Source organism: Rana temporaria, chromosome 1, assembly GCF_905171775.1.
Source record: "Rana temporaria chromosome 1, aRanTem1.1, whole genome shotgun sequence".
Taxonomy (NCBI): domain Eukaryota; kingdom Metazoa; phylum Chordata; class Amphibia; order Anura; family Ranidae; genus Rana; species Rana temporaria.
The window spans coordinates 417603705-417675793 of record NC_053489.1 but is presented as its reverse complement, the minus strand read 5'-3'; the positions used below and the strand labels follow the sequence as shown (position 1 = coordinate 417675793).

The following is a 72089-nucleotide window of genomic DNA, read 5'->3' as shown; positions in this document are numbered from 1 at the left end:
AGCTGATCAATTCAAAAATCAGACATCATTTTCCGTAGGCGATCGTACACCAAGATTGACGTGTCACAAAGCATGGTAAATGTGAGGCAATAATTTACTCTCATCAGTGTCACTTGGATGCTGATCACAAGTATAAAATACATCAACAAGAAATTACATGAAAGCTAAATAGCTACCAGATGGTCATGGAGTGGGCCTACCTATCCGAGGGTAATGTCGATGGTTACTCAAAAATTACTTAAAAAACAGTTCAGGTTGAACTCGACATTCATACCCCCGGGTACAAGTGTCCTCATGGTGTGGATTCATTTGGACTCTTTTTGGCTAATGGTTCTTACTTTGTGGCTGCCTCTCCATGATTTGACATACTTTTCTATCCCCCAAAACTGTAAGTGGGTCGGGTCCCTATTGTGGCTAATGGTTCTTACTTTGTGGCTGCCTCTCCATGATTTGACATACCTTTCTATCCCCCAAAACTGTAAGTGGGTCGGGTCCCTATCTTGGTTTTAAAGGTGGTATCGGTTATGTTATAGTCACGAATATTGGAGTAATACAAGTTTCTTCTCTGTATCAATAAATTTAATATTTTTCTCTTTTTCGCACCCCTATGGTTTGCTTTAATTTTTCATATAGACAAAAAGGTTTTTATAGCTTATTTTAATTATTTACGTGCAATATTAATTTTTCTATGATAACGTCTGTCCACGGCCAATCCCTACGCATTACGACACAGTCACGTGTCTTTGTCTGGGGAACCTGATTGGACGTGTTACTGGAGATTATATATGTGTAAACCGGAAGTCTGTTAGCCGCCATTTTCTTGAAGCCTAACGTTTCAATACTAATGTTAGACTGGCGATCTTCTAAGTTGGCAAGCATTGAAGAGTGACAGCGATACCAAACGATCATACAACATTCGGTCCATCAATCTCAATGTGTAATAACCAAACTAATTGACTAAATAGTCACCAGAGATGGCCAATATTCGTGACTATAACATAACCGATACCACCTTTAAAACCAAGATGATATCCAAGGCACATAATTATACAAACAGTAAGATGGCTAAAGTGGATACATCAGTAAGTAATGACAAGTTATAGTCAAAGGAATCTAGGAGGAAAGCAACAGAGAAGTGAGATTAATCTTAAAATAGAAGCAAAGTAAAGAGGGGGAGAGGGGAAGAGAGAGAGAGAGATATATTACGTCACCATGCTGCTAGGTCAACATCTCCAGGGCAAAAGAGAGAGAGGGGAGAGAGAGAGAGATAGAGAGAGAGAGATAGAGAGAGATATTACGTCACCATGCTGTCAAATCATTGTGTCCAGGGAAAGTGAGCTCTGAGAGCTTTCTCGCTGACCTTTATGCTCCCCTGGCCTCCTCTACCCCCCCTCCAGGCTTCAAAATCCTTAGGATGCTATTGGTGTAAAATTGCCTTACAACCAGATTGGTTAAATCTCAAGCCTAGATATTCATTGGTCCCGAGTACCAATCAGTATCGGATTGGTCGCATTTTCAAGCCTTAAAGCAATGTTTCTAGTATTAAAAAAAACTCTGTTTGATGTGTCAAGCAATCCTTTGATGACCATTTGTTACACTAGTATGTTAAGAGCCCCTGCTGTGATGGAGCCTTTCAGCCTGTCCAGCTTCCCTTCAAACAAAGAGACAATTTGGCTAATGTAATTATTATCTGTGGTCTTTACCCATGACACAGGAAGAAGTCATTTTTAAAAGCCCAGCTGAGTGCTTAGTTTTGTCATATCACAAAATTGAACCAGTCCAGTAAAACATATACATTATCTTTGCACTGGTTCCCCTGGTATAAATATGAAATATAAACTTTCCACCACAGTCCCCCCTGAAGTTCATTCTTGAACTTATGTCCTCCTTCAATGATTTTGTTCCCACCCACAACAGCCCAGAAGCCCCAACCCTTCCCCACCACCACAGCGGCCTCCTCTTCCTTTCTTGAACTCGCCGTAACTCATCAAGGTAGACTTGAGACAGTCCTGGTGCCTTTGAAACTTCAGATCTGAACCATGAGTGTCTGTACTGCAATGTTTCATCGCCCTTCTGCATTGGAGGAGTGGAATTCCAACATTGATGGCGGGATCCTTAAATATTTAGTCCTGTATCTTGGAAATATGGTGTTCTGATTGTCACCATTGGATCGGACCGCGAGACAGCACTTTTTCAGCATGATGAAAGAAAGTTTAGGAGAGTCTTATTCATGGCACGCTTGTCTTCAAAAAAATTACTTGGTTGTCGTTGCCTTGGTTGTCGTTGCTTCTTCAGGTGGTGGTTGGGTGGGCCTCCGGACAGTCATGTATGAATACAAAAGGAGAAAGGAGAACGTCAGTGTACAGTTATTGGAGGAATGTGAGACAGGAGCAGTGGGTTGACTTTTATGACTATGAAGCTGTAGGTAGACTAGGGGAGGTAGAATTACTTTAAGACATGAAAACCTGGATGTCCAGGGATACTTTGGTTTCACTGGGTGTACAATATGGCACTGGCGGGCAGGAATGCTCATGCGTCTTAAAAACGTATATGACTGATGTCCTAGTTAAAAACTTAGAGAGCATACTATTTCCGAAGGAAAGGACAAGAGGCGAGTAATGAAAAAGAATAAGGAAAATAGAAAAAAAAAATAATAATAATAATAAACATAAAAAAACAAAAACTACAGATTTAATGCTGCTCCAACCAAGATCTCCAGTTTACATTCCACTTTAGATTGTTAAAGGGCATTGAATCGGTATCCAAAAAAAACTAATACTTAGTTGTCCTGCCAACTTTAGCTGACAGCGAGAAAAAAAATATATATATATTGTTCTGTTAAAAACGACTCCTCTCTCATACTAGTGATCAACAAGGGAACATGACCATGGTCACTTAACAATTTACAAGTTGGGTTGAAAACATAAAAAATTTAAATATTAAAAAGGAGAGACTAAACAATGGTTTCCAAAACACTTTTACAATTTAGTCAAACCCGACTGTACTTCTTACTAAAAAATTTTTTTAGAGGCTTTTCCCCAAACCAAAGAATAATAATAAAAAATAATATATAGTTCTCTAACAAAAGGGCAATTAAAAAAACAATGCATTATTTATTTTTTCCTTCCAGGTCTATGCACTACCTTGGAACTTTTCTCACCTGAATGAAATGAGAGAGAAAAATAAAAAATAATGAAAAAAAACTTTAAAAAAAAATTAAAAGTAAAAAATTATAACCATAACACTTCAGGGAGAAAAAATTAGAGAAATAAATAAATAAAAATAAAACTGACAAAAATAAAAAATGAGAAATGAGAAAAATTGATTAAAAATTACTAAACATTGAAATAAGACAGAGAGAGAAAAAAAATTAATACAATTTTTTTTAAAATGTATAAAAAAAAAAAAGTAAAAAAAAAAAAAAATCATAATGGATAAAAAATGAATAATAAAAAAAAATAGAAATAAAAAATTACTAAAAAAAAACAATTTAAAAATTGGATACACATATATACACCTATATATATATATATATATATATATATATATATATATATATATATATATATATATATATATATATATATATATATATATATATATATATATATATATATATATAATTTCTGAAGATGTTTGGTGGTGTCAGGTTTTTACAGGTTTTTTACAAGCCTTTTCTCTGGGGTAACAGGGGTACGTCCTTGTGTCTCAGCTATATCTATTCCCAGGACCGGGGAAGAGGTACAGTAGACTCCCTGAGGTAATGTACCCCGCTGAGTACAGTTCAACCCGTAGGCAGAATATAGGGCATCATTGGACATTCGATACCAGCACCAATACCCTTGCCCCAAGCATTTTACATAAGGTTGGGACAATTCCTCGGCATCCAGGAGACACGACCCTTCCTTGTGCCAGCATTGTTGTCTCATGATCCTATCCTGTTTCCCTGGACATAACACCACCCCTTCCTTTCTCCAGCACCCACCAGTATCAATCATTTGAGGTTGTTCAGACTCAGAAACCATCAGATCATGATGGACTCATGGTTGTAACACGGTAGTGCCCGATAGGATAGTACCCAAATTAACTGTGGTATAAGCACGATGTTCAGTCCCGGTGACCGGAATCAGGGATGAGACTGCAAGTCAGGTTTTGACAGCCATGGACTTGAGTCATCCACCAATCCATATGACTCATAGCAAATTTGGATACTACCCTACCTGCTTGTTTTCTCAATTTTAGTGGAAATTGTCCTGTTGAAGCAATCATTACTCTGAGGTCCTGGGACAGTTCTGATTGTGCCTGGGTGCAAGATAAAGCAAGTTGGATGTCTTCCTGTACCTTGGCTAATCCCGCTATCAGTCTGGTGAACTTCTGTTTCATTATCTCAGACAATGAGGCAGTAGCATCAATATGAGCATGTTGTAGATTTTCAAGAATATGATTCACATCTAGCTGCACCTCAACCCCTTCCCCAACTTGCTGTGCCAACCTTCCTAGCTTGTTTCTGAGTACCTCTAAATCCATTGTGTTTAGGCTACTCAGGGCAACACCTCCTGCTCCTAAGGCAGTATCTATTAGGTCTCTTTTTGCTCTCTTGGGGGAATATTCTCCCCACCCCCATATGTCCAGTCAGGCGCTACCCTTTCCACACCTAGGTGTCCAAAAAACTATTTTATCCGGGAGGCCTACCCCACCTCCACCTAAAATGTTCTCTCAGCCAGCTCCATGTCCGATAATTCCCAGCAGTTATTATATTTGTTCCACCCCCTCCCCTTAGATTATAAACCCCTTGAGATGGGCCTTTTTATTCATGCCTTGCACAAACTGTTGGCACCATTTAAATCATGTTGCCCAAAGTTTAACTACCTAACTTTCAACTCCTCCCCGAATCCCACCGGAAGTTTCAGTAAGTGTAAAAAGGATGTCAGGTTTGCTATAAAACCTTTCTTCAGGGCAACTCGGGGTGTAACCCGGGGTTCCATCTATATCCATCCCAAGGACAAGAGAATAGGTACAATAGACTCCCCGAGGTATTGTACCCCGCTGAGTACAGTTCAACCTAGTGCTGACAACAGTGCATCATTAGACATGTGATACCAGCATCAGTACCCCGGCATTCGGTATTGAGTCTAACAGCACATATACCATTGGAACAAATGACAAAACCCACAAAAAACTCCATCCCTGTGACTTGATTTCAGTGACCATGTCCCACTACCACCTGGTAGGTTCAAGGAACACCCTAGTTCCATGACTAACACCCCATCGGTATCCTCTAGGACAAAGAAACAAAACTCACCTATGTCCTAAATTATACCTAGGTGTTTCCTCCCCCGCAATGATCTCCCCATCCAGAACACAGAGTGAAATACCTTCCCAACATTCCTCATTCACCACCGTGTATTGACCTGGAATGCAAAAGACATTGTGGTCACGCTTCTGACAGGGGAAATATCAACCTGCTCTCAACTTCCATACCCTCTGCTCACATGTGGGTCACTTAGCCACAAATGCACCAAGATAGAATCCCCAGTCAGTAAGCTCATTGATGCCAACAGATCTATAGACAGAGTCTGCACTTCCGTATATGGGATCATACAGCACCTCACCTTCAGGGCTGGTGCAAGGATTTTTGACACCCTAGGCGAAGCCTCATACTGACACCCCCCCCCGCGTGCGTGCCATTCGCTCCCCCTCCGTACCCCCTCTGCACATCTGTCCCCCCCACATACACACCACACCAGTTCCCACTCTGTACCTCCCTGCACATATGTTTCCCCCACACATCGTACCCCCCTGCACATCTGTCCCCCCCCACACCAGTTCCCACTCTGTACCCCCCTGCACATCTGCCCCCCCCCCACACCAGTTCCCACTCTGTACCCCACACACACACACCTGTCTCCCCCCACACCAGTTCCCACTCTGTACCCCCCCACACACACCTGTCTCCCCCCCCACACACACACACCTGTCTCCCCCCACACCAGTTCCTACTCTGTACCCCCCCACACACACTCATACACACACACCTGTCTCCCCCCCACACCAGTTCCCACTCTGTACCCCCCACACACATCTGTCCCCTCCCCCACACACATATATCTGCCCCCCCACGCACACAAACCAGTTCCCCCTCAGTACACAGTGCAATGCACTGTAAACTTAAAAGCAGAGTACATTTTTGAATTTCTTGTGACTGGGTGCTGCAGCACTGAGCATCCCGCCTGTGCTTCCACTATGTACCTGAGCCAGCGGCGGTGAAGGCTTTTCTGAAGTAGAACGGCAGTGCTGACCATCTGTCTCCTCTTCTCACAACAGATTCCCAAGCGACCAGGAGGAGAGGGGGAGGGGGAGATCGGACACCGCGGCAAGCGTGCAGGGCTTCAGTCACCATCTCACTCTCTCTGGCCGCTTCAACGTCCACTGCAGCACTTTCGGCCAGCTGCTGTCCCGGCTCTCTCCCCTCATCTCACTGCCGCTGCTACGGCACTACAGGCTGATGTCTCCACAGGCGCATCCACCATAAAACCATGCGCCATAAGGCATGGTTTTTAAAAATAAAGGTTCAGGAGGTATTTTAATTATCCGAATCCCCAGCGAGTGGCTGGGGATCCGGATTTTGCCGCCTCCCCAACCCTGGCGCTCTAGGCAGCCGCCTGACTTGCCTATGCCTAGCGCCGGCCCTGCTCACCTTTCACAAACCAGTACAGCCCATCCCGGCATTTGACTACCACTTTGGATTAGTGTAAGCGATGAGTTTTGTCAAAGTCTTACTGAGTGGTGATGCTAACTCCTCAGGCTACCGCCCATCATACAGAGATTTGTACAATCAGCCTGATACTGGTCAATAACTCCACCTGCCCCTGCATGTACGCCAGAGCCAATGACATATTTTTGTCCTTACCCTATCACACTCTCTTCCAACCTCTTATCATGGTCGATAAAATCTTGAGCCATATTAAACTGGGTATTTATGTAACTTTGTTGCATGTTGTCACAACTGTCACCAATCTCTCTGAGCAACAAAGCCGTGCTTATTGTCTGACGCCATGGCTGCGAGTTTGTTCCTCTAGGAGACCGCCGTCCACTCTATTACTAACACCAATCCCAGCTCCTATTCCCCCTATATAGTGCTGAATACACCCCTTCTCTGTTGGGTTACTCTTTAGAAATAAGCGTCCTGCGTGAACCTCATTCTGTGTCCGCACATCTCTGGGAGAAAGCCACTGGTCACTTGATTCAGTGTATACTCAGCACATACAGGGTAATAGTCTTATCAACCACTGTGAGATGCTGCAGCGCCATTTGGTGAAGGCATACTGTACCCTGTTAGCCAGCGTTTATTCCCTTTATTTAACAGGGCATGTTCCTGTATGTAGTTACTGGCATTATTCATGCAGGGATTCAACCTCTCAGGTGAGACATCAACTAGATGTACCTCTCCCATGTCCAGTAACCAAGAGCTTCTCTGTAGGACTGCTAAGCTTGAGACACTGCCTCTACGAGGAAGTTTTCACCACATTGATGTATCACCTGGCACCCTCTAGTTTGGCCAACAGACACCTTATTATGCATAGGTGACAGTCTCCTGGGTACCTGCACCACATTCAGTTATGTCATACTAGTCACCTATTCAAACATTTCTTTCAATTCCTGTCTGGACTCAAAACCCTCAGAACAGGATGGACTCCAGGGTGTAACCCAGCAGAGTGATAGGATAGTACCCGAATTGACCGTGACATATGCACACAGTCCTGTCCATGCCCAAAGTTCCGTCCCTGCCCTTAGGGATGAGAATAGAACGAGTTGAATTTTCCTAATCCTTCCCTGATATGTAGCCCAGGGCCTCCCAATGTGTTCCTGATTATCGCCACCTCCCACTCCAAAGACAGTCGCCATTGAGCTTCTCTTTAGTATGGGAAATAGTCTGGATACCCGGATTGAAAACCACCTGCCACCAGGTACACCCGATCCCTCATAGAGGCTGCACACTTTCTTCCTTACTATAATCCAACAAGTAATTAGACTATGTTATCCTTCACCCCTACAAAACAAACTGCCTTCACCATTCAGACAGGACTCCCATGAAAGACAGGGTTCTAGTGCCACCCTGGGGCACTGATATTCTGGGCATGCAAGTCACAGACCACCAGTTAAGGTACACAAGTAATCTAGGACAGGAAGGACACCTATGGATATTAATTGAGGAGAATACTGCATGTCCACATATATATCGGAAGTGAGGGCCCCTGGAACTGCCAAGAGCTGGTATCACCCCATACAATCTTCCTGCACACCTTTTCTTCAGACTCAACCCAAAAACTATACAATACGAGGCCAGACCTATGTACTTTCAACTTGTATGCCACCAGGCAGGCCCTGGTACTACATGTCTGCCGGTAAATCTAAAAGAAACTGGAAAACAAGAATTGCATAATGTGTATCCAGCTCAAGGGAACGGGTGCTACCAGACACAACTGACCAATAGACTAAGAAAAATCCCTTGTAGCACTGAGGCGCCGGGATCACTAAATAGTAGGGGATACACGAGCCGACCAGGACACACACAGCTATTCATTAGGCAATTGGTAACAAATAGCCACCACAACTGACAAAAATAAACTCTAGGAGAAAATAGTGTCGCATGGTGACACGGAAGAAAACCGTTGTGAACTTAATTTGGGGACATACAGATAGCTAGGGACATTAGCATACCTTAGCCTGAGGCAATGCAACCTTGTACAGCCAGGCTTAACAGCGGGGGGAGTTTAAGCAGTTCTAAACACAAGTCTGGCCAAAGTAGCATCAGGCTTTTACCTTTTAGAGCTATGGAACTACACGTGTCAGCATGGCTGATCTTCGGCAATAAGAAAACAGATATGCCACGGATCTATGGCCGATCCATTTCAACCTCTGGAGAATACACCAAAACCCTTTTACCACTAAGTGTGGTACCTCTGAACGCTACTTAGCCTAATATATGTGTTAGAGTGCCAATTATCCCCTGCAGTCTTACTCAACATTTCATAAAAAACTAATACGCGGACCTCAGTTAGTTGGTTCTGCTATTCAGTGGATCAGAACATGTAACCCCCACTAGGTGGTCCAAAAACCTAGCCAAATGGACTGACCACTAGACGTTCCAACTAGATAATGGTCATGCAAACCTAAACCTTGTGAAACCCGACCGACTGACCAACATAAAGATTTCCTCTTATTCTGAAATCCTGAAAACCCAGTTATCGAGTCTGAGGGATAAAACATAAAATAAAAGTTAGTAATAAACATTCAATTTTTTCTTAACCTGGAAACAAAAACAATGGTTATATACCTGTAACAAGACATTAGCATATGAAACACAAATATTCATTACATTACATTACATAAACCGTGCACTTTTTTTTTTTTTTTTTAAATACCAAAAATTGTTGAGCTCAACTTTTCATTAATATGTATTACTATAATACATATTAATGCCATATGGATTTTTGTTTTATGGTATAGCAATAATTCCCCCTAAATGAAAAGAAAAAAAAAATGTTTTCACCATGGTAGGAGGGAAAAAAAATTAGCAACTCGTAATAAACATTTTAACGGTGCCATTTATTAACCAATCATAATACTTCATCACAACATTTTCGCAGAACCTTCTGTAAAAAAAAACTAATTTGAGTAAATGCCCTTTTCGATTCACCATTACAGGTGTTTCCTTGGCTCAGGTCATTTGCAAGTCAATACGGTCTTTTTTACATTCTCACAGACTTGGCAAGAAGGGGGGTCATTTGGGCTGTCAGCAGCTGAGAACACACTTCACACACTCTCAATTTAACTTGTGTCCAGGAAAGAGAGGGAGGGTGGTAGCTCTTTGAACCATAGAACACCATTCCCAATTTTTAAACCTTAACCAACACAACACAAATCATCATGCCACCACACACAACCTCACAATCCATGGATCTCACACATTTCCGCACAACACACTTAGCTAGGTCAAATATGACCTCAAGACCATACACAGATCCGCATGTTCTATATCCTACTTAAACCCATAACCTCTGTTCATCACTTCTCTGGGATGTGGATTCACACCATTTTCGTGGCTGTCCCTATTAAAAATACTCACCTCATCAGTTCTGTTATCCTACCCTCCTTGCCCTCCAAGCATCTCTCATTTCTCTTAAAAATACCGTTTCCAGTCTAGCGATTCCCATCATCTATATATTTCACAACCCAAGGTCCATATTTATCAATCATTTCTTCCTTCGGAGTCAAGTGATAAGGTTCCCCACAGTTAGACTTCCTTTTTGAAGCGATTTGATTTCCCATCCTTTTACGGACAAAGGACTTTGAGCTGATCCCGCAAACCTTATAGGTCGCTTATTCCAAAGCTAGCTACACTTTGACATGATTGGGTTGACGGGTACTTCCCCCGTGCCCTTTACCGCTTTTTTTTCACTACTTGCCAGAACAATCCATGTACTGATTATAGTCCTTCAAAAAATTAGCCCGGAGATTTTCCAAACCAAATGGTTCAACCTCCCCGCGGACTTTCCAAAGTATTCCAAAAGAAATGCTTACTGTACCACAGGGCTTCCCAAGCGTTAAGCTTGATTAGACCCTATGATGGCTTGTAGTACAGGAGGCAATTTGAACTGACGAACACCTAATTACACTGGGCCAGATTCAAGAAGCAATTGCGCCCGTGTAACCATAGGTTACACGGCGCAATTGCTTACTTGCTCCGGTGTAACGAGTGCTCCTGATTCAGGAACCTCGTTACACCGACTGCAGCCTAAAATCTGTGTGGCATAAGGCTCTTATGCCTCTTAGATTTTAGGCTGCATTCTTGCGTGGGCCGCTAGGGGGCGCTCCCATTGTGATCAGCGTGTAGTATGCAAATTGCATACTACCACTGATTCACAAGCTTGCGCGGGCCCCGCGCAAGCCAGGTACGGAGTTTCTGTACGGCAACTTTAGCGCAAGGCTGCCCCTTCTAATAGTAGGGGCAGCCAATGCTAAAGTATAGCCGGCCTTCCCGCGCCGTGAAATTTGAATTTCACGGTGTTTGCGTAAGTGATTCGTGAATGGCGCTGGACGCCATTCACATTCACTTTGAAGCAAATGACGTCCTTGCGACGTCATTTGCCGCAATGCACGTCGGGAAAGTTTCCCGACGGAGCATGCGCTGTACGCTCGGCTAGGGAGCGAGCCTAATTTAAATGATTCCCGCCCCCGGCGGGATCATTTAACTTGCGCGCGCTTACGCCGGGCAAATTTGCCGGCGCGCCCTCGCAATTCACGGAGCTACTGCTCCGTGAATTGAGGGTAGCGCAAATTATTTGCGGGGGCGCAGGGCAAAATCGTTGCCCTGCTCCCCCGCAAATAAAGCGCAAATCTACTTGAATCTGGGCCACTATGATTTTTTAGCAGTTACAATATAGCCAGTGGGCCAGATTCGAGAAGCAATTGCGCCCGTGTAACCATAGGTTACACGGCGCAATTGCTTACTTGCTCCGGTGTAACGAGTGCTCCTGATTCAGGAACCTCGTTACACCGACTGCAGCCTAAAATCTGCGCGGCATAAGGCTCTTATGCCTCGCAGATTTTAGGCTGCATTCTTGCGTGGGCCGCTAGGGGGCGCGCCCATTGTGATCAGCGTGTAGTATGCAAATTGCATACTACCACTGATTCACAAGCTTGCGCGGGCCCCGCGCAAGCCAGGTACGGAGTTTCCGCACGGCATCTTTAGCGCAAGGCTGCCCCTTCTAATAGTAGGGGCATCCAATGCTAAAGTATAGCCGGCCTTCCTGCGCCGTGAAATTTGAATTTCACAGCGTTTGCGTAAGTGATTCGTGAATGGCGCTGGACGCCATTCACGTTCACTTTGAAGCAAATGACATCCTTGCGACGTCATTTGCCGCAATGCACATCGGGAAAGTTTCCCGACGGAGCATGCGCTGTATGCTCGGCGCGGGAGCACGCCTAATTTAAATGATTCCCGCCCCCGGCGGGATCATTTAACTTGCGCGCGCTTACGCCGGGCAAATTTGCCGGCGCGCCCTCGCAATTCACGGAGCTACTGCTCCGTGAATCGAGGGTAGCGCAAATTATTTGCGGGGGCGCAGGGCAAAATCGTTGCCCTGCTCCCCCGCAAATAAAGCGCAAATCTACTTGAATCTGGGCCAGTGTTTCCAGATTTAATTACACCGCTTACAATCCCCAGTTATTAGTTTTAACAGAGGAATAGATTCACATACATACAGATAATTCAGTATGATTTAGTCTCCGTTTCCATTGATGCGATTTAAATGCCATGCGACTTTGGACCCAAAGTCGCATTACAAATCGCAGCCAATTGATTTCAATAGCACCCATTCCAATCTATGTGGCTCAAGGCTGCAGCGACCGATAAAGGTACCTGCACCATTTTGATGTGACTTCTGGATCAAAAACACATTCAAAGCCACACCGCAGTAGCACTAAAGCTGCATCTCAAAATCGCACCCTGAATCAGGCGACATTGGAGTTGCATCAGTGGAAATGCAGCCCAAAAGCATAGGTTTCACTCACAAAGATTGGCCTAATCTCATTTAAAGGGTCTTCAAGATTCCAAACAGGATCCTTATTATCTGCACTGACACCCTGCTGCAATTTCATTCTATATGTATCTACATTATTCAAAATCAGTCTCATCAACATATTCGCATTGACAGAAAGAAAAAAAGTTAAGTTCTGAAAAGTTAGTTTGTTGTTAGGTATTCAGACAGGTTAAAACAAAAAAGACTTAAATCAGCTCTGTCTACCATACAAGGAATCATATTCATCCAAACTTTAAACTCTCCTTACACACGGGGCAACATTTGTCATAGAAAAATTAATATTGCACGTAAATAATTAAAATAAGCTATAAAAACCTTTTTGTCTATTTAAAAATTAAAGCAAACGATAGGGGTGCGAAACAGAGACAAATATTGCATTTATTGATACAGAGAAGAAACTTGTATTACTCCAATATTCGTGACTATAACATAACCGATACCACCTTTAAAACCCAAATGATATCCAAGGCACATAATATTACAAACAGTAAGATGGCTAAAATGGATACATCAGTAAGTAATGACAAGTTATAGTTAAAGGAATCTAGAAGGAAAGCAACAGAGAAGTGAGATTAATCTTAAAATAGAAGCAAAGTAAAGGGGGGAGAGGGGAAGAGAGAGAGAGAGAGATATTACGTCACCATGCTGCTAGGAGGTCAACATCTCCAGGGCAAAAGAGAGAGGGGGGAGAGAGAGAGAGAAAGAGATAGAGAGAGATATTATGTCACCATGCTGTCAAATCATCGTGTCCAGGGAAAGCGAGCTCTGAGCTTTCTCGCTGACCTTAATGCTCCCCTGGCCTCCTCTACCCCCCCTCCAGGCTTCAAAATCCTTAGGATGCTTAGGATGCTATTGGTGTAAAATTGCCTTACAACCTGATTGGTTGAATCTCAAGCCTAGATATTCATTGGTCCCGAGTACCAATCAGTATCGGATTGGTCGCATTTTCAAGCCTTAAAGCAATAGTTTCTAGTATTAAAAAAAACTCTGTTTGATGTGTCAAGCAATCCTTTGATGACCATTTGTTACACTAGTATGTTAAGGGCCCCTACTGTGATGGAGCCTTTCAGCCTGTCCAGTTTTCCTTCAAACAAAAGGACAATTTGGCTAATGAAATTATTATCTGTGGTCTTTACCCATGACACAGGAAGAAGTCATTTTTAAAAGCCCAGCTGAGTGCTTAGTTTTGTCATATCACAAAATTGAACCAGTCCAGTAAAACATATACATTATCTTTGCACTGGTTCCCCTGGTATAAATATGAAATTCAAACTTTCCACCACAACGTGCACCAGGAAATGACGTGAGACGGCGCAGAGGACACCACTGTTCATTTATACACTCGTTTTATATATTTTTACATGTAAGAGCAACTTGTTACAATAAATGCCATATCAATATTTTATACTACACTAATGGAGGCCCTCTTCTGTCCCTCTTGTTCCCCGGATTTGAGAATCTCTAGGTACTCTATTAAGGGACCAGGTTTACATCCATTGGTACTAGGAGATATCGAGGTAACGGTCGTGTGGTGGACATTGATATTGATTGCTGACTTTATCCCTCATTGAAGAGAGAGTTCTGGGAGACCAGACCGGTGCCTTTGGTGGAATTTCTATTTCCTTTGGGATTAGTGGACACCTATCTATTGTAGCCACTTTCACTTATGGACTTTAACACTATCTTTTCTAGTTTATTTTGATCACTTCATCACTTTATCACCTTTATATTCACGTTTGATGTTTATGTGTCTGCATATTTATATATGAATTTTTGCGCAATTACCTTATTTACTATTGATCTATTTTTGTTGTTATGTATGCACTGCATAGTTTTTGCCGCAATTATTTATACTGTTTATATAGGAAGACGTTACCCACTTAGTAGTGCAGAAGCCTTTTTCACATTGGTCCTTATGATGCTGTTTGTTCACTATGGTTCTCTAACAAACCTCTGAGGGCTTCACAGAACATCTGTATTTATACTGAGAATAAATTACACACATGTGGACTCTATTTACTAAATAGGTGACTTCTGAAGGCAATTGGTTGCACTAGATTTTAGTTCAGAGTAAAGGGATATTAAAGTAAATATTTGTAAAAAAAAATGGAAAACCATTTATAATTTTCCTTCCATTTCACAATTATGTGCCACTTTGTTTTGGTCTACAACATAAAATCCCAATACAATACATTTAAGTTTTTGGCTGTAATTGCAAGGGAAATTAATACTTTTTCAAGGCACTGTAAATTAATCAAGAAATTTGATTTCTTTACTTTTTTATTGTATATGTATATGTAAAAAATATTGTTTTTTTGTTAAAAATGTACAGCCTTCTTTTGTTTATGGCGCAAAAAACAGAAAATGCAGTGGTGATAAAATACCACCAAAAGGACATAACTTTTGTTTGGGTAAAATGCCGCTTGACTCAGCAATTGTCAGTTAAAATAACAAATGGCCTGTTCATGAAGGGGGGTAAATCTTCTTGAGGTCAAGTGGTTAAACATAAGTTGTTTATTTTGTAAATGTCTGTTTTGCTGAAGTAGGTTGCATACATTGTACATATGCACCACTTCACAGGCATTCAGAGCATCCCCCAGGCATGTTCTTAACCACTTCCTTACTGGGCACTTAAACCCCTTCCTGACCAGAGGACTTTTTGCGATTCGGCACTGCGTCGCTTTAACTGACAATTGCGCGGTCGTGCGACGTGGCTCCCAAACAAAATTAACGTCATTTTTTCCCCACAAATAGAGCTTTCTTTTGGTGGTATTTGATCACCTCTGCGGTTTTTATTTTTTGCGCTATAAACAAAAATAGAGCGACAATTTTGAAAAAAAATAAAATATTTTTACTTTGTTGCTATAATAAATAGCTCAATTTTTTTTTTTACGTTTTTTTTTTTATCCTCAGTCTAGGCCGATACGTATTCTACATATTTTTAGTAAAAAAAAAAAAAAAAATCGCAATAAGCGACTGGTTTGCGCAAAAGTTATAGCGCCTACAAAATAAGGGACAGAATTATTATTTTTTTTATTTTTTTTTTTTACTAGAAATGGCGGCGATCTGCGATTTTTATTGGGACTGCGACGTTATGGCGGACACATCGGACACTTTTGACACATTTTTGGCGCCATTCACATTTATACTGCAATCAGTGCTATAAATATGCACTAATTACTGTATAAATGTGACTGGCAGGGAAGGGGTTAACACTAGGGGGTGAGGAAGGGGTTAAATGTGTACCCTAATTAGTGTTCTAACTGTGGGGGAGGGGGGGTGACTGGGGGGGGTGACCGATCTGTGTCTCTATGTACAAGAGACACAGATCCGTCTTCTCTCTCCCCTGACAGCACCGCTGTCTGCGAGAGCCGGGAATGAGAGATGATCTCATATGTAAACATATGAGATCATCTCTCATTGGCCGCACAGATCGCCTAGGAAACGGCCGCTCCGATTGGCCGTTCACGGCGATCTGTGACTGGCTGTGTCCGAGGGACACGGCCAGCACAGCAGTTCCCCGCTGCGCGCTCGGGAGCGCGCGCGGGGAACGCGAAAAGGGGAGGCCGTAAAAAGACGGCCTGTTAGGGATTGGGAGCCGCGCTGAGGCCGTACAAAGTCGTACGGCCGTCAGCAAGTGGTTAAAGAAAGCTTTTGTTTTGTTTGTTTCACTTAAAGCATTATTAAAATGCTGCTCTCTGACATTTTTATATATTTTTTTTTTGGTACCCCAGGGCAATCCCCTCTGCAATTTGTTTGACAATATCTTGCCAATTAGCCAAAATTAAATGGCCATTACTGTTTTTTAATATTTGGCTCCCATTGATTTCAGTGGGGTTCTGCACCCAAACGTTGTTGTTTCAAACTGAACCCAGGTGCATTTGGCTCATCCATAGTTAAAATCATTGCCATTCAGGCTGTACAGAACAGGTGGTCCTGGTCAACAAACTGTGCTGGACAGGGCAGGCAACATAATCCAACACACAGTGAAGACTGGTGCAGGCACATTTGGCAAAGATATCTCTCATGCATCCCAAAAGTGGTGAGGAATGCATCAAATTCATTTTGGCTTGTGTTACGCTACTTTCAGACATTTTTGCAAACTCTGTTGGTTTTTCCCTCTGTACGCCAAAAGAGAGTTGGTCTCAATTAGCTCCGCTTTTACATTTGGCGCAGTCAATGTAAAAGTAGCACATTCAATGCGACACAATGTAAAAGTGGTGCACTTTAGTATTACCTTGCATGAATTTGGTGCACGAGTTGCTGTCAGAACCAAAAGTGTTACAACTATTGAAACTATTGAAAGCATGATCAAAACAAGAATGAGGACCAGTTAAGGCTTGTATAGTAAAAGTGATAGCAATGCTCTTTTAAATTAGTGTACATTTTGATAGTCTCCCATCAACAAATAATCCATTTCATCCTTGAACCACTTACAGACGGGGAAGATTTGGCGGCTTAATGACCAGTATATTTTCTGAGATACGGTACTGCCTCGCTTTAGCTGACAATTTTGCGGTCGTGCGACATTGTACCCAAACAAAATTTAAGTCATTTATTTCCCACAAATAGCGCTTTCATTTGGTGGTATTTAATTATCTCTGCGGTTTAAATTTTTTGCACTATAAACGAAAAAAGAGCAAAAATTTAGAAAAAAAACAATACGTTATATTTTTGCTATAATAAAATATGCCCAAAATGTTTTTGAAAAAAATTATTTCTTCCTCAGTTTAGGTCAATATATATTTGTAGCGCCTGGCTACTTTCATAGAAGGTGCTGCTGTAAATTTAGAGGGGGTCAGAGAGTTAGTTGCCTCTGACCATGTTTATTTGACTAAATTTAGGGCCTCTGCTCCAGCTCTGGCTGTGTTGTGTGCCCATGCTTGTTGTTTGGGGAACCTCACACCCCCAGACAGCAGGTGGCAGCAGTAAGGTCAGGGTCGTGTGGATGCTTCCCCTCGGCAGCCATTCAGGAGGGTTGATCGTCTCGCTGTGCATGCTAGGGAGAGGTATTTAGGGGGCAGACGCCATTGATTCGGGGTCTTCGTCCTCGCCGCCATCCACCTGTGCAGTCATCCCACCACCCCCGTGTGTGGCCCTCCTGGCTTGGGTGTGTGTTGGAGTATTCCTGGCTCCGGGACCACGTTGGTCCGGAGCAACTAATCTACCTCTAGACCCCGTGGGTAGACCGGGTCTGCAATTTACAAGTGGTCCAGTGCTGTCAGTCCTGAGGGAGCCGACTGATGAAGAACCTGTCCAGGGAAATACCGAGCACAAGACTGGTATCTCAGGAGAGGCCTGTTGCTTCATCAAGGGACCCATCATTTCTGGGAGGCTGAATGATGGTCGCCTACCAGTCCCAAAATCACTAAAGCTGTTTGAAGGAGATTCGGGTGCTAAATCCAGTTTGAGAAGGATTTCGGACCAAGATTATCTCCACTCTTTGGGAAGGTCTGTGGCAGGGACTTTGCTAAAGCTCCGAGTGAAACCTTGGCTGCTAGGCTGGTGAGAGAGGCCTATCCAGGTGCACTGTACCCACTCTGGCCAGAGTGGCAAAGAAAGTTGCGTTGGAAGCAGGACTGTTTCCAGAAACCAGTTAACCCTGAATCCGCCATCTTACTTTTTTTCTATCCCTTCACCTATTACTACTTTTACCCTGTTGGGTAATAAAGCACAGAAAATACATCGACAGTGTGGACATTAACTTTATTACAGTTCTCATCCAGTACCCTAGACAGCGGAAAATTAGAGGTAATGTGCCGCCCAAATCATTCCAGCAGCTCCTTCGGGGGTAGTGCTACATATTATTCTACATATTTCTGGTAAAAAAAATCGCAATAAGCGTATATAGATTGGTGTGCACAAAAGTTATAACATCTACAAATTATGAAACATATTTATGGCATTTTTATGTCTTTTTTTTAAAACTAGTAATGGTGGTGATTTGCAATTTTTAGCGGTACTGCAACATTGTGGCGGACAGATCGGATACTTTTGACACTTTTTTTGAGACCACTGACATTTATACAGTGACAGTGCTAAAAAAATGCACTGATTGCTCTATAAATGTCACTGGCAGGGAATGGGTTACCACTATGGGGTGATCAATGAGGTTAAATGTGTTTCCTAGTGTGTGTTCTAACTGTATGGGGATAGGACTGACTGGGGTAGGAGACATATAGTTAGTAGGAACAAACAATATGTCTCTTCTCCCCTGACAGAACAGGGATTTGTGTGTTTTACACACACAAATTCCTGCTCTTGTGCATGTGATCGCACCTGCCGGCCACATGCATCAGGTTCCCCACCAAGCAGCAGGTGCCTGCTATCGTCCTTAAAGGTAAAGAAGTATCTATAAGGTACCTTTATTAGTTAGTGTGTCTGTTCCACTGATCTAGTTGATCTCCAAGACCTAATACCCTTCTGGCAAAGAATAAATAAATAGTTAATATACTGTCATCTCAAAAAACATAATTTAAAGATAGAATACAAGAATGTGCAGAAATTGTAACCTAACCACATGGAACAATACAAACTCTGCTAAAAGCATAAGTGAATTATTCCCACAAATGTACAACAGTGCAGTACAAAACAAGAAGCTTTCAAGGTTACATTTCAAGTGGAACTAAACTCTCTTAATAAACATTAACTATTTTTTAATCCTTATGCAGTTAGTATTGGTAAATAGATAGGAAGGTATATTATATATATATATTTTTTTTTATATATATATTTCTACAGTAGTTTACTGGTTTCTGGCCTAAGCCAAGATGATGTTATACATCCCAGTTATCTTCAGGGGCATTTTTTTTCTTTTGGAGTAGACTAAGAGGGCCGCTCCCAACTGTCCCTGATTTCCAGGGACTGTCCCTGATTTAGAACAAAGTCCCTCTGTCCCTCATTTGTCCCTCATTTTGGTCTGATCTATATAGTTGTATATAAAATGCACTTTTTTATCTTTCAGAAAGTGTTTCCCGGTGCTAAATCTTTCATCCAATTTCTAAATTACTGCATTTGTAAATTTCAAAAGCTACAGTTAGGCCGCATACACACGGTCGATCCATCCGATGAGAATGGTCCGACGGACCGTTTTCATCGGTTCACCACTGAAGCGGCCTGATGGTCTGATGTGCATACACACCATCAGTTAAAAAAACGATCGAGTCCAACGCGGTGACGTAAAACACAACGACGTGCAGAGAAAAATTAATTTCAATGCTTCCAAGCATGCGTCGACTTGATTCCGAGCATTCGCGGGTTTTGAACCGATGCTTTTGTGTACTAACCATCAGTTTGGACCTATCGGTCAGCGGTCCATCGTTTCGATTTTAAAGCAAGTTCTATAATTTTTGTCCGAAGGACAAAAGACCGATGGGCCGTACACACGGTCGGTTTGGACCGATGAAACTGAACTTCAGTCCGTTTTCATCGGTTTGGACTGACCGTGTGTACTCGGCCTAAAGTTTCACTTTAGCAAACTAAAAGGTGGAAAATAACAGAAGTTCATTGTTAAGGTTTAAGTACACTTTAACCTGAATGTAGTCTAATGCCGCGTACACACAATCGGTTAAACTGATGAGAATGGTCTGATGGACCGTTTTCATCGGTCCAAACCGATCGTGTGTGGGCGCCATTGGTTATATAACCATCGGTTAAAAAAAAGCCAACTTGTTTTAAATGTAACCGATGGATTCCTAACCGATGGGAACAGACCGATCGTTAGTAGGCACAACCATTGGTTAAAAATCCACGCATGCTCAGAATCAAGTCGACGCATGCTTGGAAGCATTGAACTTCATTTTTTTCAGGACGTCGTTGTGTTCTACGTCACCGTGTTCTGACACGATCGTTTTTTTAACCGATGGTGTGTATGCGCGATGGACCAACAGTCAGCTTCATCGGTTAACCGATGAAAACGGTCCATCAGACCGTTCTCATCGGATGGACCAATCGTGTTTACGCGGCATTAGGCCTCATGTACACTACAGCGGCTATACTGAAGTTTAGGAGCAGTTGGGCATTTTTTTTCCAGCAGCCCCTTAAGGCTCCATGCACACTAGCATTTTGTTAAGCTCCTAAAAGCTGGTGTTAGCATTTTTTTCTGCTCCTAGAAGCTAAATAGTGTTATCCTATGTGTCCATGCACATTACTTTAAGCTATCAGCGTTTTTTGAGCTTCAGCATCTAGGAGCAGAAAAAATATGTTTTTGTAGAGTCTCTTGGAGCTTTTTTCCAGCACAAACGCTCCTAAAGGCTACTAATAGCATTTTTTTTCCCCTTTTACTGCAATAATGCCAATAAAATATTAACACTCTTTGACGCTCCTAAACGCTCCTAAAACGCTCCTAAAATGCTACAAAAGGCTAGCGATTTTTAACCAGTGATTTTTCCAGTGTTTTTTTAGCTTAAAAAAATGCTAGTGTGCATGGAGCCTAACTCTCCTCTATGTTATCTTATGTGTACATTCAGTCGTTTATAGTAGTCTAGAGGCAGTTGAGGTTACAGGCATTTTTTTGAAAGCAGAAAAATCACCTTCAGGACTGCAATTTACCGGCATTTCAAATGCTTGTAATTGCGGTAAACTGCATTTATGCAGTATTTAAAAAAAAAGAAATCATTGCTGATACTTTTTGAAAATATAATTTTTTTTGAAAAAACACAACATGCTGTTGCTGACATCAATGGATGAGTTCAATAGCAAGGAACTCTGGTCCTCGCAATTTTATATGACTTCAGAGCATCAGCAACAGCAACAGCAACATTGGGAGCATTTCCTCACACATGCTCATGATGGGATCCATAGTGAAAACACAAAAATTAGGATAACTATCTACAAGCACACTGTTCTCTTCTCTCACAGAATGGCTAAAATAGTTAATCATTTACTTGTTTTTTATGCACAGTGGGCATTTGGGAAGGTCTCTGAGGTTACTTTTAAAAAACTCTTCTAACCTCAAATGCTCATTACGGCTGCTAAACTCACATAAACGTGGTATGTAAAAGCTGTAAAATGGATGTTATTCACCGTCAGTTTCCAGCTGTCAGTTTCCAACATTCATAAAAGGTTTTCAAAAGCCCTGTGTACATGAGCCCTATAACTATTTTTTTTTCTGTCATAGCCATTTACCTTATCTACCTTTATGTCCAATTAGTCTACTCAGTCTGATACATTCCAATGCCTTGAATGGAAATCAAACATTCATCTCACATTTTCTTAAAATAGTGGTTATATTTGAATATGTTTTCCTGCTCTCATTATCCAAAACCTGAAAGCAAAGTTAAAAAAAAAGCAAAACAAAACGCAATAGCCAATGGACAAGGACTAAAAGGAAAGCAGCAATTTGAAGCCAAGACAAAGGTTACAGTCTCACTCAGTGAAAAGAGTTTATGACAAATGAGAATCTAGGCTTCCAGCTGAATTTCAGCTTAGTTATTTTTGTTTTAATGTATGTGGGAATCAATTAATCCTGTCATACAAGGGCATCGTAAACTGTGTGCTAGAGTTAATGAGTCAGACATTATCACATCATTACACCAGCTGGCATAATGTAGCATGTGTTGTTTGTCATAATATACACTGCCATGCTTAACAACCATTAATTGTTTACACGAGCAGTCATATTTTTCTTCAAAGAACCTTCAATGACTTTTTAGTGAATTAAAAGCTTATTCATAGTGTAGACCAGGACAGGATTGCATGGAATAGAGAACCAATCAAGCAGAGAGTAGCCAGGGTTTTCTCTGGCTATGCAGATGTTCTTTCAGAATGGTAGTAAATGCGCTTTCAGGTGTTTGTGTGTTACATACTTCCTATTTTAAAAGTAATTGTGTTGAAAACAAACTGACAAAGATAACAGTTTACATTGTCAACACATAACTGCTGAAGAAAATTCCATCTCTGAATTTCACTATTCTTCCTGCAGTTTAACCAATGCCTGTATATACTGTAGATTAGGCGTGCCATTCCTCAATATATGGTGGTCGAGCTGTCAGCAGGCCCAAGCACCATCATGAGGGGGTGCCTCATCATATTCAACTAGCAGCTTAGCGAAAGTTTCTACTTATGCCTCAATATAAGGAAACTTAGAGTGAATTTGAATTCGATTTTCTGCAGTAATAGGCACATCTGAGTGCCTATAGAGGTTACTAAAGGCTACTAAAGGCAAATAGGCTGTTCACTCTACAAAGCTATTTTCCCAGAGCTTAATAAATGCGTTAAAAAAATCACTTTGCCAAAAATACCCAATTCTGTGTAAGAAAAATTAAACAAAAAATGTTTTTTTTTCTTGCTCATAATTGGATGATGGAAGTCAGCAGAGCCTCACTTCATTCACTAAGATAAGGGAAAATCCTCTTGCAAAGTGAAAATTCCCATGGAAAGCTTCCTGATGCTGTTAGATTAGTTATTTATGTTAAAATGCATAACACAATACTGTAACAAAAAAAAAACTTTAACTTTAACTTTAATTAAATAGACTCTGGGGTTGATTATCTAAAGGCAAAAGGGCTGTTCACTTTTCAAGTGAAGTTGCACTTTTCAAAGGAATTTTCTTCAGAGCTCAACTGTAAACTTCTATCATCCAAACATTGGCAAGCAAAAATTCTATTTGTATATATATATATATATATTTGCATTTGCTTGGGTATTCTTTGCAAAGTGAAACTTTACCATATTGTCTAAGCTCTGAGGCATATTCCCCTGCATAGTGCAACTTCCCTGCCCTCTGTTACCACCCCAGTCATATTCTGACCAGAGTTTTCTCGTAATTTGTCATTTTGTAATTTTCTTTTAGTGCTGTGCTGCAAACACAGTTGCTCTACCTTACAGGTTCTGAAGTAATTCAAGTTCCTGATGACAGGACAACATACAGGAAAACTTTTGTTTAAAACCACAGAGACTGTTATTGCAGATTACACAAAGCTTTCCTGGACACAGCCTAGAGCTTGGTTAGTTGGTTGGTGTCTAGCTCAAGAGGACGAGCAGATGCATCTTTCTGCCAGACAGAGTCTCAAACACTGCCAGGAGCAAGCTCATTGAATCAATGCAGATCACCACTAGGGCACCTAGAAAACAATGTAGTATTTTACTACAGTGCACTGCAAGGCACCATATGTCACCGCAGTGCACTGTGCTGCTTTGCTGAGACATGAATAAACTGTCACATATTTTGAAAGGAGTATTATAGGAGTGATGGCTGATGCCATGGACGCTAACAACTAGTCTTTATCTTGACATCACATATGTCTCTATCATGTTTTACTAAGAAATTCCTAAAAGCTTTTACAATATTGAGTGAAATTAACTGTAGTATTATGACTAAGTGCTCAGGAATGTGAAGCTTGCTAAGCCAATTTATATGAAGGGCAAACAGAAATCCATGCAAAGAAACAGAGTTGCCAGTGTGCAGGATTAGTAAAAAGTATCCATATTAACTGTAAACAATAATACATACAATTACATTAGGACAAGAAAGTGTGCATCTCCGAGTGCCGAAAGGGATTGTGCAAGCACTGTAGATGGAGCACAAGCAATTACAATTCAACCTGGACAGCATTCAATTCTGCCTGAACAATACCTATTTTACTTTTTTTGGTGATCATTCATTACCACCAAATACAAGGTACCACTTCTTTTGTGCCCAGCTATACCAACCTCACCATGACTTGGTGGGAAAAGTCCTGTATTTGAAGGAATAACCCATTTGTAACCCACTTAATTATTTCATAAGGTATTAAGATAATAGAATCATTATTAGGGATGAGCTTCGTATTCGAGTCAAACTCACGTTCGACACGAACATTGTATGTTCGATCGAGTGGCGTAATTTTAAACTCACGTTCGACGCGAACATCGTATGTTCGATCGAGTGGCGTAATTTCAAATTCGAGTGGCGTATCTCGGCCTATAATTCACTGCGGCATTGCAGTGCATTGCTGGCTGATGATTGGCCAAGCATGTACTATGACCCGCATGCTTGGCCAATCACAGCACGCAAAAAACGGTGAGCCATAATTGGCCAAAGCCAGGGTGGCTTTGGCCAATTATGGCTCAGGGGGTTTAGTACACGCCCCACACTATATAATGCTGCCTAGAAGTCGGCCTTGTGTAGTGTGTTGGTGGTTTACAGAGAGAGACAGAGAGTGTCATTTATTGCAGGTAGATAGAGCAGGCAGGCTAGTCAGTTAAAGTTACAGTGTGTAGCAGTGGCGTAACAACCGGGGGGGCCGACGGCGCCCCCCGGTTGAGCAGTGCCCCGTATGTTCTCTGATCCGGGCTGAGGGTTGCGCTCGGCTCTCATGTCTCCGTCCGCTTGGGGGACCTGTAGCCGGTCTGCCGCCTCCACACGTCCGATCTGCATCGCCGGAACAGGTAGGAACCCACTGAGCTCTCTCCGCCCCCGGAGCCTGAACTCTCGCGGTACTGAGGGGAGAACCGGGGGAAGAACCGGAGGAGGAGATCCGATCCGTCTGGACCGGCCACCCGCCTATAGGCGGATCATGTTATGTGACCGACCCGCTCCGACGTCTCCCCGATCATCACAGCTGTACGAGCGAGTCACATCACCCCCCATACATTGTATACATATCATATACATATCACCCCACACCGCCCTGTGTCTGTATATCGGCCGATCACACTGTGCGGGGTGTATACAAGGCTCACCGATCATCGTAGTGCGGGGATCCTTATCATTCATCCCCGGATATGGATGGGGGGCACCCTGGGTGGCTCATACACCTGTTACTGGGAGAAGGCTCTCCTATAGGAAGGACTGATCACAGGACAGGGACCCCCCTGTATGGACTGATCACAGGACATGGACCCCCCCCTGTATGGACTGATCACAGGACAGGGACCCCCCCTGTATGGACTGATCACAGGACAGGGACCCCCCCCTGTATGGACTGATCACAGGACAGGGACCCCCCTGTATGGACTGCTCACAGGACAGGGACCCCCCTGTATGGACTGATCACAGGACAGGGACCCCCCCTGTATGGACTGATCACAGGACAGGGACCCCCCTGTATGGACTGATCACAATACAGGGACCCCCCTGTATGGACTGATCACAGGACAGGGACCCCCCTGTATGGACTGATCACAGGACAGGGACCCCCCTGTATGGACTGATTACAGGACAGGGACCCCCCTGTATGGACTGATCACAGGACAGGGACCCCCCCTGTATGGACTGATCACAGGAAAGGGACCCCCCCTGTATGGACTGATCACAGGACAGGGAACCTCCCCCCCCCTGTATGGATTGATCACAGGACAGGGACCCCCCCTTGTATGGACAGATCAGATACTATACATACCAGCAGAATCTGGTGTCTTCTATACAGAGAGCACATAGGATCCTGAAGATTGTATATCCCATATGAGAGGGGGACATAGACAGGCAGATCTGTCACTGGGGATGTATGAGGACTGCCATCTGTTTGCTGATAAAGGGGAGGGTAACAAAAGTTCTGCCCCGGGGCGCCCATAAATCTGGTTACGCCACTGGTGTGTAGAGGATATATATGCATCCCAGGTGTTGTATATATATTTATACACTGTATTGAGTTTAGATAGATCCTCTCTTCCTAATATACTGACAGGCAGGCAGGTGATTGTGCTAGCTGCAGTATTTTCACATGGTGTACTGTCTGTGTCTTCTGCAGTGTTCACCTAAAGCTACGTCAATAGATTTGCTGGTGTTTCTCATATTAATTCCTAAAGTCAGTAGAGCTGCACGATTCTGGGAAAAACGAGAATCACGATTCTTTTGCTTAGAATGAAGATCATGATTCTCTCACGATTCTCAAAAAAATGCATGGTGCTTTTGTTAGCATGCATTTTTGTGATTTTTATTTATTCTATTTACACACACATTATATATATATATTAGGGCTGCGGAAATTAACGATTAATTTTTCGATTAATCGTTAATTTCTTTGATCGACGAAAATTATTTTGATCGACGATCCGCGGAGTGAGCTCCGCGGTCTCGCCCATAGGAAAGGCCGTGGCTTCGGCCTAGCTCCGGAGCCGCAGCCATCTTGGTCCACCCGGCGGCAACCAAGTAGCGGCGCACTGACGTCATCATCGCCCGCCCTGCAGGTATTATATTCCCGCGTCCCGAGTCCATCAGCCTCTCTGCCGACGGGTCTGCCCGATGTAGGTAAGAGAGGACGAACCATTCTTTATATTAGAGCATGGGGGCAGATGTATATATAAGCATGGGGGCAGATGTATATATAAGCATGGGGACAGATGTATATATAAGCATGGGGGCAGATGTATATATAAGCATGGGGGCAGATGTATATAAGCATGGGGGCAGATGTATATAAGCATGGGGGCAGATGTGTATAAGCATGGGGGCAGATGTGTATAAGCATGGGGGCAGATGTGTATAAGCATGGGGACAGATGTGTGTGTGTATATAAAAGCATGGGGACAGATGTGTGTGTGTATATAAAAGCATGGGGGCAGATGTGTGTGTATATTAAAGCATGGGGGCAGATGCTGTAATATACACATCTGCCCCCATGCTTTAATATACACATCTGCCCCCATACTGCAAGAATATACACATCTGTCCCCATACTGCAAGAATATACACATCTGCCCCCATGCTGTAATGTACACATGGGGGTAGATGTGTATATTCTTGCAGTATGGGGGCAGATGTGTATATATTACAGCATGGGGCAAATGTGTATATTACAGCATGGGGGCAAATGTGTATATTCTTACAGCATGGGAGAAAATGTGTACCGTATTTATCAGCGTATATCGCGCACTTTTTTCCCCTTAAAATAAGGGGGAAATCGTGGGTGCGCGATATACGCCGATAGCCGCTTCCCGCGCTCAGTTTGAAATCCTGCGCCGACATATACCGTGTGCAGTACACTCGGGTACATTCGGCTAGTCTCGGCTTCGCTCGTGCTCACGCATAAACGTCACAGAGCGTGAGCACGAGCGAAGTCGAGCCTTGCCGAATGTACCTGAGTGTACTGCACTCGGTATATGTCGGCGGAGGCGTTCGAACTGAGCGCGGGAAGTGGGGACTCGACTTGAGGCGCGCGCTGGAGAAGCCGGGAGGACACCACCGAGGCCGCAGACGGACGCCGGACCGGACGATGGACGCTGGGAAGACACCAAAACTGTAAGTAATAAAATCATATAACATTTTTCTTTACAGGAATTTCGGGGGCAACTTTAGGGGTGCGCGGTATACGCGGAAGCGCGCTATACCGCAATAAATACGGTATAATCTTACAGCATGGGGGCAAATGTGTTAATCTTACAGCATGGGGGCAAATGTATATTACAGCATGGGGGCAAATGTGTGTATATTACAGCATGGGGGCAAATGTATTACAGCATGGGGGCAAATGTGTATATTCTTACAGCATGGGGGCAAATGTGTGTACATTCTTACAGCATGGGGGCAAATGTATATTACAGCATGGGGGCAAATGTATTACAGCATGGGGGCAAATGTGTATATTCTTACAGCATGGGGGCAAATGTGTGTGTATATTACAGCATGGGGGCAAATGTGTATATTCTTACAGCATGGGGGCAAATGTGTGTATATTACAGCATGGGGGCAAATGTGTATATTCTTACAGCGTGGGGGCAAATGTGTATATTCTTACAGCGTGGGGGCAAATGTGTATATTCTTACAGCGTGGGGGCAAATGTGTATATTCTTACAGCGTGGGGGCAAATGTGTATATTCTTGCAGCGTGGGGGCAAATGTGTATATTCTTGCAGCGTGGGGGCAAATGTGTATATTCTTGCAGCGTGGGGGCAGATGTGTATATTCTTGCAGCGTGGGGGCAAATGTGTATATTCTTGCAGCGTGGGGGCAAATGTGTATATTCTTGCAGCGTGGGGGCAAATGTGTATATTCTTGCAGCGTGGGGGCAAATGTGTATATTCTTGCAGCGTGGGGGCAGATGTGTATTTTACAGCATGGGGGCAAATGTGTATATTCTTGCAGTATGGGGGCAGATGTGGATATTGCAGTATGGGGGGGGGGGCAGAGTTGGATATTACGGTATGGGGGGAGGAGATGTGGATATTACGGTATGGGGGAGATGTGGATATTACAGTGGGGGCTATATATGGTGGTGATCTGAAAAATGATCCGATCCAAACCGTGAGTTTTTTTGATCTGTTTCACCCCCTAATGTCTGTGACGTCACCGGACAGCCTGGACAGTGTATCTTTTGTCCTATTGGCTGATATGCTGTGGATTTCTCCGCTGTGGCGTCTGCTGTTGCTTCATTTTACTTCTGAGCCGGTGCACCTTGCTGAGTAATAAGGAGACGTGAAGGAAGTCTTTGGTCTGTGCTAACCGACTGTTTTTCTGCTTGCATGACCTCCTGTTTGCTCAGGGGTTCATGCTGGGAGGTGAGAGTATTTAGTTAAACCAGAGGTGGAGGGATTGTCATCGATTGTGGACTTTTTGCACTGGTGGAATTCTATGTGGAAATTGAAGTTCATCGTTTCTCTGGACATTCTATTTATTACCACTCACTGATTATTTATATGTGGGACTGATTCAATTTGCGCTGCACTTACTCTCTGTTTACTATTTGCCATTTGAATTTTTTTTTTTTTTTTTGTGAAAATTAAAATTCCTTAGTGTTCAACTTGCATAGGGTTTTTTTTTTTTTTTTTTTTTAATACATTTTTGCACTGATTGCATCTTTCTTTCTGCTTTTATAGCCTGGACAGTGAGACCCTGCTAGATGTGAGCAGACTGCACCCACCGGATTGAGGTACCTGGAGCAGCAGGCTCCATCAGGGAAAGGGGGCAAAAAGGAAAACTTCAAAACCTCCACTGTTAACAGTGTGACAGAAAGAGATCCTTGAGGATATAAAATTTAGACTTTGACAGTAAACAACAATGGCGAGCAATGAAAGCAATGTTGCAGTTAAACATTTAGGCGGAAAGTTATGCAAGCATTTCATTTTTAAGCTAAATGCTGATGGCAAAGTAGAGGATGGCAACAAAGTTTACTGCATTCACTGCAATAAACAATTGGCTTTCCGTGGTTCAAATACATCGCTGACGTACCACCTACAGCACAAACATCCACTCAAGTATCAACACGTTGTCAACAGTGACTGGCAGAAGAGTTCTCCAGTACAACCAATATCTAATTTCATGTCTCAGTCAAACAAGCCTGTAAGTGCCAAAGTTTCTGCAGACTTGAAAATTGCTATTGCTCAGTGGATTGCCAGTTCAGGACGTCCGACGGCAATTGTGGATGATGATGGACTACAAACAGTACTACGTATAGCTCTTCAAAACCAGACTTATAATTTACCCAGTCGCCGTACAATCGACGCTGTGATTGGTCAGATGTACAACGAGAAGCTAACGCAGCATAAGAAAGCTATAGAAAGCATTCACAGTATTGCTCTCACTACTGACTTTTGGACCTCAAACAACAATGAATCATACTGTGGTATAACGGGACACTGGATTGATTCCGACTGGAAACTGACATCAGTAGCTTTAGGATGCTTACTTGTTGATGAAAGACACACTGCTGAAAACGTTGCCGGTTTCTATAAAGAGTTTGCTGCAACATGGAACATCAGCGATAAAATATGCTGTATCATAACGGACAATGCACGAAACATGGTTGCTGCTATTGGACAAACGGATTTCAGTCACATACCATGTATCGCACATTGTCTTCAACTTAGCATATTAGCAGGTTTGAAGGCAGCTGACTCTTCACCTCTTGTGGCAAAATGTCGACACTTAGTTGGACATTTCAAGCACAGCTCGGCCAACACATCTGAACTGAAGAGCAGCCATTCCAGTGTCTCTTCGTCAAAAGATGTCATGTTCCACAAATTGCAGCAGGATGTGGCAACTCGGTGGAACAGTACCTACATAATGTTAGCCAGATTGTTGGAAGTCAAAGATGCCGTAATGCAGTATCACATCGATCATCCAAAAAACTACAGTGGACCTAAACTGACAGAGTCAGATTGGGACAAAATGGCCAAATATACATCAGTCTTAGGTTCACTTGCAGATGCTACGGAATATGTTGGGGGTGAACAATATGCAACATGTTCTGCCGTTCTTCCATTACTGGCCTTTTTGCGTAGACTGTTAAGGATTAATGATGATGATCCAGGTTATATTGGACGATTCAAAACTGCAACATTAAACGACTTTTCAAACAGAATTGAAGACATTGATGCTTTAACAATGTTGCAAATGGCTGTGGCCTTGGATCCACGTTACAAGAAACTGACCTGTCTAAGAAGAGAGAAACACGAAGAAGTGTGGACAACATTGTCGAATGCATTCAGGGCCTTCCACGATAGAAGACAGCCAGCAGGATGTCCAACAGGCTTAGAAGAAAGCAATGATGGCACAAAAGTAAAAGTAGTACCTGTGCCGAAGAAACAAAAACTTACTCTGTTGCTGAGCGACTCTGAATCGCAGTCCTCAGCTGATGAATCAGATGCAGAACACAGTGCACAGGCCGAGTTGATGCGCTACCAAGTAGAAGATCCCATTCCAGAAACAGAGGATTCTCTCATGTGGTGGAAACTCAATAGCCATCGTTTTCCTGGCCTAAGCAGCTTTGTGCAGACAATACTTTGTGTACCGGCAACATCTGTTCCGTGCGAAAGACTGTTTAGTTCATCTGGCTATATTGTAAATAAAATGCGCTCGTGTCTGCTACCAGAAAATGTTAACACTCTGGTATGTCTGCGTGACTGGCTAAAGTGATGCCTACTATAAAGTGACTGACAGTCAATATCATATACGTTTTATAATTAAAGTTAAACTTACTTTCAAAGTTTTTCTTAAAGTTTAATAAAAAAAAAAAATTACTTACGTCAGTGCTACAGTTTGAATTTATTTGTGTGAACAGTTAAGTCATGGATTGTGGAAACCAACTAGTGTCGGGTGATTGTATATAGTGTATACCACATTTACCACTGACTAATGCAGAGTTGCAATGCAAGGAGATCAGCTAAAAGTAGTTGTATCTGTATGTGCGTTAATTAATCGAAATCAGTCGATTAAAAAAAAAAACGATTAATCGAACACAAAAATTTTAATCAGTAACAGCCCTAATATATATATATATACAGTGTGTGTAAATAAAAAAAAATCACAAAAATAAAAATGCATGCTAACAAAAGCACCATGCATTTTGGTGCAGCGGCATTAAAAAATAAAATTAAAAAAAGGCCCATGAACTTTGGTGCTATTGAGGGGTGGCAGGCAGTTCATTCTCAAATTAATAGACTGTTCTCCAGCAAGGCACATAGGCCCAGATTCACAGAGAGCAAGGCGCACATTACGACGCCGTAGAGTAACCACCATACGGCAGGGGGCGTTATCACAGACAAGAGCAGCTGCATGTCCATAGCCAATGTTGACAAGCTCACGTTCATTAAAATGAACCAGTCATGGATCCCACAGGACTTGTCTGTACATTGTGCAGAATAGACACATATACCGGGCCGGCCTTAGCCATCCATTGTTGTTTTTGTGATCTTTCTAGGGTTGCCACCTCATCCCTTTAAAAGCGAAAACATATTAATTACACAGGTTCTCTGGCTGATTAAGGTGCTGCTAATTAAACTCACTTGGTGCCTTATTGACATTAAATTAGCCCCAGAACCTGTGTAATTACTATGTGTTCGGGTTTAAAGGGATGAGGTAGCAACCCTAGATCTTTCTCACTCTTTTGGGGTGTACCCTAATTTAAAAAATAAATAAATTAAAAAAAAAAAGCTGTGTTGGCTACCTCGTCCTCCTCCACCGCCGCTTCCACCTACACCACCACATCCACCGCCACCTCAACCCCCTACTCCATATGGACCTCGTCCTCCTAGGTCAAGATTATTTTTATTTTTTTTATGTTATTTTAAGTTATTTCCCGATCCACATTTATTTGCAGAGTACTTGCCATGCTCTTACCGACATTTTGCTGCCATTTGCAGCCCTCTAGCCCTTTCCTTAAAACATTTTAGTAGTCAAAAGTCTGGGTCCCCATTGACTTCAATGGGGTTCGGATTCGGGGTCAAGTTCGAGTCAAGTTCGGGTCCTGAACCCGGACTTTTTTCCGAAGTTTGGCCGAACCCGAACATCCAGGTGTCCGCTCAACTCTACAAATCATCTAACAAACATTTATCTGACATGCTTGTAATGAAGTGTAAATTACTTTTCTCTAAAACCAGCTGAACTTGCTATGAGATTTTAGAACAGAAGATATGCCAATGCATGGTAGCCTAGATTATATGGAATTGATCTGATTTATTTATTGATCAGTGTACAAGAGATCAGTAAATCACTCTTGGTTTTTACTGCAGTTTAGTAAAGTTTAATATAGTGTTGGTGAAAATTGTATCTATCATCAAAAAATAGCCTTGTTTTATTCAATGATCCATATCCCCTCTAGGGATGGTATGAAAGAAAATTCTCACTTTGCCTCCTGCTCTGGTGAATACTGGAGAAACAGTGCAGCATCTGCATCACCACGTTGTTTCCCAGGAGTTTACAAGAGCATTTAGCACTGAGACTGACTAGACTATGCTTACCTTATTATTGCAGAAAAACACTTACAACCATAGACTTTTATAATTAATGACAAGATCAGTTTTAATATTAAAAACATTTGATTTTAAATATTTTGCAATCCAGCAAACACATTGATTGTAGAATTTAGAAAATTCTAAATGAGTATTTCCAGGAAAAAAGGGGGAAGCCTCCAGCATATTATCCTGTGAACAATTTAGTCATGTTAAAGTAAGAAAGTTAACATTATAGGTTTATGTGTAGCCAACTTTTCTTAAAAAGGGTTAATACCGCCCGCAATGCGCCTCTGCAGAGGTGCATTGCGGGCGTTATTACCGCGGTTTCCCATTGATTTCAATGGGAAGGCGCGGTATAGGAGCAGTAAACACCCCGCTCCTATACCGTTCCAAAGATGCGGCTAGCAAGACTTTTGGAGCGGTCCTGCTAGCGCACCGCTTCATTGTGAAAGCCTTCGGGCTTTCACATTGAAGCCTGCAGGGCACGATTTTTTTATGCGGTATAGCAGCGCTATTTTTAGCACTGTACCGCATGAAAAATGCCTCAATGTGAAAGGGGCCTTAGAGTTGGATATAGTGAGAAAGTGAGAGCAAATCTCTCCAGTGTGAGGGAAATGTCCTTTTTAGTCCTTTTTAGATTTCCCCCACTTTTTGTCTTGGTGACAATGATTACCAGCAGTAAAAGAGTGGGCCAATCTACCAAATGAGCAAAGATACAGTAAAGCCCTGTACACACGATCGGATATCTGATGTAATCTAATCCGACTAATCTAATCTAATCTAATCTAATACGATTTTTTCGTCAGATATCAGATAAAGCTGACTTTCATTAGTCTTGCCTACACACCATCAGTCAAAAATCTGACCGTGTCCAACGCGGTGACGTAAAACACTATGACGTGCTGAGAAAAATTAAGTTCAATGTTTCCGAGCATGCGTCGACTTGATTCTGAGCATGCGTGGATTTTTCTCCGATGGGGTTCCACACAGACGATCGGATTTTTCTGCCGGTTTTTTATCCATAGGGAAAATTTTAAACATGTTCTATTTTTTTTCACCAATGGAAAAAAGACCGATGGGGCCCACACACGATCGGTTTGTCCGATGAAAACAGTCCATCGGTCTGTTTTCATCAGACAAACTGATCGTGTGTACGTGGCTTAAGGGAAAGGTGAAAAGGGATTTAACCCTTCCCAACTATGATCAAAACTAAAAAAAATTGTGTTTGTTTGCAACAACCTGCAGAATAAGTACATAACCCCTTATACAAGATCAGTTGTGGGCCTTCCTGAAACCTGTGCTGTGTGATTCCTTTTTACTTTCAGATTCCTGCATTACAAGCAGTAGTGTATTTAGGTTTTAGGCCTGACTAAACTTGTGCACCCCCTAATTTAAATACGACTTACCCCTTCCTGTCGATGCCGCACCCCTTGCTGTTTAAGACCCGCCCTGAAATTTTCGAGTGGGGATGCTAGTTCTGAGGGCCTGGGGGGGGGCAATGAATTTCCTTAATTTGCATAGATTTCTTCTCACTTCCTGTTTGGTTATGGGACAAGAAGTGAAGGGAAATCTTTGCAATGGGATAGGGATGGAAAAAAACCTGACAGGGGCAATAACACTCCCTTACTCTATCTAAAATGAAAAAAAAAATGTTGTCTATAGTTCTAGTTTAAGCACAAATTTCTGATAATTTTATGGAGAAGACTAATGCCGCGTACACACCATCACTTTCTGCGATGAAAAAAAACGACGTTTTGAAAAACGTCAATTTAATTGACTGTGTGTGGGCAAAAACTTTGTTTTATGTCTTCTAAAAAACGACACAAAAAAATTGAAGCATGCTTAAATTTTATGTGTTGTTTTTGGCCGACGTCGTTTTCTGTGTTCTAAACATTGACCGTGTCTACGTAAAAACGTCGTTTTAAGCCCGCGCATGCTCAGAAGCAAGTTAGGAGACGGCAGCGCTCATTCATGTAAAACGACTGTTCAGAATGGAATCAGCACATTCGTTAAGGTCTTTTTCAGCTTATAGACAAGAAAAGAAAGCGCTTCTTTAACCCCTGCTTTTAACTGCTACCCAGAAATGGACGTTTGTTGCGGCTGATCTTGTTACATAGTTATGACAAGCTTTTAATTAGTTTCTTTCTTGTTTGATAATGTTTATGTTTGTGTTCTGTTATTTAGTTGTATCTTCCATCTTAAAAATGTTAAATATATATATTGGTCCACCTTTTTATTTTTTGATTTTTATTTTGTCACCAATTTTATTTTTAATCTCTATTTTGTGTTGATTTGGGAGTGTGTGAAGTGGCTGCAACAACCTAATTTTTTCTTTAACTCACCCACAAGCATGTTTTTTTACCTTGTTAATGTTTGCAATATTTATTTGGGAATGGGTCTGCCCACTCACAAATGATCTCTCAAATCTACAATAAAGAAACATGGTCAAATTTGGCTGAAAAATTAACATTTCATTTATTCTGCTGAAAAATTCAAATAAAAAATGGTGGCAACCCAAAAACACAACATAATAAAAACAAAGATGCCAAGGAAGGCAGCACTTTAGAGCATGCTTGAATTTTTATGAAAACAAGGGTCCCCGAAGCCACAAATTCAGCCTGTGAGTCCACATTAAAATTCCATCAGGGGCACCGTGTTATTTTTTGGGCTTTTTCTTCCCAGCAGCCTTCCCTGCAGTCTTCTCTGCAGTCTTCCCTGCAGCCTTCCCTGTAGCCCGAGTCCTTGGGGGCTGGGTTCCTGGAGGAGATGAAGTGCCAGGAGCCAGAGCAGCCTCATGAAGAGGAGGAGCAGGAGCAGGAGCAGGAGGAGCAGCAAGGACAGGAGGAGCAATCCGCACAATGTCGGTGTCGTCATCGAGCTGCCCCAGGGATGCCATGCTTATGGCTTTGAAGATGAGTTGTTCGCAGCGCACACGCTGGCTCTGCTCCAGATTGTAGAGCCTGGCTGCAATGAGCGCTGCGAACCCCTCAACTTCACTGGGTGGCTCTCGGATGGCTGCAGTAGCTTGGCGAAGCAGGCCCTGGGTCTCCTCCTCCATTTGTCGCATACTCCTGAGCCGTTTATTGGGATTGCGGAATGGAGGGATCCGGGAGATGGTATACCGCCGGCGTGCCTCCTGGGTCCCACTGGGGCCTGCCACCTCCTGGCTCCCAGTGGGCTCTGCCACCTCCTGCCTTGCAGTTGGCCCTGGCTCCTCCTGGCTCCGTGTGGGCCCTGTCTCTTCCTGGCTCCCTGTGGGCCCTGTCTCTTCCTGGCTTTGGTCTGCCTGTGTATCAAAAAAAGGAACATATTTTATTTGTGTTTGTCATTAATCACACACATTTTTAAAATCATGAGTGATGCAAATTGAATGTCAATATATATTACACACAGGGTCGCCATCCCTAATTATGTGGCCCCTTACACACCTTCAGACATGGTCCCCCTGGAATTATGTGGGTTGTTGCAAGCCTAATTTAGGAAATAAGTGGCCTTTTCCCCCAAAAAATAATTATTACATTTCGTGTCAACTAGATAGTACTCAAAAAGGGTGTTTTCCATATGGGACCCCTTGCAGGTGTATTGCGTTACTCCCCCCTACTGGCCTATGTGAAAATGCCACCCACTCCTTCATAAACATTATTAATTGGGCAATTTTGTCCCCATCCTGTTTTGCCACTACTGACTATTGATCTTATCCCTAAACTTAGGAGATTCACTTAGAATTTAGAACAATAGTAACATAAATTTAACATTATTACTAGACTTGTCATATACTAACTAAATTCATACAAAAAACACATACCATGCTCCATGGCTCACAATTGGGGTCCTCCAGGAACTCTTGCTCTTCCTCCGAGCTTGCCTGCTCTTGTCTGCAGAGAAGACTGGAGGATTGGCTGCTGGGAAGCTGGGAGCTACCTCTTGGGGGAAGGGTAGACATGGATGCCCTGGTCTCAATGTGGTCGTCCAGGAACTGCAGCTGACTGTAGTACCACAGGGTTGGTTTGTATATGGAGTCAGCTGCAGCCCCAGACCTCATTGAGGCCAGGACTTGGACCCGTTGGGCCCTGTAGGTGCCCCTGATGGAATTTATTTTGCTTTTCACTGTGGCTTTTGTGGCGTTGGGGACCCTTGTTTTCAGAAAAGCAAGCATGCTCTCTTTAGCTTTTTCCCTGGCATCTTTGTTTTTATTTATTGTATTTTTGGTTTGCCACAGAACAGGATGTTCCTTCCATTTTTGAATAAATTCGGTGAGGAAATCAGCATCCTTGAAGGGATCCATTCTTTCTGCACATGAAACAGAAGCCAAAACATAATGTCATTAAAGCCACTAGCTTACTTCCCCTAACTAGCCCACAAACTCATTCCCTCTTCACTATAATAAAGTCGCAAAAAAAAACTTACGTATCGTCGTTATGAAAGATCGTGATTTACGCCTTCTTCCACAGACTATGCACGCCGTTTACAAACACGTCCCATCCCTTTTTACACTACGCACACGTGACGCTCCGCACGACACCCCGCCCCTGACGTTCGGTATCGTCCTTTCCACGCCCCCTTCTCTGTCGTTTGGTGAGGGAGAAATGATGGAGAACATGGATGACAATTCCAGCTCAAGCCAGGAGGCAGGCCAGGCCCAGCCACGCCGCAGATTCACATGCAGAGCCTCCAACATGACATTTAATGAAATGGTGGAGATGGTAACCATATTGAGGAGGGAGGACTATGATGGCAAGCATGGCCCCTACATGCATCCAAATAAAGTCAAAGCAAAAATTATGGAGAAGGTCATCCGTAGGCTCCAGCGGAAGTTTGGAAAACGCAGGAGCAGAGAGCACCTGCGCAAAAGGTGGTCCGATTTAAAAAAGAGGGAACCCCACCAACTTGCCAAAATAAATAGGGTGATTCGAAGAAGAAGTATGTTTTTTCCATGTGTATTAATTATTTTGGTGTGTTCTTTGTGCCATGTTTTTTATTTTTGCAGGTTGACCATAATGAATATTATGAATGTGGACGCATGATTCAGTCGTCGTAGTCGTCGTTCATTCGCTGACTTTCAATAATCCAATACCATATTACTGAGAAATGGCATCATGCCTAGTTTGCATGTGCAAAGGGGAGTTGAAGCACTGTATCATAAATAAAAACGTAAATGTAGGAATTGTGGGCGAATGAACGACGACTCCTAGGACCAATTATTCGACACAAATATGAAAGTTGTGACATTTTTGGGGCTTAAAAGGTGTCTTCAATTCTGGTATTGATGTAAATGTGTTTCAGGTTATTTTTTAAGAAACTTAAATACCTTGAGATTCCCAAAAAGGAGCGTTTGGTCCTCATTTTTTTATTGAACATGTGTACTCAGTAGCACAATTGTTTGTCACAATCACAACCTATGTTGGGTCACACACAGGGGTGAGCAGATCCAGGGGATACTTGGTTAGCTTACATATAGAAAAAAAAAACAATTGTCACCAGATTTGACATTACTTTGTGAATGGATTAAATACTGGTCTATTTTCTTGGAACGCTTTTTAAAATCAACAATATTGCCCTCTTTTTTTTTATTTTCAAATATTTTTGGGTCATTTCAGGCCGCTCGTAATGTTTTAACCTCCTGTTTTCCCTTTCTTCAACCGCGTAGGGCACAATGAAGCAGCAAGGCAGGAGGCACAAGCCAACCAAGCCACACCCCCGAGGGATGTAGATGAAGGGGAACCTGCCACAACATCCGGTAAAGTAACATATACCACATTTTCAGGGAATATAGATATAGGCATACAATCTTTTAACACATGTTTTGGTTCCACATTTCAGGAGGAAATCGGGCTGGTCAGGGACTGGACACGTATAGTGCCCAGCTCCTCATCGGCGAGGTTCTCACATGCAGGGCCCAAGTCGAGGACATACGTCTGGCCTGCCGGGAAATTCGCCACAAAGCGAAGACGCTGGAACGTCAGCTTAAAAATGTTATTAATGTTTTGGGGAGGGTTTAATTGTTTGTGTTCATTTTATTTACAAATAATTTTAAAAACCAAAAAAAAAGACAAAAATAAAAAAATTATATTTTGTACTAATAAAAAAAAAGACAAAAAAATAAAAAAATTGATTCTATTTTGTACTAATAAAAAAAAGACAAAAAAATAAAAAAATGATTCTATTTTGTACTAATAAAAAAAAAGACAAAAAAATAAAAAAAATGATTCTATTTTGTACTAATAAAAAAAAAGACAAAAAAATAAAAAATATTTTGTACTCCAAAAAATGTGTGTGTAGTTATTGGTATCAATGCTGACTCATTAAATTACTCAGGCATATTTGTAGAGTTATTAAGATTTAACACTCATGGGAATTTATGACATCCCAAACACATGGCTGGATGAGAACCTAGGAAAAAGAAACAATACCCCCCAAAAAAAAAAAAATAATAAAAAAAAAAAAATTTACACTGTTTAATCAAGCAAAAAGTACATTTTATTAGTTATTGAAGATCGGGCATTGCAATGGCCCCCCTCCCCATAAAATAGTCCACATAGGATTGACGCACTGCACGTGCGGTTTGGGGGGCCAAGCCTCTATGGCGAGCCTCACGTCCCGGCTCCGGAGCCACAACATCTGCCTCATCAGGCAATACCATGAGGTAATTTTGTGAATGTCTCTTTAAAAAATTGTGGAGAATGCAACAACATAAAATAATGTGATTCCATTTGTATTCCGCAAGGTTGATTGCTGTTAAAAACAATCGGAATCGGCTGGCCATGATTCCAAAGGCATTCTCTACCACACGTCTTGCTCTGGCCAGCCGATAATTAAAAACCCTCCTCTCATGGGTGAGGGTGCGTTGGGGAAATGGCCTCATGAGGTGGGGACCCAAAGCAAAAGCCTCATCTGCAATAAACACGAAGGGCAGACCCTCTTCATTCTCCTCCGCAGGTGGCAATCCTAGGTCCTCCGACTGAAACCGTTGGGCAAACTCCGTCTCCGCAAAGACACCGCCGTCTGACATCCGGCCATTTTTCCCAACATCCACGTACATGAACTCATAATTGGCAGAGACCACCGCCATCAAAACAACGCTGTGGAACCCCTTGTAGTTGTAGAAATGGGATCCACTATGGGGTGGGGGCACAATGCGGATGTGCTTGCCATCAGTGGCGGAACTACCGCCATAGCGACCCACGCGGCCGCTATGGGGCCCGCAGCCGAGGGGGGCCCGGCAGGTCCGGATTCCTGACAAGCCGCAGGGGCGGACTGACCATTCGGTCCGTCGGTCACTGCCCGAGGGGGGGCCCGGGTCGGCTCTGACTGCACTCCCGACTCCCGACAGAGTCTCTCTCTCACATCGGTATAATCAGCGGCGGTGAGAGAGAGACTCTGTCATTATGCCGTGCTGGAGGGAGGAGGTGGGTGGAGCTGCGCCGCTGGTTGCTAACGCCTGTGCCGCTTGGCGTGTAGCAACCAGTGACGTCAGTCACGTCGGAGGCTGGAGCCTGGAGCCACTGCTGATGAGGAGGAGAGCCCCAGCAGAGCAGCTGCAGAGCCTTCTTCATTCTCCGCCCCGAGTGTGAGTGTTGACTCCACCCACCTCCTGCCTCCATCTTCTCCACTGTCCACAGCATGGCCTGAACACAGGAAGAAGCAGTGACTGTGTGTCACTGTCATCATACTGCCAGCTGCACTGCAGACAGTGATCTCCATTACTCCTGCATGGGAGCCCCCTCCCCCCCACCAGAGCACCCCAAAAAAAAGTGAGTAAAAGAATTATTGATTGTGTAAAATTGCGAAATATTGCGTGCCATACTGCCATTATTTATGAAAAACAAATGCTGCCTTTTTAGTTTTGTTCAATCTAAACCCCTTCAGCTCCGGGAAGTTTTACCCCCGTGAACAGGCCATTTTTTGCGATACTGCGATGCGTTACTGTAACTGACTGACAATTGCGTGGCCGTGCAACGCTGTACCCAAGTAAAATGTATGTCCTTTTTTTCCACTAATAGCACTTTACGTGATATTTTATTTTTTGCAATATAAACAAACTGATAATTTTTTTAACTTTTTGCTATAAAAAAAAAACGTCTTCCTCAATTTAGGCCAATATATATTTTGCTACATATTTTTGGTAAAAAAAATCCCAATAAATTATGTATATTGATTGGTTTGCACAAAAGTTATTGAATCTACAAAATAGGGGATATATTTATGGTATTTTTATTTATATTTTACTAGTAATGGCGGCCATCAGTAATTTTTTAGTGGGACTACAACATGATGGCGGACAGATCGGACACCTAACTGACACTTTTTGGGGACCAGTTACACTAATACAGTGATCAGTGCTAAAAAATATGCACTGTCACTTTACTGAAACTGGCTGGGAAGAGTTAACATCAAGGGTGATCAAAGAGTTAACTGTGTCCCTAGGGTGTGCTTGCTAACTGGGTGGGGATGGACTCACTAGATGAACAGAGTGATCCTTGTTCCTGGTTAGCAGGAACACAAGATCACTCTGTTCATCTCTGACAGAACAGCGATCTGCTTGTTTACATCAGCAGACCGCTGTTCTATCTCTGTGGGGAGAGATTGCAGGTGGCCGGCGGACATCATGTCTGCTGGACCCGCTGATTGGCTCCCCCTCTGGCCAATCAGCACGTGTGCCTTTGCTGGCTATTGCACAATATGGCGTACAGGTACACCTAATTTTCTGGCAGTGCCCCTCCCGAGACTAGACTCTGGATCCACCCCTGCATCCACATTGACCTGCCTTGTGTGCAGCAGCAGGTCAGTGTGATAATGAAATCACTGCAGTTACTGTGTCTGTGCTGTTATAAGGGCCATGCTGAGTGTTACTGCCTGGTTCATTCCTTCTTGCCCTGTGCTGTGTGCCTATTTACCAGGTGGCAGGTCAGGGCAGGTGCTATTCACTAGTGCACACTGATATCTGGTACACTGAATGCCACTCAATGCACACAGTGTATAGATATCAGTGTTATATAGGGAATAGCACTTAGCCCTGGTTCACATTGGAGCAATTTGCCATGCGATTTGACATGTCAAATCACATGGCAATGGCACTACCTGAATCAGTGCGATGCCCCATTTGTGGCACCGCACCGATTCCCAAAAGTAGTTTCTGTACAACTTTTAGTGACTTCTGGGTGCAATTTCCATAGACATGTGTGCAGCGACCCCCACAGATGTCTCTGAAATCGCCCGCCAAACTCGCACTGACATGCGGGCATGAAATTGTGTGAGTTTAGCTGAACTTGCAGGATTTCATTCCCGCTGTCAGTGTGAACCTGGGATAAGTGAGTGTTATTTCCTATATATATATATATATATATATATATATATATATATATATATAGGAAATGTATACACTGAGTGCTTTTCCCCAAGTCCCCTTTCACACTGGGAAGTTTTTCATGCGCTTTTGGGATAAAAATTCCCAAAACGTCTCCCCTGTAGTGTAAATGTGAAAGCCCGAGTACTTTCACACTGAGGCAATGCGCTGGCAGGACGCTAAAAAATTTCCTGCAAGCAGCATCTTTGGAGTGGTGCCCATTGAAATGTAACGGCACTTTGCGGGTTGTTTTATCACTTTTTCGGACACTAGCGGGGGTTAAAAGCGCCCCACTATCGGCCGAATTCCTCCACAAAAATTACGGTAAAGCGCCTTACATTGGTGATCAGTGGGAAGAATTCCCCTTACATTGGTGATCAGTGAGAAGAATGTCCCTTACATTGGTGATCAGTGGAAGAATGTTCCTTACATTGGTGATCAGTGAGAAGAATGTCCCTTACATTGGTGATCAGTGGAAGAATGTTCCTTACATTGGTGATCAGTGAGAAGAGTGCCCCTTACTTTGGTGATCAGTGAGGAGAATGTCCCTTACATTGGTGATCAGTGGGAAGAATGCTCCTTACATTGGTGATCAGTGAGAAGAATGTCCCTTACATTGGTGATCAGTGAGAAGAATGTCCCTTACATTGGTGATCAGTGGGAAGAATGTTCCTTACATTGGTGATCAGTGAGAAGAATGCTCCTTACATTGGTGATCAGTGAGAAGAATGTCCCTTACATTGGTGATCAGTGGGAAGAAGGTTCCTTACATTGTTGATCAGTGGGAAGAATGTCCCTTACATTGGTGATCAGTGGGAAGAATGTTCCTTACATTGGTGGTCAGTGGGAAGAATGTCCCTTACATTGGTGATCATCAGTGGGAAGAATGTTCCTTACATTGGTGATCAGTGAGAAGAATGCTCCTTACATTGGTGATCAGTGGGAAGAATGTTCCTTACATTGGTGATCAGTGAGAAGAATGTTCCTTACATTGGTGATCAGTGGGAAGAATGTTCCTTACATTGGTGATCAGTGAGAAGAATGTTCCTTACATTGGTGATCAGTGGGAAGAATGTTCCTTACATTGGTGATCAGTGGGAAGAATGTTCCTTACATTGGTGATCAGTGAGAAGAATGTTCCTTACATTGGTGATCAGTGAGAAGAATGTTCCTTACATTGGTGGTCAGTGGGAAGAATGTTCCTTACATTGGTGGTCAGTGGGAAGAATGTCCCTTACATTGGTGATCAGTGGGAAGAATGAAGATTTTAATGCCAAGTTAAAGTGCATAGATTAGAATGTAAGACCTAATTTATTCCTTCCCTTACAAGGTTGTCATCTTGTTAATCTCCCTCTTAAACCGCCTTGTTTGCCCTTTACAAATCGTGAGTATAAAAGAGTAAAAGTAGTGCACACAATACTTTGAATTTTGCATTTTATTTATTATATGGTTATTTACATTTTTGTTTTGCTGTTCAAAATTAATATAAGCTGTTGCTTGGGCACTGTGCCACATGAGTGTAGTAATGTGTTGTTCAATGGCATTAGTTCATTTTTTTTTTTGGAGGGGGGGGGCCCCATACAACATTTTGCTATGGGGCCCTGTGATTTCTAGTTACGCCCCTGCTTGCCATCAATGGCTCCTCCGCAGTTCGGAAAGTTCCAACGCTGGGAGAAGTCCGCTGCCACAGTCTGCCATTCCTGTGGCGTGGTGGGGAACTGGATAGAAAGATAATAAAAAAATCCATTCAAACAAACATTGTGAACAGAATATATCTACAATTTCAAGGGATCCCACCAAAACTTAAACAAAAAAGGTTAGGATTAAAAAATAACATGTGAACACTAAGCATATTAATCACCCCCTCTGATGTTCCAAAAATATAATTAGGGGGAGTGGGGGCCCAAGATGAGTTTGTCACCTGAGAAACCACCCCACAAAAAAGATAAAATAATAATAAAAATAATTATTAGTATGTAGTGAAACAATCTTGGGGGGGGTTTGGACAATGGAGGCCACAAATAAACGGGGATATAGGGACACACAAAATGCAGCACTACAATGGAGGCCACAAATAAAAGGGGATATAGGGACACACAAAATGCAGCACTACAATGGAGGCCACAAATAAAAGGGGATATAGGGACACACAAAATGCAGCACTACAATGGAGGCCACAAATAAAGGGGGATATAGGGACTATGCTAGGTGGGTTTGGCCACAACATAGAATGATGGACAGGTTGGCTAAATACAATAAACATGTAGGGCTTTACAAATGGTGTAGAACAGCATACATGGAGACAATTGAACATTCTGAGCATATTACAAACAGGTATGTTTTTTTTAGGGCCATAGTTTGACCATTGAAAGAACACCACTTACCTTAACATAGTCCTCCTGAAGAACCTGAATGATGGCCGAACAGGTATCCGGGATTATGAGGCCCAGAGCCTGGGGGGAGATGCCCGTCGAGAACTTTAAGTCCTGCAGACTTCTCCCTGTTGCAAGGTAGCGCAACGTTGCAACTAGCCTCTGCTCAGCAGTGATGGCTTCCCGCATAACGGTGTCCTGCCTGGTGATATATGGCGACACCGAAGCCAAAAGCTGCTGAAATACGGGGTCAGACATCCTAAGAAAATTCCTGAAATCATCAGGGTTATTTTCTCGGATCTCCCGCAGCAGAGGCATATGAGAGAACTGGTCCCTGCATAGCAACCAGTTCTTGGTCCACAACCTCCTCCTCACCCTGTTCATGGACCGTCGCTGGGATGCAGCACACATCCTAACAACAAGCACAGCACGATCTCGGCGACGAGTTCGTACCCGCAACATGGCTAGAAAACGGTCGTCAAATCAGATCAGACTAAAAATTACGCCCTGAAGTACAGAATGGCCTTTGAAGAACGACCTGCTAAACAGCACCGTGCACACAAAACGTAATGCCAAAACAAATACGTCCTTAGTACAAGCACTGTATCACAGATCCGACGACAAATAGACAAACTGTACGACAGAAAACGAAATTTAAAGCACAGTCACTGAAAATCACGAATCGTATCTCACCAAACTTTTACTAACACGCAGCAACACGATATCAGCAAAAGAGTCCGTCTTCCGCATGGAAACGACCCTTTATAGTGACGACGTGCGTGATTGACGGAACTGCGCTTTGCTAGAGCGTTGTGAAAAAGTGATGGTGTGTATGCTACGTCGTTGTTCAAATTGAAGTTTGAAAAATGACGTTTTTTTAAAGCACATAAAGCGTCGCATTTTTTCATCGCAGAAAGCGATGGTGTGTACGCGGCATAAGAAGATATAACCCTTAACCACGCCAATGGTGCAGCAGAAAACATATAGCACAGTGAGGAAGGTTTGTGGTCCAGGATGATAGTATAGTTGTGACATGCCGACCGCCCATATACCAGAAGCAGTGCGGCCACTTTATAGGGGCGCTAGACTATTTTGCCCTTCAGCCCAGTCCGCCCCATAAAGTGTAGCACAAGCCGGCAGGTACTCTTTCCGTGTTGCCCCCCCCCCCCCCCTGCAAAGTGCTGCCCTAGGCCTGGGCCTGGTTGGCCTAGGCCAGGATAAAGCATTGATTACCATTATAGTGCTACCCCCACAATGGACGCTTTTGTTACTGGTTTTCTCCCAAACAGCACAAATGCCACCAGCCACCCAAGCATACACTTCAGCTCCAATGGACAGACTAAGGATTGTCTTTTTGCAGTTTGTTGCTGGAATAACTGGCATCTGGAGAGGATTTGGGTCATGGGATACCCTAAAAATGCTCATCAGTAGCCAGTAGTCAAAGGTCGGTCTTCTAGCAGTAGTGACAATGGTTAATAGTGAACAGTTGTAAGGTCCCACAGCTGTGGACCATGGGTCAAGAATTTGGGTATCTGGTTATCCTGTGCCAGTGTGCTTAAGTTTCATCAGTAGCCAGTAGTCAAAGGACAGTCTTCTAGCAGTAGTGATAATGGTTAATAGTGAACAGTTGTAAGGCCCCACAGCTGTGGACCATGGGTCAAGAATTTGGGTATCTGGTTATCCTGTGCCTTACGTTCCATCCCTAGTGCAGTATCCAGCACTTAGCCTCAGGGATCAACCTAAAGTCACTACTCACACAAGTCTCCAGGCCAGCTGCCTCCTTCCAGCTTCCTCTGGACACAACCCAGTGAGTCAGGTGGTGCCTCTCAGGATCGTATGCCCTTTTTGTGGTTCTGCAGTCAGCTATGAGAACAATCAATTTGGGCCTTTTAGCCTAGCCTCTCTAAAGCATCCTTGCAGCAGCCCCTGCACCTCTTTAAACCTCCTGGGAGAAGGAACCCTGTTCTCTAGTGTCTCAGACTATTTATCCACACTCTGGCCCCCTTCTGAAAACTTCAATTTCAGGGATTGTCCAGAACCTTATAAATGAGACCTTAAACAGGCAAGACCAAACAATTACTGCTCCTTAACCACTTGAGAACCGCGCTATAGACAAAAGACATCCATAGTGCGGCTCTCAACTGCCGGGTGGACGTCCCTGGATGTCCTGCTGTTTACATTCCCCCCGCGTGGCGCCGAGGGTGCGAAGCAGAGAAAAACTGTGCCCGGCGTGTCACGTGATGCCGATGCATGTGCCTGGCGGCCGCGATGTCCGCCAGGTACTCGCGATCGGCAATTACAGGGCAGGACGTGGAGCTCTGTGTGCAAACAGAGCTCCACCTCCTGTCAGGGAGAGAGGAGACTGATGCTGCGTCCCTTGTACATAGGGACACAGATCGGTCACCTCCCACAGTCAGTCCCCTCCCCCCACAGTAAGAATCACTCACAGGGAATACACTTAACCCCTTCCTCGCCCCCTAGTGTTAACCCCTTCCCTGCCAGTCACATTTATACAGTAATCAGTTCATATTTATAGCACTGAATGAATGAAAAACTTATATAGCACGGCACATGCGAACTGAATCGCCTCTGGGCGCTTGTTGTTCCTGTCTCTTGACATCAAAAGAGCAGAGTTTTAATCTGTCTTCTGAAGGCCAGGTGGTTTTCCTCCAACCGAATGCTGGTTGGTAAAGCGTTCCATAGTCTTGGACCTTGCAAAGCAAACCTCCTTTCTCCTTTGGACTTGTATCTTGCTTTGGGTACCTTGACCAGATTTTGGTTGGTGGATCGTAGAAGGCGATTGGAATTGTGGGGTTCTATCTTGTCGCAAAGATATTGCGGAGCCTTCCCATGGATGCACTTATGGGTCAGACAGAGTGCTTTAAAAGCAATTCTGTCCTTTACTGGCAACCAGTGAAGGGTTCTCAACGAAGGTGAGATTGATTCCCATGTTTTTTTCCCAGTCACTAGTCTGGCGGCCGTATTCTGAACGACTTGCAGACGAGAGATTTGGTACTTTGGGAGTCCGAGGTAAAGGGCATTTGCATAGTCCAGTCTGGAGTTCACAATTGTTCCTACCACGACTGCTACGTCATCTTTGGGGATCAATGGAATAAGTCTGCGTAGTAGGCACAACAGATGGTGAGAACCGCTGATTACTGACCCTATTTGTGCGTCCATTGTCATGTAGGTGTCGAAGATGACCCCGAGACTTTTGACTTTGGAGCTAGGGGTGATGATTTGGCCCAGAATGGGCGGGGGTGTCCAGGTTGTAGCCAGTTGACTCTTGCGACTGGCATGAAACAGGAGAAGTTCTGTTTTGGAACTGGTGAGATCACTGTTCGCTGTATAAATGTGAATAGTCCCAAAATAGTGTCAAAAGTGTCCGATATGTCTGCCGCAATATCCCAGGCCTGTCAAATATCGCAGATCGCCACCATTACTAGTAAAAAAAAAATTATAAATCTATCCCCTATTTTGTAGGCGCTATAACTTTTGCGCAAACCAATCAATATACGCTTATTGCGATTTTTTTTTTTACAAAAATATGTAGAGGAATACGTATCGGCCTAAACTGAGAAAAAATTCAAAAAAAAATGGGATATTATTATAACAAAGTAAAAAAATACTGCAGAGGTGATCAAATACCACCAAAAGAAAGCTCTATTTGCGGGAAAAAAATGATAAAAATATAATTTGGGTACAGTGTTGTATGACCGCGCAATTGTCATTCAAAATGCGTCAGCGCTGAAAGCTGAAAATTGGTCTGGGCAGGAAGGGGGTTTAAGTGCCCAGTAAGGAAGTGGTTAAAGCACTCAAAAGCTAAATTTGCATTGTACCTACGACGGAAGGGTATTACACTAGTCACATTTAAAGCAGTGTTAAACCCAACACAAAAAAATGTATATAGTGCAGCTTAACAATTTTTAGATTTGGTGGCTGCATTCGTTTTCACCTGCTGATATGGCCAGTAACACACCTCCTGTCTTAGAGTGCCTATGAATGAAGGAGCAAGGAGGCACCTTTGGACAGCATCATTGTTAATCTGGAATGAGGAGAGTTTTGGATATCCTAGCAGATTTAGATACACTAACAAATTGAAGCCAAACTCCAGCTCACACTTTATAAGCAGTTTCAGCAACAATTTTCTTTTTTTTTCTTTTGGGATAAAGGTTTTATATAAATAAATAAAAGCTGATCATTGTAGGCACCCCTGTCAGTTGTAAATGGTTTGTCTCTAACTGATAGATTTACAGGAGAGCCTGTTGATAAAACAACAGACTTACTGGCCAGATCACCAGATGAAAATAGAGGAAAGAAAGCCTAAAATACAAACAAATGCAGCCATCGCATCTAAGAATTGGTAGGCTGCAATATACCGCATTTATCGGCGTATAACATGCACAGGCGTATAACACGCACCCTAACTTTAAGAGTGAAGTTTCAGGAAAAAAACTTTCCACAGCCCCCTGCGTATAACACGCAGGCACAGTTTTTGTGTTTAACACTGCTTTAAACTTCTAGGGCATGCTTAAAGCGGAGGTTTACCTAAAACACAACACTGTCTCCACCGCATCAAAGGACATGTAGGATATAAAATTGGCCGTTTTTTTTTTATTATGTAAATACCTTTTTTATAATTGTAATTTTCGTGAATCCCACTCCTGCGGGAGTCGGCGTCTCCCCAGCGTCGCAGTGTGTACTGGGAGCACAGGCTCATGCTTTCCAAGATACACAGCAAACGGTAACCTGATGTTTCTCTAGCTGTGAATGGCATCACGAGGGTGTCTACTTTCAATGACGCCGCCCGTTGTGATGACAACCAGGATGTTTACGGCGCAGGTCGCCGTAAAGAGTGCACATGCCCGGGATAGAGCGGTGAATGCTGGGAGATGAGCATTCACCGCTTCCAGGAAGTAATTGCTTGAGGGCTTCACAATGCCCACAAGCAAAATGGCAAATGCCTAGATTGCAAAATATAAGTTTCTCTTTACTATGAAAACGGATGGGTGATGTTGTAAGACACCTAAAAAGTGAGTACTCCATTCAGATATATAACACCACTGATTAAACACAAAGAAAAAAAATCGATTGGTCGCGGAACCTCCGCTTTAAGTCTGAGATGTGATAAGAAACTTATTAGTACTGCCAAATTAATTTTACAACAGGATTTTAGTTAGAGGCTGCAAGTTCCCACATCACAAGGACGTGTGATCCAGCATAATCACATTAAACAGACAAACGGGATATAGGTTAACTGCTTCATTTTAACAATGTCTTGAAAAAAATAAAAAATAAATCTATGCTATGCTAGGCTATGAACTTGGTATATATTTCTTATATACTTTACATTTTATATTTTGACTGGAGTTAACCTTTATCATTCATAGTTGATTATATATAAAGCAGGTTTAGCATATAAAAAATGTGTTCTCCTTGTCGTTTTGTTTGTACTTTCAGAAGAGAATTAAAGTACGTAAATGATTGCGTAGATATTATTTAAATGTATACAGTATGCCTTTAAGAAAATATAACTCCAATAACAATAATGATGCTGGAAATTAAGCTAATACTCTGGAATAATGTATTTTCATCAACTGAATGCAAATCTGTTTTAGCTATTATTATATGCATTAATTTACTGTTAAATGCATTATTAGTCTTAATTAATTTAATTACCATAACATCATGAAAATTAATACCGGTCATAAGCAATGATAACATAAAATCAATTAATGCTATAGCGAATGAAAAATTAGGTCAAATTTCTTATGTGCAAAATCATAATACATCCACTGTCACCATATTTTTTGACCTGTACGAGTTTATTGAAGGACATGAGTATTACTAAGGTTTTATTTCAGAGCGGTGCAATGATACTGCCTAAAGGGTAACTCCACCTTCATGGGAAAAAAAATAGCAAATAAAAAAATAATAATATAGCCTATAAAATTGCGACACAAGTCATATTGTGATTGAATGTTATTTAAAATGACCTTTCCTGATGCCAGACATGGCAGCATTACATATGATATAGCCCCGTCCCTATATCCACCCACAGGACTCGTTTAACTCTGCATAAAAATCTGACTGAGAGCTACCTCCCCATTCTCCTTTTTGTCCTCAAAGATCAACCTACAGACCGTTATATTCAGGATAAGACCTTACCTGCCGACTATGTCAAAGTTCCGGCTGGGTTTAGCCTCTGCCAGTGCGAGGTCCCACATCTTAGGCACGCTAAACGCACCAACAAGGTGGGGAACCCCTTCTGGTGGTTTTCTGGGGTCGAGGTGTTCTCTAAGGCCCCATACTCACGAGCAAACATGTCTGCTGAAACTGGCCCGCAGGCCAGTTTCAGCAGACATGTTTGCTCGTGTGTGGGCGCGAGCGGGCCGAATTCCAGCAAACATTTGCCCGCCGGGCCTTTTCCCAGCGGGCAAATATTCCTGGACTTGTTTTAAAACAGCCCGCTGGAATTCAGCCCGCTCGGACATGTACGGTCGTCAGTACAGACCTACCGTACATGTCCAGGCGCCCGCCGTCCCTCGCATGCGTCGAATGACTTCGACGCATGCGTGGAAGCATTTTAAAGGCGGGCCGCCCACGTCGCCGCGTCATTGTCGCGGCGACACCGCGTCATCGACGCGGCGACACCGCGGACACGCCCCGCGTATTGTTTACGCGCGGACTTCTGTACGATGGTGTGTACAACCATCGTACAGAAGCCCTCTGGCAGACATGTATGGTGAAAACGGTCCGACGGACCGCTTTCACCATACATGTTTGTCCGTGTGTACCCGGCCTAAGAGTCTGATTCTTGGAGTCTGATTTAAGCAGCTGGGACTGCATGATGCCTTCTCTCCTATGGAACCCTTTCCAGGTCTGTCAATTTCTATAAAACTTTTTTTTTTCCTTTCTCTTGCTCTCATGTCTCTAATACACCACATACACACTGCAAATTTTTTTGTCTGATTTCCTTTAGATTTGCCGGGACCATGTGGTGCCTGCCTGATTGCATACAGATTGTATACAAGTTGAGGCTTTTAAGGTTTGGCCTTATGTTGTATGGTTTTAATAAATCTGAGGGAAAATATCTGCAGAAGATTGTATGGTGTGTTGCGTTGGCCCTCCTAATTGTATATATTTTTTTTAGAGCTGAGGTGAGAGAGGGCTGAGTCTCAGCTGATCTAATTGCAGGGAACAAATGGACAGGTAATGGATGCCTCTGCTATTCAAGCATCCAGAGAGGCAGCATCTGATTCTGAGGAACAGTCAATGACAGGTAAGTATTGCTATCCTAGTAATGGGGATAGACGGGGGGGGGGGATGAGTAAGGAGCAATGTATTACTAGGGGATGGGGGGTTTTCCCAGATTTATTTTGTTAATATTTGCCCAAAAAAAAGAGATATATGTATATTTTTCTCTCTCTCGCTTTCCTTATTTCTCTGTTGCCATGCAGTCCCCCTTGCATCTTTCTGTAACTTCCATCAGCATGAGCCTACCGCCACATAATAAAGACCACCCCACTATCAGGTAAAGGGCCAACTTTTGGTAAGTAAGAAGACGTGGGAGAAAATAGTGCATCGAGCCCTGACGAGCGTGGCTTCTTATCTATTGCAACCCCGGGCGCTCACACCCGCTCAAGGAGGTTCAGAGGCCCTTTGGATCATCAGGATTTTTCAGGGCGGAAAGTGTCTCCTCCAGTCCTGGAAGACCCCAGTACAAAGAGCGCAAATGTACGCTTAAGAGAACGCTCACAGCTTTTCCTCTGAGGGCTCAGCGCCCAAAAGGCAAATGTTGGTCATGTGAAGACGACCCTATGCCTGGAAAGCTACTTTGCAGCAACTGCTTCAGGCAGCTTGCCAGAGACCAGGAGTTTGAGAGTCAGCAGGTGTCAACCTTGCTCTGCAAAATAGTCCCCAACCCCCTGGCTGAATTTTCCAGTCATCTTGGGCAACCAGGGACAGAAGTGGCTGAACAGTGTGGGCACTACACCAGGTCTAAACCAAGCCATTCAACCCTCTCTAACTGGAGGGGTACCAGGCACTTCGGGGGTGACTCCAGCCCAGCATATTAGGCAGGCTGGTTCCCCAGACCCAGAATTACAGCCAACCTTTCAGGCAGAGGGAGATGATATTGCCTCCTTCTCAACAGAGGATCCTGAAGGTTGAGGCTTTGTTTTTATGCTAATATCACCATTCGTTATGGCAGTAAAGCTGCACTGGAATGGGAGGATCCGGGACCTCCTCCAAAGGAGAAAACCTGTTATCACACACCATACAATCTGATTTTAAAATTGTGAGACAATCGCTGTACAATATGCATTGGGTGCCGTTATCCTTTCAGGGCACCCCAAATGCCATGTGATTCTGCTGTGATAGGTCACGTTGGAGAACGCACCTTTTAAAACATTGTGCAAAACTGGTCGCCCTTAAATAGGAGCAGGGGCTTCTTTTTGCACACGTAGGGCAACCAAGTGAATGGGCCACACCCATGTGAGTTGCAACATTGTGTACAAATCGCTCTTTGAAAATCGCATTGCAGAAACACTGGTCCCCTCTAAGTGACAATATCAAATACCGCTGAGAAGTGACCTAAGCACAGATTGCTTTTCAGTGCAATAGCAGATCCTGCTGCAAGTGTGAACAAGCCTTTGGGTTCTATAGGAAGAATCTAAAGAAGCAGGTAAGCTACCTTTTCTCTTATGACAGAAATACGAAGCCTGTTTCAGGAGGAATGAGAAAAGGGAGAGGGAAAATCCTCCTCAACCAATAGGTTGCAGAAGTTGTATCCACTAACGGAGAAGGATGCGACTCCCTTATCTAACACACCAACGGTGGATACGGCAGTCACCAGACTGGCCAAGAATGTGACACTTCCGATGTAAGACTCTTCCTCCTTTCACAATATCCTTGATTGACGCATTGCTTTAACATCCGTAGCAATTGCTATGTGAGTGTGGGCGCAGAACTTGGAGTATGCGATTAAAACCAGCTGCCAAAGAGAAGGCTCTTGATGAGATAAAACTCTCAGCGGACTTTACAGGTGAGGCAGCTATAGACATCATTCGATGGTCATCCAGAGCCATGCTTGGCTCAGTCACAGCCAAAAGAGCACTGTGACTAAAATCCTGGACGGATCCTCAAAGCAGAAATGCTGTAAACTGCCTTTGGATGGGAAGGCGCTGTTTTGCCAAAAAAACCTTGAAACTTTCATCTCCAGGGTTATAGGAGAAAAATCAGGTCTTCTGCCCCAAAATCGAAGAGCTAGAGCAGCGCCAAACAGGTACTGGGATTTCGGAGGCTTTCGCCCATCCAAGGGCTTCAGAATGTGTTGGAGGGCTACACAGTCAACCTTCATAAGATCGCAGAAGCCAAGACCCTTACGGCTCCCCAAGATACCCAGAAGCCCTTTTAACGCCAGGCCTGCCCAAGAGCAAGTGGGAGCCAGGTGGCTCAAAGTGACCCAGTTCCGGCAAGACCACTGCCGAAAAATTGTGGTTTCAGTCCACAGTAGCGCAAGACCATGTAAGAAAAGAAATGGCTGTGTATCTAGGAATTCCGATTGCCTTTTTTTGTTCAAAGTGATAACGCCAAAAACACCAACACAAGGTCACATAGACACATTTCACACATTCATTTTGTTTTTAATCATTACCAATGGCAAGACCATTATTGGTTGTTCAAACAGCAGCCTCCAGAGCTACCTCAAGAGGCTGAATCAATTTATACGTATAGACTCAAGATGGAGTCTCTCCATATCATAAATCCAGGTCATTTAACCAGGTTACTGGAGGATTGCAGTGGATTTGCAATATACCTATCAGCATATCCCAATCCTTCAGTGATTCCAGCAGTTCCTCAGTTTCGAGTTGAGGGGCAGGCATTGCCAAAACCAGCTGGAGCCTATGCAGAATATGCTCTACCTAGGGGCCCGATTCAATACTTAGATGGCCTCTGTTTCTTTGCCACCTCAAACTCCCTAAAGTCAGGGAGACGTTCCAACAGGCGTGATGTCAGCATCCCAGTGCATGAGTCCTCTCGGGACAATGGCTTCTTGTATCCCCCTGGGCTCACTGGAAACTCAGTTTTCCAACAAGGCTTCCTGATGCAATGGAAGAGTTTGTCTAGCCCAGCCAATCAGGATCTCCAGCCGGAGGCACCAGAGTTTCTGGTGATAAAAAAAACTGCTAAATGACTTGGTCTATTAGGGCTGCAGCCATGGATCATTGTTGCCACAGATGCCAGCACAGCAGGGTGGGGCACCACCTGTGAGCATCTCAAGATCCAGGGCAGGTGGGAATTTCCCACTCAGGGCTTAGTTTCCAATATTCTGGAACTTCTACCAGCATTTGTGACATTGAACACTTTACTGCCACTCATACAGGGTCTGCCAGTCCTACTCCGTCTGGATCACATGGCAGCAGTGTCCTATATACAGCAACAAGGTGACACACACAGCCAATCCCTCTTGAGAGAGGTGGAACCAATCATGACTTTGGCCCAGCAATATCTCACAGATTTGAGGGCCATATATCTTCCAGCCTATCAGAATTTGGAATCGGATTGTCTATCCGGACAATTCAAGGATCCCAGCGAAGGGTCCCTTCACCCCCGAAGTGTTCCAAAGGATCATCCCGTAACTGGATCGGTTTTGCCTCATCAGCCTATTACAAGGGGAACTGATTCCTCTCACGCTACCCTCATCCATTAGTGGAGGGGGCAGATGACTTTACCAATCCTTGGATTGGGCAACTGGCCTATACCTTCCCTCCAATTTCTTTAATCCCCAAATTCCTGATGAGATTTTTGACATTCATCACAGGTTTTCCTTATGGGCCTCACAGACCATGGGTCTCTCTGGCATGGTTATCAGCGTGTGCACACCGATCACTCTGTCGGTGACTCCTCATCTCCTCTTGTCTAAGGGAGATGCACTACATCTACAACCTTCACGGCTAACCTTAGCAGCCTGGAAATTGTAAGGCAGAGGTTACAAGAGTTGGGATGTTTTCCAGAGGGGATTAGAACTTTACGGAGTTCTATGAAAGGGCCAATCAACGCTATATTCTCCAGAATATGGATTAGGTTCACAAGCTTTGCAGCTGGACATCAGTTTGACCCTCGTGACCCAAATTTATCTCAAATCCTGTCTTTTCTACAATCTGAATTGGATTTGGGGCTCAGTTTGTTTAAGGTGCTTGGACTACGCCCTCCCAAGAGAAATAGGTTCCCTTAATGGGACCTGCCAGTAGTCCTCAATTTTCTAGCAAACCCTCATTGTACTCTTGACAGCAGACTGTTCTTTATGGGAGATCTCCTTAAAATCGGCTTTTCTATTAGCCATGATTTCGGGGGAAAGTGTGTAGACTTCAAAAATTTGGGGTGGCAGAACCTTATAAAATGTTCTTCCCAGACAGGGTTGTGCTGAGACCATTGTGTTCTAAAAAGTGGCATCCATGTTTTGTCTTTCCAGTGAATGGGTGCTTCCAGCCTTGCCAGCGGGATCAGATGCTGATCTGCACAAGTTGGACATTCCAAAGGTCCTCAAAGCCTATCTCGGGCTACTTCTACATTCAGAATCATGAAGATTTAAAGAGTGAGGGGCTTCGGCCAGAACCATCTCGGCCTGAATAGTGAAAATATTCACTGGGCATGGAGAGCCGGGAAGGATCCTCCAGAGGTGGTTAGAGCTCATCACTCAACCAGGGTGATGTCATCTTCTTGGACGGCACAGGCAGGGTTGTCTCTTCAGACAGTCTGCAAAGAGGCTAGCTGGTCATCACATTATATGTTGTTAAAACACTACAGGGTGGATCCAGCAGCTCTTACTACAGTAGAGTTTGGGAGGAAGTCTATCCAAGTTTCTATGTCTTTTTGTTGAATAAAGATTAAGTTTACAGCATTAAACCCTCCCTCTCAAAAGCTCATTGTAACGGAATGACCCGGGACACCCAGAGACTTTGTAAGGATGAGGGGTACTCCTATACCGGCGTCACCAAGGGGTCTTATGTCTAGGGTCACCTTATGTCCGATAGGGCCATAGGGTGACTGAGAAATTATGTCCTAAATTACAGGACAGGGGACATCACTGATAGTTCATATTGCAGGATTTTGAGATACTGCAAGATGTTGGTTAATTGTGACCCAACCAGTCAATAGTGACTCATTTCTATGATTAGCCCTGACTAGTGACATGCTAAATCATTTATCATATGTAATGCTGCCATTTCTGGCGTCAGGAAAATGGAAAATGGTATCAAATACTTACCGTAATTTTCCTTTCCTGATGCCAAGACATGGCAGCATACGAACCCTCCCTCTTTGATCTTTGTGTTTTATACAGAGAATGGGGGAGGTAGCTCTCAGTCAGACTTTTATGGAGAGTTAAACGAGTCCTGTGGGTGGATATAGGGGCGGGGCTATATCATATGTAATACTGCCATGTCTTGGCATCAGGAAAGGAAAATTACGGTAAGTATTTGATACAATTTTCCATTTTCTTTTTCAATCTGCAGCTCTGTCATTTTTTGTAAAGTGCAATGCAATATGGCTACCTGGAAGTGTTCTGTATACATAATTTGTACAGAATGTCCCCCAGAAACATAATTTCCTGCTTGTGTGATTGGTTCACTGATTTTCCCTGAAGTCTACATTAAGAAACAAGTCAGATTTTTGGCATCCCCTGTAACAAAAATGTCACTTTTGGTAACATACTCCCAATAGGAAATAACTTCTAAAGGGATGTAGACCATGCAATTTTCCGAATTAGAGCCCTAATTCTGCAGAATGTGGGTGATAATTATGAAATCACTTCCTATAAGACTCACTTGGCCCAGGGGCACATGGGAAAAAAAAATGATTTCTTCAAAATAATAAAAGGTAAGAACCTGCAACAAAATGGCGTCTAATTTACCGCAATCACGAATTAAGAACTTACAGAATTCACTATAGCGATGGTTAAAAAAATACTCCCAAAATCGAATTTACTATAGCTCCCAGACAAGAGATAGCACCCAAACTCTTATGCCTAGTCAAAAGACCGCCAGGAAAACGGAGGGGAAAACCGGGAACCGGCTCGGTCCCTTTTCCCCTGTACACATGGCCGGTTTTCCTGGACAGGAAAACTGCCAGGAGAAACTTTGGTCAAGAAAACTGGCCGTGTGTGTGCTCCCTTGCAGTGTTTACCATAGGAAAACTGCAGGGGAAAAAAATGCAGCGATCTCATTTTTTAACCTGCAGTTTTCCTGTCGGGAAAACTGCTAAGGAGCATACACACGGCCGTCAGTTTTCCCAACGGAGAAACGATCGTGTGTACTAGGCATTACTCTGCTAGAACCTGCACATGGAAATAATGTTTTGAGCATGATATGATCATCTAAATGGTACTTAAATATGTGGTATATTGTTCAAGATAATCTGCTTTTAAACAGTTTTAATCACTTGCTGACTAGCCACCGCAGTTATACTGCGGCAGGTTGGCTCGGCTGTGCAAATTGCCATAGGTGTACGTCGGGCTTGTACACGGCGTCCCCATTGGCCAGAGGGGGAGCCAATCAGTGGGTCCGGCGGACTCTATGTCCTCCGGCCACCCACGATCATTCCCCACAGTGATAGAACGGGGATCTGCCATAGTAAACAAGGCAGATCGCCATTCTGACAGAGGATGACACACAGATCCTGTCTTTCTGCTGTGCAGGAAAACGGATCTGTGTGTTGTTCCAGGCAGCCCATCCCCATACAGTTAGAACACACAGTGAGGGAACACATTTAACCCCTGATGTTAACCCCTTCCCTGCCAGTGCCATTAGTACAATGTCAGTGCATATTTTTAGTATTCAGTGTAATAATATCACTGGTTACCAAAAAAGTGTCAACAATGTCAGTTAAGTGTCCAATCTGTAAGCCACTAAAAATTGCCATTACTAGTAAAAAATAAATAATTAAAATGCCATAACTCTATCACCTATTTCCCTATTTTGTAGATGCTATAACATTTGTGCAAACCAATAAATATGTGCTTATTATTTTTATTTATTTATTTTTTTTACCAAAAATACGTAGAAGAATACATATTGGCCTAAACTGATAAAGAAATTTTTTTTTTTTTTTTATTTTTTTTTTTTTATAGCAAAAAGTAAAAAATATAGTTTTATTTTTTCAAAATCATAGCTCAGCAACATGGGGACAAGGTGCTTTGGAGGGCACCCTTCCCATATTGAAAGCATGTGGCCTGGTCTGGTTCAGGAGGGGGGGGACACTCGCTTGCCCCCCCCTATCCTGACCTTTAGGCTGCATACTTGGATAAGGGTCTGGTATGGATTTTGGGGGGACCCCTTGCCAATTTAAGAAAAAAAGTTGGTGTTTTTCCCCCAAAAAATCCTAATAGCCAATGGCATATTAGCATGGGCATGGCTGTTTCCAAAATATTAATGACTCATTTGCAAAACCATTATTGTATAGAATTAAAAACATCAAACACTAGTAAATGTATGTTCTATGTATAATTGTGCTCAGCTCAATAGGCTGGTGGTCAGCGCTTTTACCTTGAAAGGCTTTAGGCCTTGAAGGACTCACTGATAAAAGATTGCATTTGACTCAGTAGCATATGCTGAAAATAGGTAAAGGCCAATTGGCCAACACACTTTAGTTTGGTTGATTCTATTATATTAACTCTTCAAATGCATGCAATGGCATGTACATATTCAATAATATTATGGTGTGGTGTTAATGGGCAGTTTACATTTTCCCGTTTGTTTGTTTATTTCAATTGCTTGTGCATTGGAAAAAAACACAGCTGCCTTAGGTGGGTGGTAGATTGGCTGGGATTTGAACTCATAACTTGAGTGCTTTGGAGAAATCCAAGAAGACCACATGCAACAGATAAGTAACTTAAATGTTCAATACATGTAACTTTACAGAATAGCAGACATTATTCTGCAATACTCATTCATAACTACATTCGTTAGCAAAACAAGCAAACTAGGAATACTAATTGGAATTTACATGAATAGATGCACATCTCACATAATTTTTTTTTATTCACATTCATGGATTATGGTTGCAGTGTAGTGCTATATAATAACTTGGTAGCAATTGGCAATTGCAAATCCATGGAATCGCCGATTAGCGTTGTTTCCAAATTTACTGAGGCATGTTTGCCACTAATAGAGTGATTTTCCTTTCACATGTTCACCTAGTTGAACTCTTAATTGCCTGAAATAGGAGCTATTACATGTAGAGTGCCCAGAACTTACCGGGACTCTTAGTAAATGACCCCCATTTTGTTGAAAACCTTGTTTTTTTTTCTCCACAAAAGTGGAGTTACACTTTAAACATTGTGCCAAAAAGGGAATTTTCTCGAATGCACAAGTCAAAAGAATTAGTGCATTAAAAGCAATATTATCAACACGTATTGGAGCTGGTATAAGCAGAACATTTTAATGAGTTAGCCTAGGTTCACACTGCTGCGAATTCAAAATTGCGGTAAAATGCGCGATTTTACCGCGATTTTGCCGCGATTTTGCCGCGATTTGCCGCGATTTCGGCCGCAATTTAATGTAAATCGCGGCCTGAAATCGCAAAAAGTAGTACAGGAACTACTTTTTGAAATTGTAGATGCGGCGTCGCACTGATTAGGACAGTGCCATTGCCGACAATTGCCGCCGATTTGAGATGCGATTTGACATGTGAAATCGCATCTCAAATCGTTCCAAATCGTACCCAGTGTGAACCAGGGCTTAAAGTTGTTTCAAACTCTAAAGGGATTGCATTTTGTTTGCTAAAACACTGTGTGGTTGATTTACTAAAATTGCTAAGTGAAACATTTGGTGCAACTTTACATAGAGACCAATCCATTTCCATTTTTTTGGGTCAAAACTTAAACAACCTGAAGTTAGAAACTGATTGGCTACCATGCACAGCTGCACCCGATTTTTCACTCTCCATTTTTAGTAAATCAGCTCCACTGTGTTAAACACTTGCATTTTTTTAATTTAAATACTGTTTTCACTGTTTTGTTATGTGCTTCGACTTAACACTGCTGATTTCATTCAGTCTCTTTCAATATTTTCCTGTACTTAGTATATGTACGCAGTACAGCATTGACTGCACATCATTGCTCAAATGTAGCTTCTTGAATGCAACAATGATGGACTATGCCTATTCAATATATGTTAGCACAGCCATTTCCAGCCACCACCAGGGGCACAGGAGGTTGGTGACACACGTAAGTGCATAATTGGCAAACTGTTGTCACCCTATAAGAGTTAGTGCTTGAACAAGAATTTAGCCAGGCATTATTTTAATAAAAGCTGCAAAATTAAAAAGATCTAAAATAACTTTTGAAACTATGATAACATGTTAAATAAATATTAGATTTTGGGTTACATTTTTCTTTAAATCTTAACTTCAGGCAGATATAAAAACACAAATAATTCAGCTATGTTTAAAGTAAAAATAGTAAAATGTACATTTAAATGCAATTATTGAATTACCTAAATTTGAACTAGTTATCAGTAGAGATGGCCTGGCGGTTCGCTTGGCGGTCGTTTCGCGGTGAACTTTGCTCGTTCGTGGTTCACCGAACAGGTGGACATCTGGCGATATTCGCGGCGGTCCGCCATTTTACATTGAGAGGAACTTTGACCCATGACAAATCCATCAGGTGGTACAGGACAGCCAATTGAGACATTTCAGCACATGGACATACCCCCTACCTTATAAATAGACCTGATCTGGTGGCCATTTTACATTCTGCTTTTTGTCAGTTTAGGGAGAGGTTGCTGTGCTGTGCGCAGCAGGGACAGGCAGGCTGTAGTGACACAAATCGTTAGCTAACAGGTCCACAAAAGTCCTTTCAAGGACTAGTATAGGTGTACTATTGTTTGGTGTGCAGTCAGTATATAGGGGTGTAATATACTTAAATACTTTTTGTCAGTGTAGGGACAGGTTGCTGTGTGCTCAGCAGGGACAGACTGTAGTGACACAAATCATCACCTGACAGGTCCACAAAAGTCCTTTCAAGGACTATTGTTTGGTGTGCACTCAGTATATAGGGGTGTAGCAAGCAGGGACAGACTTATCACTGAGGACGCGGCGTCACCCGGTGACCCCGCCTCCCTCTGACGCCATGGGAAAAGCCATAGGGAAGTCCCTGTGAAGTACATGTGCGTCAGAGGGGGGTGGGGACACCGGATGACGCTGCGTCCTCAGTGATAAAAGAACTGTCATAAGAACAGAAGCGTCACACAGCGGGAACTTCAATTGGAAGCAGGTCATCCAGAGAACCAAGCGGGGAAGAAGAAGCCGGTGCAAGATGCGGACGAGAAGACCGAAGAAAGAAGCAGAGGAAGAACAAGATGGAGGAAGAAACCCAAATGCACAAAAGAAGATGGGAGAAGAAGAAGCGCGGAAAGAAGACATTAATAAATAAATTGTCAAAAACCGGCTATTGTGTTTTTTTACATTTTGGACACTTTTTTGGGGTGAAATGGTTGAGGTACAATGTACACCATTACCATTTCACACAGGGGGGGGCCGGGATCTGGGGGTCCCCTTTGTTAAAGATTCCGATAAGCCCCCCCACCCGCAGACCACCGGCCAGGGTTGTGGGGATGAGGCCCTTGTCTCCATCAACATGGGGACAAGGTGCTTTGGGGGGGACCCCAAAGCATCCTCCCCATGTTGAGGGCATGTGGCCTGGTACGGTCGGGAGGGGGGGCGCTCTCTTGTCCCCACCTCTTTTCCTGCGGCCGGTCAGGTTGCGTGCTCGGATAAGGGGTCTGGTGTGGATTTTTGGGGGAACTCCACGCCCCTTAAACCTGAAGGGCCTGGTAATTGAATTTGGGGGGACCCCACGCTTTTTTTATTTTTTTTGAGAAATGACTGTTCTCTGTATTCTTTATAGCCACGAGTACTTTTAAATTACTTTTTTTCCCTTCAGAAATGACATCTTGTACAGGGACAGTTCTAAGCACGGGAAACATGCACTACTTCACAGGCATACTATACCCCCCCCCCCGTATGAAATTTAAAGGAATATTTCACTTTTATTGTTTCACTTTAAACACTTCCATACCACGCCTGTTCTGGCACTTCTCTCCTTCATGTAAAAATTATATTTTGTTTCTGGAAAATTACTCAGAACCCCCAAACCTTATATATATATATATATATATATATATATATATATATATATATATATATATATATATATATATATATATATATATATATATCAGACACCCTAGGGAATAAAGTGGCAGTCATTAAAACTTTTTATCTCCAATGGTATTTGCGCAATCATTTTTCAAACGTTTTTTTTTTTTTTTTGGCAAAACAATTTTTCATGAATTTCAAAAATAACAAAACAGTTAAGTTAGCCCAATTTTTGGGGATAATGTGAAAGATGATGTTACACCGAGTAAATAGATACCTAACTTGTCACAATTTAATATTGCACACACTCGTGGAATGGCGCCAAACTTCGGGACTTAAAAATCTCCATAGGCGACGATTGATTTTTTTTTACAGGTCACCAGTTTAGAGTTACAGAGGAGGTCTAGTGCTAGAATTATTGCTCTCGCTCTAACGCACGCATCAATACCTCACATGTGTGGTTTGAACGGCGTTTACATGTGTGGGCGGGACTTACATATGTGGGCGGGACTTATGCAGGCTACAATTTTTTTTAAAAAAAATTCAAACTTTTTTTTTTGCATTGATACATGTCCCCTGGAGCAGGACCCGGGTCACCAAACAATAACTTGCATATTAACCTTTAAAATTAAGGGCCAAATCCACAGCCAGCGGCGGAAATTAAGTTTTTCAAAACTTATGTCGTTACGGCGCCCTAAGTTGGTCTCGTAAGTGCCGTATCCACAGCGCATTTGCGCACAAAATAGCGCTTACTTAACTTAAATTCCGAGGCATAAGGCGGGGTTATTGCAAGTGGGAAGGAAGTGGGCGTGCTTCATTGTAATGAGCCGTGACCCCATGCAAATGAAGGGCCGGCCGCACTGCGCATGCGCGCACGAATCTGCTTCTCACTGGGCATGTGCAGAACTTTGCTCGGCACATATGAGTGAGATAGGTAAAAGGCCAAGCATACTTAGTTTGAGGATCGCCCTGTGTGTAAATAGCCCCAGTCTCCCTGTGCCTGTGTGGGTTTCCTCCCACAATCTAAAACCATGCTGTAAATCGGATCCTGTCTAAATAAGCTCTAATATGCAGTAGTATATTTAGGTTTTGTGCTGCCCTAGGCCTGACTAAACTTCTGCACCTCCTAATTGAAAATGACCCACCCCTTCCTGTGAAGGCCACACCCTGTTTTTTTAAGACCCGCCCAGAAATTTTCAGGGGGGGACACACTAGTTATGATGGCCCTGGGGCGGGGGGCATTGGATTCCCTTAATTTGCTTAGTTTTTCTCTCACTTCCTGTTTGGCTATGGGGCAGGAAGTAAAGCTAAATCTCTGCAATTGGACAGGGATGGTACAAAATAAACTGACAGGGGCTATAACCCTCCCTTACTCTATCCAAAATGAAAAAAAATAAAAAAAAGTATTGATTATAGTTCTACTTTAAACACAAATTTCTGATAATTTTATTGAGAGGACTAAGAAAATATAACCATGCCAATAGGCCAGGATACAGCGTTGCTAATATGTGTGAATGTGTGTTAGGGACCCCCACAAACACCACCCAATGTTAAATAAACAATTTTCTTCATTTGCAAATAAGTATCATCCCTTCCTCAGAGACCTTAGCAGCAGTACAAGCAACTTCCTGTAGGGGTGTGATGTCCTGTGTGCTGGCCACCGCTTTCCAAGAACCACATATGCGCATATCCAATACACGGTGGTCGCGCATCTACGCGCAGGAACCCAATTTTTAGGGAAAGTGATAGTAAAGCAGATGCAGATTTCTAGGATTGGACTAACAAATGATTCTAGTGAAAGGCAACTGGTGTTTTCTATTAAACAAGGGCTAAATGGGCCATTGACATGCATCACAGTTAATCTAAGGAATGTGTCTTTGCAAATTTAAACTAAATGAAATACTTTCTTATTTTTGCTTGGGGCAAGAGTGCAGAGGGATTACAAGTCTGCAAATTTTTTGGGGATGTCTGCACCCCTGATAGGGTAAAGACACCTCCCAAATTGTGTCACTTTCTCCTTTAAATTCATTCACTTCCTGTCATATTGCCAAACAGCAAGTGAGTATTTAACACTCACCGCGTCAAGTGATTACTACGCCCGGAAGATACAGGCTGTTTGTTCGAGGAGCCATCCGGCTTGTTTTTTAGATGCTTTCATGTCTACAGTCTTGATGTAAGTGTACATCTTTTTATTATTCATTAAATCTTGAGGATCTTACGCTATGTGAGCTCTCCCGTTCTTTTAAATTCTGCATTGGTACACTGTTTGAGGCAATCCAATATAGTGATCGTCCCCCTCTGGAGATACCCTTCGAGGATACCAACAGTAAATGCTGTTTATGATCTCCTATAACTAAGAGATCATAGAGTTCCGGTAAGAGGCAGTGTGTGATTTTGGTGGAGGTGCTTCTATCATCACTTTTCCCAGGAAGTTGGGGATTATTCACACTTGGGAGATCATTGAATACGATCATCTATTTTATGCTTTGGACTTTATGGTGGATTATGGTTAATCCATAATTGCTCACTAGACTTTTTAATTTAAGTTCAAGGTTTGATCACTGTTTGTCACTCATTTTCTTTGTATCATTTGCGCTGTTTTCAGTGCATCTTAGTAATACGCACATTAGCGCAACTTTTTTCTCTGTATATTTTGTTTCATGTTGTATAACATTTTTTAGTTGCGGCTTTTCACATATGCTAATTTAGAATAAGCGCAGTATCTTTTTTCCATTAAACCCTACTTATGTATTTTCTTCGGGACTCACAGATCAATCTAAATAGTTTCCTATTATGTAAAGTGCATTCTAGCATTTTGCTGTGTACACCCCAAATTATTAGGGATCTTGGACTTTGGGGTCCATTTACTAAAGGCAAATCCACTTTGCACTACAAGTGCAACTGCTGGAGATGGAGGTGGACAAGCAAGGAACAAAAGAACAAAAAAAATCTTTGCTTCTACATGATTGGATGTTAAAATCATCAGTGCTTCCCCTCTGATTTCTAGCGACTACACTTGTACTGCAAAGTGTCTTTGCCTTTACTAAACCAAAAATGACCTAATCATTTGGGGTTGGGGTGTACACAGCAAAGTGCTGGAGTGCAATTTGCTTAATAGGGACACTAGTTAGATTGACCTGTGTGTCCCCAAGAAAAGACATTGGTAGGGTTTTACCCTCACTTCCTGTTCAGCTGTGTGACAGGAAGTGAAGCCAATTTTAAGAAAAGGGACACAAAGCCCAACCAAAATGAATGACATCATCCAGCATGCTACAAAATTAGAGATGGGACAAACACCCCCTGTTCTGGGTGGGCAAACAAAGAGCCTAACATGGGCAAAAGTTATACCATAAATACCATTGCAGTCTATGGGAATTGACTTGTTAATTTTGCTAGTCCCCACTTGGCTGGCTTATCTTCTAGTTAGTGGCCTAAAAATGGGTATGGGGGCCCAGGTCCCACCCTAAGGAACATACAGTACCTGCCGCTGTTATTGTACTTTCAGCGTGATCTCATCACTCTGGTTCTCGGCGACAGGGTACTGTACATCTCGTGCTGGCTGCAGCATTAGGAAAAACACAGGAGAGAGAGAGAGCGGCCTCCATGATGGAGGGGGGGGGGGGGACATGCGACGTATGGGCACAGGCAGCAATGGAGCGGTACATCAGAGGCAGACTGGTGGTGGACGGTAACGATGTGACCGTAGGTACACAGACAGGTCACACTCACTGTCAGTGGCACTGTGATGATCAGGGGAGCGCAGGGGATGTTTTCTTTCCTTCCTCCATTCCTCCACCGCTGCTGTGCCAGCGCCTCTAACACTGTACGGAGGGACTCTAGAGTGGAGCGGCTGCCTGTTGAGTTAGTTGCTGAGAGGGAGTAGGATCACCGGTGGTCGGGCGCCCTGGGTGGTAGTGCCCCCACCTCTCTCCAGTGCGCCCTAGGCGGCTGCCTAGTGGTAGCACCGGCCCTGACTCCAAGGCAAATTTTAACCACTTCCGTACCGTAGGATGTCATACGACATCCTGGACTTCAGTGGGGGATATCTGAATGATGCCTGCAGCTACAGCCATCATTCAGATATCCTTTTTAACAGGCAGCGATTGTTCGCACCATAAGAATAATCATAGCGGCAGTTCTGCCGCTTGATTGTTCTTACAGGCGGCGGGAGGGGACATCCCCCCTCCCACCACCATCTGATGCTTCTCCGGGCTCTCCCGTGCCATTGGAGGCCTGGAGAACGAATCGTCCGCCGCCGAATGAGGAGCCTAGAGATTTAAAAACATGAACATAAACAAAGCTGCAATCGCGGCTGAAAGCATGAAAGCATGAGATCAGTGAATGCTTTCCAGCCTGGAGGACAGATGTGGGGTCTTATTGACTTCGCCTCTCTCCATAAAGAGGACCTTTCACAAACTATTCCCTTTTACAAGGGATGTTTACATTCCCTGTAATAGGAATAAAAGTGATAAAAAAAAAGTGCAAAACTAAAAAAAATTATGTAAAAAAAATATATATATTAAAACGCCCCTGTCCCTAGTAGCTTGCACTCGGAAGTGAACGCGCATGTAAGTCCCGCCCACATATGTAAACACCATTCAAACAACACATGTGAGGTATTGATGGGTGCGTTAGAGCGAGAGCAATAATTCTAGCACTAGACCTCCTCTGTAACTCTAAACTGGTAACCTGTAAAAAAAAAACAAGCGTCGCCTATGGAGATTTTTAAGTCCCGAAGTTTGGCGCCATTCCGTCAGTGTGTGCAATATTAAAGCGTGACAAGTTAGGTATGTATTTACTCGGTGTAACATTATATTTCACATTATCTAAAAAAATTGGGCTAACTTTACTGTTTTGTTATTTTTAAATTCATAAAACCGTTTTTTTTTTGCCAAAAAAAGGCGTTTGAAAAATGATTGCGCAAATACCATTGGAAATAAAACGTTGCAATGACCGCCACTATTCCCTAGGGTAAAGGAGAGAAGTTCCAGAATAGGCGTGGTATGGAAGTGGTTAAATAAAACACCGGCATGGGTTTTTGTTATGCTGATTATGAAGGGAATCTCCTCGCCAAATTTTTAATAAAAAAACGGCGTGGGTTCCCCTTCAGGAGCATACCAAGCCCTTAGGTCTGGTATGGATTTTAAGGGGGAACCCCTACGCCGGAAAAACTGCGTGGGGGTTCCCCCAAAATCCATACCAGACCGCATGCCCTCAACATGGGGGGTGGGTGCTTTGGGACAGGGGGGCACTGCGCCCCCCACCCCCAAAGCACCCTTGTCCCCATGTTGATGGGGACAAGGGTCTCTTCCCGACAACCCTGGTCGTTGGTTGTCGGGGTCTGCGGGCGGGGGGCTTATCAGAATATGGGAGCCCCCTTTAATAAGGTGGCCCCCAGATACCGGCCCCCACCCTATGTGAATGAGTATGGGGTACATTGTACCCCTACCCATTCACCTGGGGGTAAAATGTTAAGTTAAAAAAACACACTACACAGATTTTTGAAGTAATTTATTAGTCAGCTGGGGGGTCTTCTGCCAGGCCCCCCTTTCTTCTTTAAGCTCTTTTACAAGGGGGGTGGTCCCGGACTTCTTCACTGTCTTCTGCCGGGGGGAGCCAGACTTCACCGCAGTTTTCTACCGGGGGGGGGGGGTCCCGGACTTCTTCACTGTCTTCTTCCGGGGCCCCCCTTTCTTCTTTAAGCTCTTTTACAAGAGGGGGTGGGTCCGGACTTCTTCGCTGTCTTCTGCCGGGGGGAGCCGGACGTCACCGCCGTTTTCTGCCGGGGGGGTTCCTAGACTCCTTTGCTGTCTTCTGCTGGGGTCCCCCTTTTCTTCTTTAAGCTCTTTTACAAGGGGGGGGGTGGGCCCGGACATCTTCGCTGTCTTCTGCCGGGGGGAGCCGGACTTCTTCGATGTCTTCTGCCGGGGCCCCCCCTTTTCTTCTTTAAGCTCTTTTACAAGGGGGGGTGGGTCGGGTCTTTTCTGCTGTCTTCTGCCGAGGGGGGAACCAGACTTCACGGCCATCTTATCTATTCTCTCTTCTGCCGGGGCTCCACTGCGGGGGCCCGGTCTTCTCCGCTGTCTTGTTTCGTCTTCTCTTCCAGCGATGTTGACATGACGAGCTCTCCCGCTGTAATGCCGTGTGCGCATTGCACAACGACTTATATAGGCACGGGGCATGGTCACCGGGTGATGCCACCCGGCGACCCCACCCCTTGTTACATCACATGATGGGAATGTGATGTAACAAGGGGTGGGGGCGCCGGGTGGCATCACCCGGTGACCATGCCCCATGCCTATATAAGTCATTGCGCAATACGCACACGGCATTACAGCAGGAGAGCTCGTTGTGTCAATATCGCTAGAAGACGGAACAAGACAATGGAGAAGACCGGGCCCCCACGATGGAGCCCGGCAGAAGAGAGAACAGAGAAGACGGTGGTGAAGTCCGGTTCCCCCCCCGGCAGAAGATGGCAGAGAAGACCGGGCCCACCCCCCTTGTAAATGAGCTTAAATAAGAAAGGGGAGGGGCCCCAGCAAAAAAACGGTGGTGAAGTACAGCTCCCCGGCAGAAGTCAGCGAAGAAGTCCGGCCCACCCCCCCCTTGTAAAAGAGCTTAAAGAACAAAGGGGGGCCCAGCAGAAGACCCCCCCAGTTGACTAATAAATTACTTCAAAAATCTCTGTAGTGTGTTTTTTTAACTTAACATTTTCCCCCCAGGTGAATGGGTAGGGGTATGATGTACCCCATACTCATTCACATAGGGTGGGGGGCCGGTATCTGGGGGCCACCTTATTAAAGGGGGCTCCCAGATTCCAATAAGCCCCCCGCCCACAGACCCCAACGGACAGGGTTGTCAGGAAGAGGCCTGAAAATGGTTGTCTGGGCTGACACCCTGCCTTTAAAAGAAGATATTTTCTAGTGAATGGGCAGGTGACATCACTGGAGCATGCGCTCTAAAGGAACGTTATGCCCGTTCTATCACTTCAGAACCCTGTGCCGTAAATATCAGCTCCCGCACGCATGCATTGGAGTGACATCATTACGGCACGGCCATACTAGCACATTATAATTTTATCCTGCAGGTTTAAAAAAAAAAAAGAGTGGAGGTTTACTACCACTTTAATGCATTCTAAGTCACTGACCTAAAATGTATTTAGACATAAGGAATTCTGACTCTTCTATGATTTTCTTTTGCTGTATGCTTATTCTGACAGTTAGCATTTTCACAGAGAAGCCAGCAATAGCAGCCCAGATTTTTTCTATCATGACAGGTGTGTACTTTAATTGTAATATAAGGCACCTTTTAAAATAAACTAAAAAAATGAGACAACACAGGAGAAAACCTTCAAGTTATTTTACTTTGTTTAGGCATTTTTATTAAGGCAATGAGCAATATGCAAAGAACAGAGCAACAATTCAGAAATCACATTTCACTGATTGAACTTGGTAAACTGTAGTCTGATAACTAGGCTGCTGCTATTTTGGACATACTGTATGAAAAGAACCTACTCATTCAAAAAATAACGTTTTTTTTTGCCGTGTCCCATTTGTAAATTTCCCCCGAATTCCCTTTCAGGTCAGGTTTGTCCCACCAGAGGAGAAAGTGAGGGAACATCTCTCTAAAGGCCTCGTACACACAATCGGATAAATTCCATCCGATGGAATTTCGTTGGAATTCCGATGTGAATTTGGTGGGACAAAGGTCAGATCGTGTGTACAGAGCATAACTGAAACCAGATAGCAGTTAAACCTGACAGGAACGCTAATCTTCCCTATCCAAAACAAAAACAAAAAATTAAGCAATCCTTCATTTATATAACATTTTCTTTTTGACTATAATGTATTAATAACATTTAAAAATTGAGATTATTTGATCCAAGCACAGTATTCTAATCTATAGTAATGGAATTTCAGAACATTATAATATCTAAAAAAAAAATTTAGTATGCTTTTACCATTTCATATTAAGTAGATACCCTTAACATATTGCAGATGCAGAAGTGATTGTTTCTCCAAACTGGTCTTAGCCTAATACTATATCATCAAGCAATCTTTCAAAACTATAATGACAACTGTAATCCAGATTTGCTGGGTATGAGCTACATAATTACACCTAGTATAAAAGTCTACACTTTTTATCATTTTTATAATATTTAGCATCACACGCAGTTGTACAAATTTACAAACATTTTATGCTAAATTCCTCTACAAAACACTACTATTAAAGAGGTAATTCAAACAACAGAGTGTATTATATAGCATCATAATATTATATAAAAAATTATATATAATAATATTTTATAATGTATGTTTTATTTTATAAATTAAATTATTTTTAACCGCTTGCCGACCAGCCGCCATCATTATACTGTGGCAGGTCGGCACAATCCCGTGAGCCATCGTAGCTGTACGTCTGCTCCTTTAAACCACCAGAGAGGTGCACCCGCTGCACAGTGGGGGTGCCGATGCTCGTGGCCGTCAGTCGCGATGACCGCCGGCCACGCATGATAGCGGGCACGAGAGGAAGAACGGGGACGTTCTGCCTCCTCTCAGTTCTGTGAGGAGAGAGGGATCATGAGTTTCTACGAGCTGGGAACCACGTTCTGTCATCTCCTATAGTCAGTCCCCTCCCCCAGAGTTAGAATACACACATATAGGGAACACAGTTAGCCCGTTGATAGCCCCTAGTGTTAACCCCTTCCCTACCAGTGAAATGTACACAGTAATCAGTGCATTTTCATAGCACTGATCCCTGTATAAATGTCAATGGTCCCAAAAATGTGTCAAAAGTGTCCGATATGTCACCCATAATGTCACAGTTCTGATGAAAATTCGTAGATCGCCACCATTACTAGTAAAAAAGGATTAAAAAAAAGTTGCTCGCTATTCAAAACGTTCCTTAACCATGTTACTCGTAAACCAAGGTTCCACTGTAGAAGTGTATACAGTCTTGGACATTAAAGTGATACTAAACAGAGAAGTGTTAATTGCCATAAATAAATTATATATATCATAT

The 72089-nt window shown here is 43.2% G+C and overlaps 1 protein-coding gene across 1 annotated transcript; it reads left to right on the top strand.

The window, feature by feature from the left end:
• The first annotated feature begins 29520 nt into the window (after positions 1-29520).
• LOC120931531 (E3 SUMO-protein ligase ZBED1-like) lies at positions 29521-56546 on the top strand. Its single transcript, XM_040343083.1, has 3 exons — positions 29521-31350; positions 53853-53955; positions 56386-56546. Exons 1-3 carry the CDS (start codon positions 29521-29523, stop codon positions 56544-56546), a joined length of 2094 nt encoding a protein of 697 aa, XP_040199017.1.
• The last annotated feature ends 15543 nt before the right edge of the window (positions 56547-72089 follow it).

Coding starts and splice junctions, on each gene's coding strand:
- LOC120931531 (XM_040343083.1), top strand. CDS start 29,521: ATGGCGAGCAATGAAAGCAATGTTGCAGTTAAACATTTAGGCGGAAAG. Junction 31,351..53,852: donor CAGAAAATGTTAACACTCTG/GTATGTCTGCGT, acceptor TAACATCCGTAG/CAATTGCTATGTGAGTGTGG. Junction 53,956..56,385: donor ACTCTCAGCGGACTTTACAG/GTGAGGCAGCTA, acceptor TTGTCTTTCCAG/TGAATGGGTGCTTCCAGCCT.